At 41.3% G+C, this 72,089-nt stretch overlaps 1 protein-coding gene across 2 annotated transcripts; it reads left to right on the top strand.

Moving 5' to 3' along the window:
- The first annotated feature begins 50,080 nt into the window (after positions 1 to 50,080).
- C21H21orf91 (chromosome 21 C21orf91 homolog) lies at positions 50,081 to 70,064 on the top strand. 2 transcript variants are annotated; one of them, XM_049824906.1, is made up of 5 exons: positions 50,081 to 50,429; positions 50,878 to 51,007; positions 64,347 to 64,880; positions 68,131 to 68,193; positions 69,260 to 70,064. In XM_049824906.1, the coding sequence occupies exons 2-5, from the start codon at positions 50,884 to 50,886 to the stop codon at positions 69,418 to 69,420; spliced, it is 882 nt and encodes a 293-aa protein (XP_049680863.1). In that variant the 5' UTR covers positions 50,081 to 50,429; positions 50,878 to 50,883; the 3' UTR covers positions 69,421 to 70,064. The 2 variants fall into 2 exon arrangements, with proteins under 2 accessions (XP_049680863.1, XP_049680861.1); XM_049824904.1 differs by having other exon boundaries at positions 50,081 to 50,437.
- The last annotated feature ends 2,025 nt before the right edge of the window (positions 70,065 to 72,089 follow it).

The following is a 72,089-nucleotide window of genomic DNA, read 5'->3' as shown; positions in this document are numbered from 1 at the left end:
TATGTGATCTCCAAGGTGCACTGGAGCCTGAGCCAGGCCACTAGACATCAGGTGGAGAGGGGCCTAGGGAAGTGGAATTATGTTGAAAATTGAATCGAGCCTGTGTCAGTGCTTTACACAGGACGATATTGTATGAAAGAGGATAGCAACTACTAAGGTATATTTAAAAGAAAGGACCTCTGCTGCATTTTGAGGGGATGGAAAAAGAGACCTGCCTAAGCCAAGGGTTCAGGATTGTGGATTGCGGATTGCAACTGGAGGCATGTCTGCCTGTTCATCCTGAGTTAGATGGCTAGGTTGAGGAGAAGAGAAAGGCTCACTTATCTGGGCATCCCCATCCAAGGCAGGTCATACTTCCCAGGCCTTTTAAAGGTCAGTCAAATATTGTGTCACAGCCATGGATTTTTTCTGTGGACATCAGAACAAGTTAAATGTCATAACAGTGAACATCACAACCCCAAAGTCTTTTTGTGGTACTCTCTCTCTGATTACATTAACGATGAGTGAGTAAAATTGATAACCAAATACTGTAAAAAAAGCATAATAGAAAGGAGTATGGGGAAATTAATAAATGAAACAGACGGCTGTAATGTATATCAAAGTGAGTGTCTTAGAGTAAATAATAAAGGCAATAAAGTCACCAGCACAATTTTTCCATTAATGTTGTAATTAAAATAAAGGAATTGTTCATGATACTTAATCTTAAATGTAATTAACATTAGTTGGCAAGGGTTGGCTGAATGATTACTGTTTATCAATGTGCCTCTACTATAAAAATGAAAGTGACAGCAAAATGAAACTTTGTGGGCCAGGTAGTCTGTCTTTCAGAATTAGTGTAGCTCCACCGGTGTGAATGGACTCCACATTATGCTAGGATCTGTGTGGCTGGGAAGCAGTCTTGCTGAATGGGACCTGGGGATCCTGGTGGACAAAGAAGCTGAAGATGAGTCGGCAGTGCATCGCTGCAGTAATGAAGGCAAATCAGATCCTGGATCGGATCCCCTGCATCTGCAAAGGCATTACTAACTGTAGGGTTTAGGGTTATTCCATGCGGGGCCCGGACGATAGAACTTCAATATGATGATTAAAGTCGCCAGTTTATTGAGCCTAGCTGATCATTCTTATACAATTCTCTAAGTTGCCCAGAAGCTCCGATTGGCTGCTGCATGCAAGCATTTGTTGTCCACACACACAAACATAAAATGTGATTGGTTATATCGATACTGTTCAGATGTATAAACATAAGATACAGTTAGTTATACTCACTCTGTACACGCGCATAAAAACAGGACATAATTGGCTATGTTAACTAGAGCATGCAAAACTTGTCTCAGTCCAATTGATCAAGATAAGCCCCTGAATTGAGGTTGTTTGTGCCAAGTTCCCTTTATCGTGGAATGCGCACCTGTGTTTTTCTGATCTGTTCAAGGCCTTCTAAAGGTGTCTGGAACGCTCTTGTGACCATGAGCTACTTTCAGGCCCAGTAACTAAGTTCCATATAACTGAACCCTACAACTAACAGAGACAGAGACATGATCATCCCACTCTACTCAGCGCTTGTCAGGTCAGACCTGCAGCACTATGTCTAGTTCTGGTCCCCACAATTCAAAAATGACCTGGACATACTGGAGAGGGTCTGAAGGAGGGCCATGAAGATCATCAAAGGGCTGCCCCATGAGGAAAGACTGAAGACATTAGGTCTTTTCACCCCAGAGAAGAGAACGTTCTGGGGGACCTCATCACAGAATTCTAGTACTTAAAGGGTGGCTACAAAGAGGATGGTGGCTCTTCACAAGGAGCCACATAGAGATGACAAAGGGCAACAGGTACAAATTGCACTGGGAGAGATTTCATCCTGATGTAAGAACAATCAGTCACTGGAACAACCTCCCCAGAGACATGGTAGTGTCACTGTCACTGAAGGTTTTCAAGATGCAACTGGACAAGGTGCTAGATAATCTCACCTACACTCCCTTTCCCATTAAAGGCTGGACCAGAGGATCTTTCAAGATCCCTTCCAACCTGGGCTGTTCTATGATTCTGTGATTCTGTTATCTGAAGGTCTAACCCAAAATCTCAAAATGTTTTCTGATAAATCATATATCTGAATTACACTGTGAAAATCATGCTGCAAAGCATGATAAAAACAATTCTGCTGCAATAAAAGCATAGTACCCAACAATATTTGCCCCAGAAATAGTAAATTTGAGGTGACAATGTGAATTGCATATAGGTACACTGGTCCTGAACAAAAAATAACAGGCAGCAGGTTACTCATCATGTCTCACAGCTGCAATTTTTTTCTGGGGTGTATGTTTTTGGAGAATCATTTAAATAACTGACAACTGAATCTTTTGAAATATCTGTACACTGTTCTGAAGGACAAGTATTTTCCATAATCTAGCATGAGCATATAAATATATTTAAAGGTATGCATATTGTTCACTTGATGAATATTGAATATTGAAAGGATTTTCATTTTTTAAATAGCCTACTGTTCTTTTTACAATTCTGAGTAGACTGAGATCTCTTTATTTATCTTTATCTCATAGAAAAAGATTATCCTTTCCCTATTTTCTATTAACTAAAAGTAGAAAGAATCCAAAGAAAACTGTGCTTTGGGGTAAAAGTGACCCTTTTTTGACCAAATCTTCCTTCCTTTCTTAAAGAATTGTGCTGATGCCAAGTCTGATGTGATGGTGTTTGTAGCACAAAGCTATTTTTAAAGCTGGAAGGAATCTGGAGAAGCGATTTCATGCTATTGCTAAGAAAAGATTTGTCTTTTCTCATTTGTATGACAAATGCCTAGCAGATGTGAGAGGATTTTTCCCTTAGATTATAAATGATGATGGTCCCCCATAACCCATAAAATAATAAGATGGCTGGATGAAACCCAAAATACATCTGTATGGTACATCTCCCCCTTTCTAGTGCCTATGTGTCAGGCAGGCGACTCATAGTCAATTAGCACCTCAGCACAACACCCATCCCCTGGCAGGTGGATGGCTAGGGAGGTGCTTCATGCTTCATTTGCAGTTCCTTTTGTCTCACTGCTGAGTTACAGCTCAGAAGTTGACAAGCACAAGCCTAGCAGAATATTTTTTGGCCTCTCCTTCCCCTGAATCTCTTACACTGTTAATTGACAGAGAGTGATTTTCAAGGACCTACCTACTATTTATTTTAGGAGTTCCATCTATTTATATAAAACACAAACAGGTTTATATAGCTCTATATACAGTTTCGTGAATTTGCATTAACTCAGACATGAATTTCCTTTTAAGATATTACTTTTCTGATCATAAGGGAATAAGAATTTGGCAACAAGTACAGAAAATTAGGCTTTGGCATTAAAACCCAAAACAAAACAGAGAAAGGGTGAAAAAACCTGAAGATTATATGGCATTTCAATAACAATTATTTTCCATAGTTGTGTCTCTCAAATACTGGTTCACATAACAAGACTCCTAATCACAGTTAATTGTAATGTTAGCTTTGCCCCAGCCCATCTATGAAATGTCTTTTCCTTATATATGTTTTCTCCTATTTTCACTCTTGTTCTTGTTGTCTACTCAACAAAGCACCAAAAATACTAATTTTAAAAGATCAGTTTTAAGGATGAACTATTAATATGCATAAGCATAAATAAATCTGGTTTGGAAAGCTGAGAATCAGTGGGCCTGTCCACTGAATAATCAAATAATACATACAATGTCTAGGTAGAAAAATAGTAAAACATAAGTTCTGGGTACAAGATAGCCATTCCTACTTCAATTAAGAACACAGATCTCAAAGGTGTCTGTTACAATGTGCTATCAGCTCTCTAACCAAGGCTTCTGTAGATTCTTCAGTCATGATAAGCTGCCTTACACGGGTGTGCAGTCAATAAAGCACCAGCAAGGAGAAAGGCTATGTTCAGGCTGTAGCTCAACAAAATAATATCTCCCGCTTAAAAATTACTTATTCTGGATTAAAAACACCCCAATAACATGATATGAAAATCTGATCCATTATAAACTCAGTCTCATGATTCAAGTTTATTCAAAATATTCCTGTAAGTTTAGTATATCATGAGGTTTCATGTGAGATCATGTATTGCCTGCCTGTTACACTACAAATTCAGACCAAACCAGATATCATTTGTCCTCCCATATCTGTTGTAGACAATGTTACCTCCTCCTGCCTGCTGTGCCCTTTTTGTCCTTTAGAATTTCTTCTGTTGCAGGTTGCAACTATCACCTCTTCTTTCTGTGCACACTTCTCAGATGGCACTGGCTCTTATCTTCTCTACAACCTGCCCTTTACACCCTGAAGGAAGATGTCTGACAAAAGTAAGGAGCACAAAGCCTGGAGGAGGGCAGGGACATGGGGATGAGGAAGCAGGTCTTCCCCCTTTCAGCCATGTCTCACCTGACTGATTCCATTAGATTTCCAATTACCTACATAGAAAGGCTGTTTTATAATGAGAGAAAGAAAACAATGCTGTAATGACTGAAGTCTTTATCATAAGTGAGAGCTGAACTGTAAATCAACAAGGTTAAATTCAGGATCCTCAAACTTGGAATCAAGGATCCATCTACATAATGCAATGGAGAACAGAGACAATGTCTCTGAGATGGCATCTACCTGCAATAGTACTTCCACTGAGTGTGCCCCACAGAAAGCCAGCCAGATTTGTCAGGCTGGCTTGCAAGCTATTTAAGTGCCATTAGGGCAAGTAATAAGTCTAATGAACTCAGCTAGATTGTTTCCTGTTTCACAATTAGCTTGATCATTACCAGTTCGATGATCTGTGCATGGTGCTCAAATTCTGCGCAGACACACCTTAAAATCTAGATCCTCAAAGGCATTTAGGTACTTAATTCCTATTTGGTTGGCATTGTGCAAGTTAAGCATCTAAATTTTTTTTAGTTAGATATGTTAATACTAATGAGAATTCACCTGAAGGGCTAAATCAGGATCTGTAGCTGATTTCCAGCATCAGAGACTGGGGGCGGAGAGCAGCCGGGAACATATTTGATAAACGAAAGCATGTGAAATGTACTTGCTGGAAAAGCTCAGGGTTTTTTTTCCTGGTAAACATATTAAATGTAGCAATAACATGAAATATTGTCCAGTGTATGTGCACTTAAAAAAAAAAAAAAAAAAGGAGGAGGAGGGAGGAACTGTGGGTCATTTTTCAGTTATGATTTTTGTACCAAAGCCCAGCATTTTTACTGCTGGAAATGACTAAAGCTCGAGCAAGGATGACCTGGTAGTTCAAAGGGGAGGAAGTGAATGTGAACAGAGGAAAAAAAAGTTCCACAGCCACTCTCCATCTGGTCACTCCTGTCCAGGCAGAAACAATCTCAGCACCCTGGCATACGACCCATAGTCTAGGGAAGTCCTTCCTTTAACTGGCACAGGTATAACACTGTCTAGAAACTCCAGGCTGTCTCATGCTGATTCCCATGGACTGTTTCACTTCTTCTGTAAGCTACAGCAACATTGCAAATCAGCTTACAAAATGGACCTGGGACCAGGAGTGCTGAATTTGCCCCAATGGATCAGATCTTGCATCTGTCTGATCAAGAATCCAATTCCCGACAATCATCAGTATCAGGCATTTTGGAGGAAGGCAAGAATCACAAAGTAGGTCAGTACTTGTGGACTTCTAAGATATATCATCACCTTATATGCATATCATCACAGTTTCTGCTGATTCAACGTTAGTTTAATCGCTGAAGCACGAGGTTTTACACGCTTTCAAATTTGTTATTCTTTTTAAATGTAACAGTATTAAAGACACATGGGAAGAGTTTCCCCCAAAGGTGTCCTTTTAAAACCACCTCGAGAGCAGATTCTGCAGAATTGTGTCCGCTTTATGTGTGAGAAACCCCATATCCAAACACGCCCGCTTTATGAATGCAGATCGACCACATCCTTTGAGCCCATCACTAGCCAGGACTGTAGTACCCACACGCTGTACTGCCGATCTGCACACAGCAGTTACGTACGCCCAGACGAACTTAAAGAGGGGGCCTGGCTCCGATTTTCCGAATACTGGGGAGCAGAAAGAAGCCTTTCCCCCGCCCTCGGGAGACTGCTGCCGGTGCTGCAGCTAAACGCGCGGTCCTGCTGCCCTCCTGCGGACGAGCCGCCCGCCGCGCCGGGCACCGCCGCCGCCCCCCCGCTCCCCGCTGCCGGCGGAGCGGGAGCCGCCTCGCCTCGCCTCGCAGGACGGGAGCGGCCCCTGGGGCGTCAGCGCCTGTAAAAACCGATACGTGAAGGCAGATTTGCATCCGGAAGTTTTCCATGCAGAACGAATCTAATCCTGGGTAGAGCTCTCTGCTCCGCTGTGGCTGTCCTATGCATAACGACGACAAGTGGGCTCATTATTAAGAAAGAAAGAAAAAAAAAAACACCAAACAACAAAAAAAACACCAAACCACCACAACCTGTGTTTTTTAACAGTGTTCCCATCTCGGAAACATTCAAGATCTCTTGATGTCATTGATAACAAAACGTAAGCTATGCATTTTGCTTTCACACCTCTGATTAACTGAACAGCATCCTTGAAATGATAGAATCATAGAATCATTTAGGTTGGAAAAGACGTCTAAGATCATCAAGTCCAACCGTAAACCTAACGCTGCCAAGTCCACCACTAAACCATGTCCCTGAGCACCACATCTATATGAATATGAACTTCTTCAACATACAATGAACTTCAGCAGACCCAGTCTCTCACCTTTTACATGAAAGACTGGAGAGACAACAGCTAGAGAGGGAGGTCTATACACCACATCTACATGTCTTTTAAATACCTCCAGGGATGGTGACTCAACCACTTCCTTGGGCAGCCTGCTCCAATGCTTTGATAGCCCTTTCAGTGAATAAATTTTTCCTAATATCCCATCTAAACCTCCCCTGGCACAACTTGAGGCTGTTTAGTCTCATCACTTGTTACCTGGGAGAAGAAACCAACACCCACCTCGCTACAACCTCCTTTCAGGTAGCTAAAGAGAGCAATAAGGTCTCCCCTCAGTCTCCCTTTCTCCAGGCTAAACAACCCCAGTTCCCTCAGCCACTCCTCGTAAGACTTGTGCTCTAGACCCTTCACCAGCTGTGTTGCTCTTTGGACACGCTCCAGCACCTCAGTATCTTTCTTTAGTGAGGGGCCCAAAACTGAACACAGGACTCGAGGTGCAGCCTCTCCAGTGCTGAGTACAGGGGGATGATCACTTCCCTGCTCCTGCTGGCCACACAATTTCTGATACAAGACAGGATGCTATTGGCCTTCTTGGCCACCTGGGCACACTGCTGGCTCATATTCAGCCAGCTCTCGACCAGCACCCCCAGGTCTTTTTCTGCCAGGCAGCTTTCTAACCACTCTTCCCCAAGCCTGTAGCATTGAATGGGATTGCTCTGACCCAAGTGCAGGATGCTGCGCTTAGCCTTGTTGAACCTCACACAATTGCCCTCAGCCCATCAATCCAGCCTGATGTTGCCTCTTTCTACAAGTTTTGTTCAAAGAACAAAAATGCCCATGTTTTCCATGGGTAACTGACCTATAAAGATGCCAGAAACATTGCAGTGCAGACATCTCATCCCAAAATGTTTAATCTTTCGATTTAATCAGATTTTAACTCTGGGAACCTCTACACCTTTATACCTCTTACATTTGAACTACTTCAGCTAAGGTAAGAATCATATCACAACATTTCTGGAAACTCAAAAAAAGTTTACTTTTGGTTTTTTTAAGTCTTCTTATATGTTTGCATTTCATGTTTCTGGAGAAATACCAGATCTGAAATAGTTGGGAAGCTTTTCCTGGCCTGGCCAAGATACAGTTTCACTGGAAACATAGCAAGAAAATCTTGTTCTTGAGGTGTTTATAGACCAAAGGTATCTGGATAAGCAGCCGGTTTGTTCCAAGCTTACATTGATTTTAAACTTCATGTAAATAAACCACTGTAGTATTACTGACAACCATGACAGCAGTAGTTAGTGGATTAGTCTACCGCCTCACTCTTAGTAGGCACGTCTGACAAAATCGATCTATTCCACGTCTCTATTTTTTTTGGGGGGGGCTCTTAGTTTACAGGGATGTTGCAATATAAATGATATTAAAGACTGTGATATCATCAGCATAATTAAGGTCACTTAGGTAGATACTGACAGTGTGAATTTGCAAGAAACACTTTCCTTCTGTGTAAACTGTTAAAGCTGGGAGCAGGAATATGTACTGCTCAGCACACAATGCTACTGAATACTACTGAGGAAGAAATAAAAAACAGTATTAGTTTTCATTGGTCATTAATATATAATGTTAAGGTATTTCTCAAATTATTCTGTTGACTGAGTAAACTGAATCCCTTTACATTACCTTAAATTAGCAGAAGTCAGTTGCTATAGTGCCAAAGAACTACTTAAATAAAATCTATTCTCTTACTGGAGTGAAATAAGTAACTAGTCTTCTTATCCATATAATCAGCAGAGGGCAGAGCACGTCTTGCAAAGCACAGAAGAGGACTAATAGAGTCAAAACAATTGCTTGAATATAGCAGGATTCAGGAGTCATTATTGTGGATTGTAAGTTCTATTTTTTCTTTTGCCTTTCAAAATTGTCCTTTTATTAATAAAGCCACAATCTTATGACAATCCAATACTGAATGAATACACCCTGTTTGTGCTTAAAAGGAACAAAAATCATTAAATGAAGGATGGAAATCTTGTTATTGATAGCACCAATGATTTGGTTGAAGAAGTATCGATCAGGTTAGATGTTTAGACATTGTTTAGACAATGAATTAATCAAGCTCAAGTGAATGTATTTAATTACTGAGTTAATTTTGATTGGGTTTTTTTCCTGATTAACTGGAACCAATTTGCAGTTGTGTTGAATTACAGTATTCAGAAAATATTTAAACAGAAATCCATACAACTAAATGTGGACCAAATCTTTTTTAAAGAAAAACAAATCAATATATAACTGAAAGGAAATAATCCTCCCAAAAGGTATAGGAAGACTGAAACAATTATTTCAGACTAACAGACTACCTGTATGGGGTTTGTGTGGCAATGTTTTGGTAGCAGAGGGGCTGCAGTGGTGTCTTCTGTGAGAAGCTGCTAGAAGCTGGCCCCATGTCCGACAGAGCCAATGCCAGCCAGCTCCAAGACAGACCCATCACTGGCCAAGGCTGAGCCCATCAGTGACAGTGGTAGTGCCTCTGGGATAACAGATTTAAGAAGGGGGAGAAAAGTTGCTGCACAACAGAAACTGCAGCCAGAGAGAGGAGTGAGAACATGAGAAGGACAACCCTGAAGACACCCAGGTCAGTGGAGAAGGAGAGGGAGGAGGTGCTCCAGATGCCGGAGCAGAGATTCCCCTGCAGCCCGTGGTAAGACCATGGTGAGGCAGGCTGTTCCCCTGCAGCCCAGGGAGGTCCACAGTGGAGCAAATATCCACCTGCAGCCCATGGAGGACCCCACACCAGAGCAGGTGGGTGCCCAAAGGAGGTTGTGAACCCATGGAGAACCTGTGCTGGAGCAGGCTCTTAGCAGAACCTGTGACCCCACGGAGAGGAGCCCACGCCGGAGCAGTTTTTCTGGCAGGGCTTGTGACCCCATAGGGGACCCACGCTCGAGCATCCTGTTCCTGAAGCACTGCACCCCATAGGAAGGAATCACACTGAACAAGTTCATGGAGGACTGTCACCTGTGGGTGGGACCCCATGCTGGAGCACAGGAAGAGTGTGAGGAGGAAGGAGCAGCAACCCTCATTCCCCATCTCCTGCGCTGCTCAGTGGGAGTGAATTTGAGCCCGGGGAAGAAGAGAGGGGTGGGGGGAAGGTATATTAAGATTTGGGGTTTTTTTCTCATTATCCTACTCTGACCTTAGATTTGGCAATAAATTAAAATTAATTTCCCTGCGTCAAGTCTGTTTTGCCTGTGATGGTACTTGCTGAGTGATCTCCCTGTCCTTAAGTCAATCCACAAGCCTTTCATTGTATTTTCTCTCCCCGTCCAGCTGAGGAGTGGAGTGATAGATCAGCTTGGTTGGCACCTGGCAGCCACCAAGGTCAACAGACCACAGTCCTTTTTGGCACCCAACATGGGGCATGAGACAACGACAGTTTTGTATGAAGTATGCTCTGGTTATACCCATTATTAAGTGGCCAGCTTTTGTGCATGTACACAAACTGAGAGGGAAGACAGCTATTGAGAAGGGGCCACCCAAGAAGGCTGTCACCTTAGTTGCTGTAGAGACGCAAGAAGGCAATCGGTGATCTCCCAGACATAGAAGGACTGAGATCATCTCCCTCGATCCTTGTGGGGGGACTTCTGGTCGGACACTGAAAGGTTTAGACAGTGAATACTCTGTCCAGGAACAAGAATAGAGGGTCCCTACCTTCAGCCAGGAGGAGGAAAGGGATGACCGGGTATACTGGACTGTGTGGATTCGGTAGCCTGGCACATCAGGCCCACAGATGTAGAAGGCTTTGGTAGACTCTGGTGCACAGTGTACACTGGTGCCATCAGGATACAGGGGCACAGAACCCGTTTAGGTATCTGGAGCAACAGGGGGAGGCCAACAATTATCTGTACTGCAGGCTGAGGTAAGCTTAACAGGGGACAAGTGGCAAAAGCACCCCAATGTGACTGGCATAGAGGCCCCTTGTATCCTTGTCATAGACTACCTCAGAAGAGGGTACTTCAAGGACCCAAATGGGAACCAACGGGCTTTCGCTGTAGCCACTGTGAACACAGAAATCAAACAGCTATCATCTACCCTGCCTGGCCTCTCAGAAGATGCCATCCCATATACAGCCATGCTGTTCCATCCCTCCATTGTGTGCAGGGGGCCAGGCCATGTATATAAGGCCACACTCACCCAACCCTGGCCCATGGCAGATGGTGTCTCAGCCTCTGTACAGTGAAGGCAGGCAGCAGCTGACACGGGATTGAGGGGCTGCCACCCCTCACAGACCCAGGGAAGGTGAACAGGTAAAGACTGTTGGCAGCAGGGTTGAGGGGCTGCCACCCCTCACAGACCCAGGGAAGGTGAACAGGCAAAGACTGTTGGCAGCAGCATTCGGTGGCTGATGGCCTGCTCCCCATGCCCTCAGCCATGAGGCAGGATAGTGCTGGCTGGGGGCCTGTGGCGCACAGCTGCCCCTCGCCCCACCGGAACCTGGTGCAGGCCCCCAGCTGCCCTGCACAGAAGGAGGAGCGCCAGCAGGAGCTGGAGGCACAGCGGGCTGAGCTGGGGAGCAAGCGTCTCCGCTGCCAGAAGCTGCACTGCTGGGCCTAGCCTGAAGGCCCTCCTGGGCACCAGGGCCATTGGGAGATGCAGAGTCCTTGCTCCCCTGATGGAAATGGGCCTCGGGCCCTGGCAGCAGCCAGCTGACAGATCAAGCCTCAGTCTTTCCGGCTGGCACTACAGGAGACACCCCCCAAAAGCCACAGCGCTGGGTAGCAGGCAACATGCCAGGCTGTGGCAGATGCTCTGCTTCAGGTGCCAGAGCCTGCAGGGTAAGACTTGGTGCTTCCTAGCAATACAAGCAGCCAGCTGCTGGAGCAGAAGGCCTGCCTGCAGCATGTCCTGGAAGACCTGGAGAGGCAACGCCATGCCCTGGAGATGGAGAACCACCTCCTGAGAAAAGGAAGCTCTCCAGAAGCATGCAAGAAGTCAGAGAGGCTCCAGCAGAAAACTGCTAAGCTAGCTGCCCTCACTGAACAGCTGAAAGAAAGATGCCAGCATCTGCAGCAGACCACTGAGCACCTGACGAATCCTCCAGTGCCACTGCCAATCCAAAGCTCCGCTGAGGAACTGGGCATGAAATCCTTGCATCAGCAGAGGGCTGGAGAAAGGAGAAAGCTTGCCGGAGCTTTGCTGGCACAGGACAAGGAGAATGAAGCTTCATGGAAGGCAGCTGAGGAGCTTCAGACTTCAAACAAAGAGGGCTTGTATTATGTGACCACCCTCAGACAAAGGTGTGAGGTGTTAAAGGTGCAATTCATGGAGATGACGGGTGAAAACATCAGACTGGCAGAAGAAAATTCTCACCTCTGTGGGCAGATGCACTGGGCAGAAAGGGTTCAAGCTGAAAATGCTGACCTGGAGGGGCAACTAACGCGAGTGGCAGAGAAGCAAAATTCTGCCACTGGAGCCACCAGCTGTCTTCAAACCCGACTGGAAGATGTGAATGCAAAATGAAAGCCATGAAAGAAATGGAAGAAAGAAGGCAACAGCTGGAGAAAGAAGGCGAGGGACAAAGTCAGCGCTGCAGAGGAAAGAAAAAGAAGACAAGTTTTTGCAGCGTGCTCAGACAGAAGGAAAAAGGGAACACCAAGAAGCCATGAAACTGTTTCAAGCCCCAATGAGTGAATTAGAGAATGGGTTTCAGAGCCCCTCAGAGTCAGCTTGGGCAGAGGACAGCCCCGCAGTCAGGAAAGCTTCGAACATTCATAGCTCAATACAGCTATGAACCTTTTAATAGTCCCAGTCAGCAGCCCAAACTAGAGCTCCCTTTAACTGCTGGACAATATGTTTATGTCTTTGGACAGGTAGATGAAGATCGTTGGTATGTGGGAGAGCGGGCAAATGGCAGAAGAGGATTCATCCACTCCAATTGTGTCAAAGAAGTTTCAGATGATGACCTGGAAAACAAGAACTGGAATGGTCATCATTATTAGCTTTTCAGTCTCTTGCCTCTTTTGGAGGAAGATGAAGGGATCTAGATGGGGTGCCAGGGGCTAAAAAGCACAGAAACAATGGATCACAATAAACACAGCCTATACCATGCTCCAAAACATCTGCAGAAGTGAATTTGCACTTAAAAGGGATTTGGTTTAGACTTTTAGCTTTGTTAGAATGGGGGGACCTCTAGAGGGCAGCAGGGTCCTCGGATAAGGCCCAGAGCACTCTGGAGGGTAATTAGAGCCCTGCAAAGGCCCCTGCAGAGCCCAGCAAAGGCCCCTGGGGCTTTCCAGAGGGCAACTCTGCCATGTCAGAGCACCACTGCTGTTGGCAGTGATGGAGACCCTCCTGTCAGGGCTAGCTGCTGTGCATGTCCCCGCCGTGGGGAGCACAGGGCAGAGAGAAGTGAAACAGCAAGTGGCTCTGCCCAAGGGACCATCCACACTCTCGTCAGTCACAAGCCAGGAAATGGTGTTTGTGGGTGTCGTGGTTTAACCCCAGCCAGCAACTATGCCCCACACAGCCGCTCACTCACTCCCCTCTAGTGGGATGAGGGAGAGAATCAGAAGAGAAAAAGTGAGAAAACTCATGGGTTGAGATAAAGATAGTTTAATAGGTAAAGCAAAAGCCATGAACGCAAGCAAAGCAAAACAAGGAATTCATTCACTGCTTCCCATGGGTAGGCAGGTGTTCAGCCATCTCCAGGAAAGCAGGGCTCCATCACCCATAACAGTTACTTGGGAAGGCAAACGCCATCACTCTGAACATACCCCCTTCCTTCCTCTTTCCCCAGCTTTTTATTGCTGAGCATGATGTCATATGGTATGGGATGTCCCTTTGGTCAGTTGGGGTCAGCTGTCCCAGCTGTGTCCCCTCCCAACTTCTTGCGCACCCCAAGCCTACTCACTGGTGGGGTGGGGTGAGAAGCAGAAAAGGCCTTGGGTCTGTGTAAGCACTGTTCAGCAATAATGAAAACACCCCTGTGTTATCAACAGTTTTCAGCAAAAATCCAAACATAGCCCCATACTAGAAAACCAGCTGTATCCCAGTCACAACCAGCATGCTCTCCACCCCTTATTCTATATCATTTACATCATGCTCAGGTCCCACGCTATCCAGTACATCCTCATTAACCACAACCCCCCTTCCTATCCTTTGATGTAATACACAGATATCATTCCCTTAGTCTATGGACCACCCCTGTAAAATGTCCATAAAATGCCCATAAAATGTCCACAAATGTCCACAAAATGTCCATTGAGTTCATTTAGTCCATTACTTTGGGCTCCATTTGTTATGGTCGTCACTCAGGACAGGAAGAGCGGTGTGTTGTGTGGAGTTACTGGGCACCAAAGCCAGGTCTCTGCTGCACTTGGACTGCTTCTTGTAAGGCTTGTCCTCCATTGGTTCTGGTGGTTCCTGCTATAGTAATTAATTCCTATAACATGCAACTCAAATCCTGTGTTACAACAATTTAAAGGTATTTCCATTACAATCACCACCCCTGGTCCCTTTGTGCCAGACTATGGGGTTTAACATTGCAATGAACTCCTCCCCTTGCCCCTGCTCCGGCTTGAGCTTATCCACAGACTGCAGTCCCTTGGGAGGGCACCAGCTCCAAGTGGAGCCTTATCTATGAGCCACAGTCTTTTCAAGGGTATACCTGCTGCAGCATAGACTTATCCACAGCCACAGTCACTCTGAGGTGCACCTGTTCCAGCGTGGCCTTCTCTATGGGCCACAATGCCTTCAGAGGTATACCTGCTCCAGCGTGGCCTTACCCATGGCTGCAGTCCCTCCATGGGTGTACCTGCTCTGTTGCAGGGATATCCATTGTAACACGTTTTGAGGTGCTCCAGCATCATCCAGACCTCATGCAGAGCCGATGATGCTTCAAGGGGCACCTGGTGCAGCATGGACTTATTCTTGGACCACAATCCCCTCAGAGGTATATTTGCTGTGGCACAGACATAACCGCGGCCACAGGCACTTTGAGATGTACCTGCACTGGTGTGGACTCATCCATGGCCACAGACACTTCAATGTGTCCTGCTCTCTTGTGGACTCATCTACAGGTCACAGTCCCTTTGACGTGAGTTCACACTGGAGTTCCAGCCTGTCCAGTCCAGCCTCACAGAAACAGCAGTGATGTCCTGGCCATCTGCCAGCCCAGGTGCATCGCCATTGCTGTTCTCAAAATGTTCCCAGGCACAGCAAGGTGAGATGATAAGAACTACAGCAGTACAGCAAGCAGCAAAAGGAAAAAGCAGCCGCTAACAAGCACTAGACTAATATACAGTGAGGCAAGCAAGCCCCATGGCAAGCACAGGAGCCTGTCAAGTAATAGCTAAACAGTAATAACAGCTATAAATTCACTCTAGCACATTCAAATAAAATCTGTTGTTATCTTGAACCCTTTAAGCCCCACGTTGGGCACCAAAAAAGAAAAAAATTAATTGCATCCCAGCCAACATCCCAGACAGCACAGCAGGGCACCTCGAACCCACTGCTTCCCCTTCATTCACAGCCTGGAAGTAAGCTGAATGAATGGGCTGGTCTTGGCTAGGGCTTTCCACAGTGTCCCTGTACCCCTTCTCAAGCCCGAACTGGCCTCACAGGTCTTTTGGCTTAGAGATGCTTTTGTTGGCTTCCTGCAAAACACTCACCCATTAAAGCACTTCTGAGTGTGAAGCCTGATGCCTGGCCAGGTGACTGCTAATGGAGTACATCTCGTCTGCACCTCTGTGCATGTGCAATTGCTGCTCACACACAAAGCACCCGGAGGAGCATGTGCTCGAGGACATAGCCTGTGCTTGCTGCTCATGCTCCTTGGGAGCATTTCCCTTTCTTTCTTTTCTGAAAAAGAGTGCACCCTGGTCAGCCTCTATTGCACTTCCAAGAAAACAAACAGCACCCAGGCTTTCCTCCTTCCTGGACCATTGCACACCATACTCCCGTGCGGCCCCCTTCCATGATCTTCGCTAGGCCTACCAGATTCACATCCACCCCTAGGGAGGTGATGGAGATAGACATCTTGGAAACAATTTCAAACTTGTCCAGTGAAGGACAGAGTTTGTATCTCAAGTTTTGATGAAGCCCAACACCAAAGGAAATCAGTAACCCACACGACTAAGAGTCAGGTTGGACATTCCCTGAAAATCAGGCAAAATTCCAGACCCAAAGATTAAGAGGTGGGAGTCTGGGGCTTTGGATAAAACCAGATACATATCCAGATCCAAGCCAAGTATCTTATGAACATGCCCATAATTCCTAATAACATGACTCTTACTGCCTTGAGCCTAGTCTTCAGCCCCAGAAAATTGATGTAGCTCCATTTGTGTTTTAGCACAACACAACCAAATGATGAGAGGTCTGTATGAGACCGTGAGCAGTGTCAAAGAGATTGGGAACACAAGACCTACAGGCTTGCACTGGGATCTGGGCTCTAAACTCCACAATCTGCTTTAAAAAAATATTGTACAATTTTGGACAAAAATTTACATGAAGAACTTTACTCTGTTTCCTAAGTGCTGTTTTGAATTATGACACGAGATATTCTGGCAGATCATGCCATGGTGTGAAATTCACATGTTTTTGCATAATACCAACTGTGTTACAAGTGATGCTGCCTCTCAAGATTTTTTGGACCTGGAAAGAACAAATGTAGAACTGAGGTAGTCTCAGGAAAGGGGGCTTAAGTGGTTAACAGATAAAAAAGACAAAGCAGGTGTTCTTTTTCACAGAAGGTTAGTTGCCTGTAGTAAAGACCTTCTGGTTTGGTTTTTCTTCTCTTTTTTTTTTCCTTTGTTGTTAACTTCAGGTATATCTTCTTGTGTCATTTACCTTTACCTTCTTCTTCATCATCAACTTTCCAGATGTCTGCTGGAAATACAACACGGCAGAGAGTAAGCAGTCTAGGAGGTTCCTGGAGTGTGTGGAAGATAACTTCTTGACACAGCTGGTGGGTGAGCCTACCAGGGGAGGAGCCTTGCTAGACCTACTGTTTACAAACAGGGAAGGACTAGTGGGAGATGTGATGGACGGAGGCCGTCTCAGGCTTAGTGACCATGAAATGATAGGATTCTTAATTTTTGGTGAGGCAAGGAAGGTGGTCAGCAAAACCACCACTATGGACTTCCGGAGGGCAAACTTTGGCCTCTTCAAGGCACTGGTTGAGAGAGTCCCTTGGGAGACAGTCCTGAAGGGCAAAGGGGTCCAGGAAGGATGGACATCCTTCAAGAAGGAAATCTTAATGGCTCAGGACCAGGCTATTCCCATGTGCCGCAAGTCGAACCGCTGAGGAAAACGACAGGCCTGGCTGAATGGGGAGCTTTTGCTAGGACTGAAGAAAAAAAGCAAAGTTTAGCATCTCTGGAGGAAAGGGTGGGCAACTTGGGAGGAGTACAGGGATCTTGTTAGATCATACAGAGAGAAAATTAGAAAGGCAAAAGCTCAGCCAGAACTAAATCTGGCCACTATCGTAAGGGACAACAAAAAATGTTTTTACAAATATGTTAACAATAAAAAGAGAGCCAAGGAGAATCTCTATCCCTTAGTGGATACAGAGGGGAACATTGCCACCAGAGATGAGGAAAAGGCTGAGGTACTTAATGCCTTCTTTGCCTCAGTCTTTAATAGTGAGTCCAGTCATCCTCAGGATACTCTGTCTCCTCAGCTGGAAGGCAAGGAAAAAGAGCAGAATATACCTCCCCATAATCCAGGAGGAAATATTTAGTGACCTGCTATGCTGTCTGGACACTCACAAATCTATGGGACCAGATGGGATCCATCCAAGAGTACTAAGGGAGCTGGCAGAGGTGCTTGCCAAGCCACTCTCCATCATTTATCAGCAGTCCTGGTCAACGGGGGAGGTCCCGGACAACTGGAGGCTTGCCAATGTAGCTCCCATTTACAAGAAGGGTCGGAGGGAGGATCCAGGGAATTAAAGGCCTGTCAGCCTGACCTCAGTACAGGGAAGATTATGGAGCACTTTGTATCGAGTGCGCTCACATGGCATGTGCAGGACAACCAGGGGATCAGGCCCAGTCAGCATAGGTTCATGTGAGACGGGTCCTGCTTGCCCAACCTGATCTCCTTCTATGACCAGGTGACCCGCCTAGTGAATGAGGGAAAGGCTGTGGATGTTATCTACCTTGACTTCAGCAAGGCCTTTGACACTGTCTCTCATGGCATACTCCTTGAGAAACTGGCGTCTCATGGCTTGGACAAGTATACTCTTCACTGGGTAAAAAACTTGCTGGACGGATGAGCCCAGAGGGTTGTGGTGAGTGGGGTGAAATCCAGTTGGCGGCAGGTCACAAGTGGTGTTCCCCAAGGCTCAGTGTTGGGCCCTGTTCTGTTTAATATCTTTATTGATGATTTGGATGAGGGGATTGAGTGCACCCTCAGCAAGTTTGCAGACGACACCAAGTTGGGAGGCAGGGTCGATCTGCTTGAAGATAGGGAGGCTCTACAGAGAGATCTGGACAGGCTGGATCGATGGGCTGAAGCCAATTGTATGAAGTTCAACAAGACCAAGTGCCAGGTCCTGCAATTCAGTCACAACAACCCCATGCAGTGCTACAGGCTTGGGGAAGAGTGGTTGGAAAGCTGCCCGGCAGAAAAGAACCTGGGGGTGCTGGTTGACAGCTGGCTGAATATGAGCCAGCAGTGTGCCCAGGTGGCCAAGAAGGCCAACAGCATCCTGGCTTGTATCAGAAACTGTGTGGCCAGCAGGAGTAGGGAAGTGATCATCCCCCTGTACTCAGCACTGGAGAGGCTGCACCTCGAATACTGTGTTCAGTTTTGGGCCCCTCACTACAGCAAAGACAATGAGGTGCTGGAGCGTGTCCAGAGAAGGGCAACCAAGTTGGTGAGGGGCCTGGAGCAAAAGTCCTGTGAGGAGTGGCTGAGGGAACTGGGGTTGTTAAGTCTGGAGAAAAGGAGGCTGAGAGAAGAACTTATCTCTCTCTACAACTACCTGAAAGGTGGTTGTAGTGAGGTGGGTGCTGGACTCTTCTGTCAGGTGGCTGGAGATAGGATTAGAGTAAACAGCCTCAAGTTGTGCCAGGGGAGGTTTAGATTGGATATTAGGAAAAATTTCTTTACTGAAAGGCTTGTCAGGTATTAGAAGAGGCTGCCCAGGGAAGTGGTTGAGTCACCATCCCAGGAGGTATTCAAAAAGTCTGTAGACAAGGACATGGTTTAGTGGGCATGGTTGATGGTTGGACTCAATGATCTTGACGGTTTTTTCCAATCTAAATGATTATATGAGTCTATGATTTTTGTGACAAAGGAATTAGACAGGAGCTCTAAATCCAGTTCTAAACGACCCCTCCATCCTACGCTATGGTGACAGAAAAGGAAAACTGAAAATTATTCAACATCCTCTATGGTAGCCCAACTCTTTATGGTAGCAGTTTTAGGGGCTGTTTAGATTAAGTCCCATGTTTTCTGTCATCCTGGAACTTGATGGTTGGTCATAAGCTTGGTCTAGCATCGATGTGCTCAATAAATATGATCTGCACTTCTGTCTGGATTTCTTCTAAGGATTTTAATACACTTTATTAATTTTAACTTCACAGTCAACTGTTGTATACATATACAGAAAAGTGTGACAGAGATTAAATCTGATTTGCATGATTTCAACAGTTTTATTGAGGAGTGGAATCCACATTCATATCCCGAGACAATCTTATTAATTTATCTGGAATTTACCTTCTACTAAGGCAGTTATGTTGGTTCGGAGAGTTTTCCCACATTGTTACTGAAGTAATTGTTCATTTCATCCACAGGAGGGCAGCAAGAAGTTTAAAATCCCATATGATACATATTTGTGATATTGCAGGGAGCTATTCAAATTTCTAATTTACATTGAGAGGAAGATTCCATTCAAAAATCTTTTCATCCCAACTCAGCATGATGAGTCAAAGCATCATTCTTTTTTCCTGAAATGAATTTTTTTGAGAAAATTGAATTTTAAAATGTTGAAATGTCTCATTCCACCTTGATCCGACAGTTTCTTCTCTTGAGCATGTTACAGTTTGAGTGTTTGGAGTCATAGTCTTCCATATGGAATAGATATTCTGAGTTTTTCTTCCATATTGTTTTAACAAGAAGAGAGATGGAACCAATGCTGTTAAGACCATACAACACCTAGACCGTAAAGGCCAACAGAAGCACAGGAATCCAGAAACTGCCTTTCATGAAGCATTTCATCAGGTCATACAAAATGGATCATTGGAAACTGTCTAAGAATCTAAAATGCCTTAGCTCAGTCTGTTCCGATCCAGCATTAAATATTTTCTGGAGAGATAATTTAAAAATGGAAGAAAATTTAAAATGTTCCTTAAAGAAAGCCTCAATCAGTGAAAAGTGCCTTGCCCATTGAAAAATACGATGATGTGAAATTCCTAAAGATGTCCATTATAGAAGATGATTTTCACCAATATTCAGTTAACTGTACTTTGCAAAGGCTGTGAGATCCTGCAACCACCAATGTGCAGGTTTATTTTAATAAATGTCCATTAATAATTCCTATTCATACTGTTGTATTAACATAAAGGAAGAAATTGAGACATTATGGCATGCTGAGATAAAAGGTTTAGTCCACTCGGGATTATAAAAAGTCCTCAGTTATATACATATGCTTCTTAAGGAAAATTAGACTGGCAGGGGATTATTCAAATGGCTTAGACTACAATTTTTATTTGCATCTAATTAATTCAGGTTTATGTGGTATTTTTAATGAAAGAATATTTGCTTTACTGGTTCTGGTAAATCAGAAATTATACAGCACGCTATAGGTCAGTCAAGCCATAGCTTAGCCTAGCTCAGCTTCTTACCATTGGTGCCTCTCATATTTGTCACTAGGTTGAGGCAAAATAGCTTATGATATACTTAAAGGAACACTGATGGCTTTTCAGAAAGGGCTATGGCTTATATATTCTCCATATCATCCAAACAAATATGTGAATTGCAATGGAAGTAAGACCACTCCACAAAGAAGAGCTATGGAAACTGAGCTGCATTTGCTATACCACTGTAAAAATCCAAGTTTCTATTTGGTTGCTGAGCTTCAGAAAAGTCATAAGCCATGTAGATTCATCTGCTTGAACAAGAGGGACTTTTTTGTTTCTTACAGGTCTTTCATATACTATGTCTTAAAGCCCTCACCAGTGCTATTGTGAAGTGTGGTCAGCACAGCAGACACCTCAGCATGTATTCCAAAATATGTGTCCAAGTGTGTTCATATGAGTCTAGTCCCTTAATATTTCAGCTATACTTTGAACTGCCTCCTCATCACCTGCATTCCGACATACGGAAAATATTTCCATCTATTCATGAGCTTCTCTGTTCACAGTAGAAAGCTGTGATTTGGCCTTCAGCTTGGGCTAAAAGAGCAGGCTTGGTAGAAGGGTTTTGAAACAACATTACATTTTTTAATATTTAGTTTCTCACTGCTAATTGCTTAACATGTGGTGCCTGAAGCCATCCTACAGGACAATACAGTGGCTGTATGCTTTGTTTTCACTGAAGTAGTATGCCAGTCCCTCACTCTGCCTCATTGCACATCTCCCTTTAATGGCAAAACATTTTCTTGTCCTTCTAGAATTCGGGATCAATTTGTTAAATAACCCAGTGATAGGATTTGGCTTTGGGAACCTGTCAGAAAAAAAAGCTGTAGTATGTGGCTCATCATCTCAGTTTCCCTTGCTATTTATACTAAACTGACACAGAGGCACTGAAGTGATACAATTTATTTCATAGGCACATGAACATCACTCATAATTAATTTTGTAGATGTTGACACAGAAATTTCACTCTGGCAATCATTGTTGGACTTTTAACATCTAAATATCTACCTTATTGACCTCTGGGTTCAGTCACCTTGTAGTAACAGATTTCTTTTTTTTTAGTGTCCTATACTGAAGCAAATACATAACATGATCTTTAAGAAGTTTGCCTGTGCGCTGAAAGAAAAGCAGTAATAGACATGGGTTTTTTTCTGACTAGTAATGATTTAGCCTGGATCCCCAAATCACTGTCAAGCAACGAGAGAGCACATATTTGCTATGCTTGGATTGATATTTCTCCATTTAGACAGCAGCATTTGAAGCTGCATTGTCACTGGAAAACACAAAAAGCTTAACTTGAAAAGTACTGAGCCCTTTTAATGAGCCCTCAAGGATGTCAAACATTGTTTGTCCAGTTCCCAAGTGCATGCTCTGACATACCTAAAAGCTGGTACTTTTGTCAAAACAGCCAACTAAAGTCACTATGGGTCTTTCATATCACAGTGTCAGTGCTTAGCTCCAAGTATGCAGGAGCTGCCATAACACATCAAACACGGGGTCTGTCTGGTGGAACAGCCTGTCTCTGGCACTACCTGGTACCAGAGGCCTCAGAGGAGTTTCTGTAGTGGACAGTTATCAGTGACCTCTCCAGCAAGAGCTTCTTCTGACCTCCAGGCATTTAGTGACTACTTGTGCCCGAGTGACTGCGTAGGAGTCTGTATGTCCCACAAACATAAGGAGTTTGAGGTTTGCTTGTTCTTTTAATCTCCTTTAATGCAACTGTGGATCTCTTCATTGCTCTTAGTAATCTTTTGTTTTGTTTTCTTGTTTTTAAATAAGTTGTGCAAGTCCCTGAACATTATTGTAGCTTTTGGCAGAGTTGCACATAACAACTGTGTGTGTGTGTGTGTGATCAGCTTGCTAATTTTAAACTATCATTAGAGGAGGGGAAATATCTGTATCCTATCCTTTGTATACCCTATACGCTATTCTTTATTATGCATTATGCCTTTGTTCAGCTTTCTCACATTTGCTGTACAGTGTAAAGCATTCTGACCTACTCATTCTCATCCTGTAAAAATTAAGTCATTAATTAATTGTGTCTTGATCAAGTTTGCTGCATTTCTCAATATTGTTTTATTTTGAATGTTTTATTTTCTGTTTTTGTTTGAATTTTGACAATGTGACTAGAAGTCAGCAGAATACTTGGGATGGCTTAAGCAGAAATTATCAAGCCCATAGTTCTATACATAGAACTAACTTATAGAGGGAGATAAATTTCATAATTTACCTGATCTGAAAGAAGAAATGGCCTAGTCTGCCTTCACTATTGCTCTTATTCTTGTTCCTCAAATTTATGGTCATTCTTTCTTAGTCTCCAGTCCTCAATCTTTCTGCTTCAGAGGTAAATTCTGAGCCCTATTAAGACCAAGGGAATTTTGCAATTCAGCAAAGCCAGGATTTCACACTTCAGGTGAAGATGGTGAAGAAACTGGAACATCAGCTGTGGTTCAAGAGATGATGCAAGCAGGTATGTTGGCACCTAAGTGCAATATTACATATAAATAAAATGTACATTCTCCACTCGATATCCTTTTGAAACACCAGCATATCTAGTTCCAAAGGTGCCTAAACCATATGTGTGCCTGCAGCTGCCTAAGGTTTGACAGTAATGTGTAAATAAGCATCCCCGACTAAATGTGAGCCAGAGACCTGGCTTTTCATTCCTTCCCTCAGCTGCACAGCCAGATATAAAGCAATGACCTCACAGCATACCTACCACATCAGTTTCAGGCACAGTTTCAATTACAATTTATATAGTTTATATTACACAGGTATCACACAGGATCTTGAAGGACAGAAATCCAGGTGTGTTTTTCTCTGCAGGGAAGTGCTCTGATACCAAACTGTCCCCTTCTATTGGGACAAATACATTCATTATAATTTCCTGTAAATTGAAGCCTTTTCAAGGAGAAGCAGTAAGGATACTCTCTTCTGAATTGGTCTGATTGTTAGACTGTTTGCAAGAGGTGAGAGATACAGATTTACAGCCTCTCAGGCAGAGGAAGAAAATTATTCTAGTTTTTTGTTATCTTGGTGAGAATTTCAAATATTGAGCTACTAGATAAAAAAAAGTTACTGTATCTGTCTCTTTATGTGCACTTTTATGTAATAGTCTTGTCTTCATAAAGTTGAGACTTGGGGAGAGCTTGAAGAGGAAGAATCAGACTTGTGAAACATAACGAATGGTTTAAGGCCAAGACAAGAGCAGACCCACTTGTTTTCAGTGTTTCCTGTGGCTGTTTCCTGATCTGCATTCATCAGTATCATCTTGGGTATCTAATTCTTCTCATGGCTCACAGAGGAAGCCTAGGCTCCCAGCTCAGGACTGTGATTTTTCTGGGAGAGACCAAGTGCCCTCAAGGTTATGTGTTGCACTACTACGTGTTGTACAGTCAGATGTACTTTTATGTTTCTAGCCTTTAACTTGCTTGAAATAGTAGTAGTAATAGTAGTAGTAATAATAATAATACTACTACAAAGAAGCAGCCAGGTTTTATTAGATGGATTGATACAGCTAGGAGAAAAAAGGCCAAAAATCCTAGACCCATAAGCTCTCCCAGTCTAATGTATTCCTTCTCCTTACAATCCTTGCTGACTACATTCTTGGAAATAGTGCAGTCTCACCAGGAGATCTGTAATGGATCTAAAAAAAATATTTATTACTCTTTTTTAAGTAAATCAGGCACAGACAGGTTCTCCCTTAGCACCTAGGTTTGTCACAGCTCTTGGCCATTCCTGGATGCTGTAACATATCCCCTCTTATGAGATCTATATTGGAGAAAAAGCACTTTGCTTTTGCTATTAGGTATACAATAGTTAATCCTTTTTACAGAGGTCTTGCATTTATCTCCAAACTAATTACCACTAGCTGCAGTATATTACTGAAAAGGCAACTCACAGTGCAGAAATAATGTACCTGGATGGCTGAAATGCAATTTAGTTATGTCAACAGCAAGTGAGCAATGTTCAATCCCAAGAGCAGTAATGCTACAAATGTACTATACAGTACAAAATAATTCTATGGATAGTTTGGATCAAGTTCTGCTTGCATTTGCATCATTTTTGTGACAGTGACATCCTCCCATCAGAACAAGTGAAAACAGATACACTTATCTTCCGCCAGATGATTAGTAATAAACAAACTAATGAAGTCCATGTATGCATCATTGTACTTTCATTCATTGAATGCCTATGAAGGAACATTTGCATTCAAGCCAAGAGCTTTGCTTGAATGAAAAATTATCCCCACTGGAATCAAATGAGGCTATTTGATATAAGTATAAAAATCAATTTAGTATCTGTCTCTGCTGAGGGACTCTGGGCCTAAGCCTGCTGCTGTTGAACTCATCGGATAGATAGGGCTCATTATCCTGTCCTTGTAGGAGATTATGGACTACTTCTATGGTCCTGCAGAAGACTTCTCATCAGCACTAAGACCTAAATGCTCTGATAAGTGACTTTCATTTCTGCACAGGCATAATATTACAAACACTTCTAATGCTATTTCCAATGCCAGAGCAAAATACTGCCCTCAGACTTTTGCGCTATGGGATCATGCTGTGGCTGTGTGAGGAGAATTTATCCTCGATATGAATTTTTCTCTTCCTACTGTTCAGTAAGAGGAAATTGCAATTAATCTACTTCAATTTCAAAAGAGAAAAAAGTAATTACAAAAATTATAGTAATTGGGGCATTGAGCTGCACTTCAAAGGATATTCTTTTCTTTAGCATCCTTGCTGAAACGTAGTTTCAGGTTTCCTAACAAAATGCCCCCCCTCCCCCATCATTAGTCTTCTTAAAAAATTAATCTTAAAAAATGATTATGGCATGAACATGAAGTCACTGAAATCAAAGGATACAAGTCAATGATGGTTATATTCAATGATCCTTGATCTTAAGAAAAAAACAGCAAGGGGTTACATAAAATTAAATCCATATAGTTGATGTTGTAAATGAAGTATCTTTGAGCTTCTTGCAAACCCAGGGCCTGAACTGAAATTTCACTGAAATTACAGGAATTTTTTTTCCTTAAGTTAAATGACTTAGTGTAATGTAATGTAATGTAATGTAAAGTCCAAAAGTGTCATGAGAATAGCGCTTCTGTGAGCAACAGAACTATTAAGCCAGGTTTCCTACAGAAATACGTCCTCTTCCTTTACATAATCTCTTCTCACTGTCACAATCCCAGTGCCTCCCCTATTTCTTTCCAGTTCCCTGTGCCAGTCCACTGGGCAGGGGATAACCTGTGCTGCAGCAATGCACTGCCTGCTGCCAAAGAACACTGTTCTCTTGTGTTTTCCTCAGGGGGAGAATTAAGGTCTCTTCTGTTTGAGCACTGGTTTTCACCAAGCTAGTAGGAGCATGGTATATTTGAGGCTTTGAGACTTTTCTTCATTTTTGTCTCAGTTAGTAGGTTCAGAAGTTACTTGATGATGATAATGATGATGATAATAATAATAATAATAATAATGTAATACAGTTACAAATGCTATACACACACTTTTAATAACTAGCCCTTTTTTTTTCCTGGTGTTATGCTACCCTGTCACTGCCCCTCTGATTCCCAAGGTCAGTGACTTCAGTCTGGGTGGAGGGGTATAGTGAGCCATCAGCATCCTGACTCCTTCGCCAAGAGGAGTTTGATGTTGATGGTGTCTCCTTCCTCCCCTTAGGATCTGCTTAGGGTCCTTTTTGTATGTTTGCTAACACTTTAAAACCTTGCTCTTTCTTCACTGGTCTGCAGTTCATGTTACATTTCAATTTACTACATATGGTTTGTTTTACATAGTTTAGATATTTTTTCTTTGTGCTTTTCATTACCCTAAAACCAGTTTTGTTTACCTCCAGGTCTGTATTTCTGTAATGGACTGTTGGCAAGCTATGTATAGCTGTGGGGTCTCCAGGGCCACCCTGTGTCCCATCTCTGACCACCCCATGCCTGTGCACCTCTAAGCAGTGTCCTGTGCTCCACATCTCAAGGCCTCTGCTGTCATACCAGGGCTGTGTTTCCCTACACTGTGTCTTTGTGTTAGTCATAAATACCTTGTTCTGTGCAGAATAACTGCTTGTGACTACTATCTACCTAAAATTCAGTCATACCATACAAAGATAACGAAAGACAAAAAACATGGGCGTAGCCAACTGGTCATTAGAAAGATTGCTGTTACATCTAAAACATGTGAAGACAAAGCTCCAGGCAGGTCAAGACAAGTTTAAACAAAACAAATCTGACAAGCCTTCATCCTGAGGTCTTGCAGAACCAGTACAAATCCTGTGGCCAGTTACTAGCAACAGTGTCTTTTACCAAGCTACTACGCTGCAGTACAGTCACTGAAACCTTTTTTCTTTAGAAAACCAAGGTAACATGGAGAAAGGGAAGTAGTTAATTTCCTTGATGAGTTGCCTGTTTTCTTTATTATAGTTCTATATATCTTTCATCTGTAAATTACTTTCAGTGGAAAAAAAAGCATTTAAAAGGCTGGCACAGGTAGGAAGCTAGCCTGAGTACAAAACAGAAAGCAATGTCTAACAGAGGTCTCAGAGGCATGGCAATGAGATGTAGAACAGCAAGAAAAGTCGCTGCAGCCCTTCTCTTCACTTTTCCTTACATTTAGTGTTTGCAGGTTCCCAGTCAGCTACACTCCTCTGGTCTCCTCTGCAGGTGCTGCTCCCTGTTTTCACAGAGGTGCCACACAATATCAAAGACTTCCCCTGGGAACTGCAGATCTTATTGGACCGTCTTCATTTACCCCACTCAGGCTAACTTCCTAGATCAGATTTTTTCACATAGTCAAGTATAGCCCAGACCACACGAGTCATGTCCGAGTCTGATGAAGGGTCCACAGTACACAGGGATGCAGGATACCCAGGGAAGAGGCTGCAGGAAAAGCCGTGAGCTGTCCCTGGCTTGCTTTAGGACTGCAGGCAGGCTACTCCAGCCCAGAAAAGGCTGTGGGGGCTCAGGTGTGCCTAGAAGTCTTTTGAAACACAGGGAAATACTCTAATATGTAAGAGCTTGCATATCAGATGATCGTGCTGTAAACATGTCTTGGGTACAGAGTCAGTGGAAACAGCAACCGATCTTCCTCTTCCACTGCACTGGTATCCATAAACACCCTTGCCATCACACTGAGCCAATGAGCCTGGCTTTTTTTCACACCCAGGTATCTAAGGCATAACTGGCTGCCAGCTGGAGCTACCATTGCCTGAGCTGCTTTTAGCCTTTCTGCTGCTGACCCACTGCACTCACTGGCTGATTGCTGCTCCACATTGGGCAACAGCATCTTTCCTTTGACACAGGCCATGGTACAGCACCTCTGGTATGGCCAGGTGGGTATTAAAAAAGGAGGCACGACCAAGCATCAGCCTCCTGGGGAAGTGCCACAGGCAAAAAGCTCCCCAGAGGCTCAGCCCTTGAAGACACATTTGAATCAGGAGGGCACTGCAAACTGCATGCTATTAATTTCCTACTGATCCCATTTCCGTAATTGGAAGACAGATCCGTTGGCCCTTAATACGGATTTTTATGCTAATCCCTCGTAGAGACTAAGGCAGCTGTATAAACACTTCAGGTAGATGAGGGCAAAGGAACTGGACTGGGAGAGATCCCTAGCAGAAAGAAGCTACGTATTTCCTTGGCATTTATTTCATTTCCTACCTGGAATGTACTTAAGGACTAATAGGAAACAAACATAGTTATGGGAAGGAGCAGCTGACTATGAAACTATTTAAAATTAATAGACACTGTTTTTCATGGCCTTTTGTGAGATGTGAGTAACAGTGCTAAGTCTTCCTGTATCCTCAGAAGGTCCATTTAGAATGAGAGCTAACCCCCTGCGGTTTTATGGGCTTTAAAACCCCATCTCCAAAACTAGTGAAATACCAGTTAAAAGCAGTAATGGCAACTGCAGCAAAGAAGCCATGACAGGTAGTAGTAAGATCTTTTTTTTGTTTAAAGATGAAAATTAAAAGTGCATTTTCTTTCAAGAAATGGTGATCCTCATAAGACATTAAGAATAGCTTACCTCAAGCTCCATGTGGAGCAGATGGAAAAAAAAATAATACTTAAGCTTTGGGAATGAGGTCCCTGTGGGGCTGGTCTGCTGGCAAGATCTAGTTCATTACCTGTGGAAATGTAAATGCTATGTCACCACTACAGGGAAAAATGGATTGAGTTTCTGTTTTAAAAGACAGAGCCTCGTGTTTTCTCCAGTTTAGCTGCAGTAAAATTAGCTGCAGTCTTTATTCCCTCTTACAAAGCTGTGCTCCTAAATCTAAGCTTTTATCTAAAACAATAGATTGTTTCTGCACCTCTGCTGTGAAGAAAGTCTTAAAAATGTCACCTTAGTCTAAACCAATAGAATATCATTCTCCTTAAGCAGCAAATATGATTTGAAAAATCAGACCTGATTTTCAGTTTCACTGATTTTTGTTCACACTGCTGAGGTGTTGTAAAGTTCCTCAGAGGGTAAGGACATGGCCCATGCACAGAAGATTCCCTGTTGTGAGCTCAGCTGTTTTGTGCTGGCTTTCCCTCAGTCATCTGTGTCTGACACAAAACTAAAGTACTGTACATAATGACCAAGCTTGCTTCCAGTGATCCACAAGCCTTTCTTTTGCAAACAGGTATCATGAGACACATCATTGTTAAGGTTTCTTGTACACAAAACATTAATTAAAATAAGATTTGGGAGTTCTTGTCTCTTGCTCCAGTTCTTTGCCTCTGAACCATTTACCACAGTCTGCACTTCACCAGCTTCAGATAAAAATAAATGATCACGTTGGTCTACCTACTCTTGTACCTTTCCCTTCCAATGGCTGATAGTTAACTGTAAGTTAATGACTGATTTTGAAATGCAGTAATCACTTATCCTGTTGTGGTGGGTTGGCCCTGGCCAGGTGCCAGATGCCCACCAAAGCCGCTCTATCACTCCCCCTGCTCAGCTGGACAGGGGAGAGAAAAATATAACAAAGAGCTTGTGGGTCGAGATAAGGACAGGAAAGATCACTCACCAATTACTGTCACGGGCAAAACAGACACAGCCTGGGGAAAATTAACTCAATTTATTACAAATCAACCAGAGTAGGGTAATGAGAAATAAAACCAAATCTCAGAACACCTTCCCCCCACCCCTCCCTTCTTCCCAGGCACAGCTTCACTCATGGATTCTCTACCAAGCCCCTCCAGCAGCGCAGGGGGACGGGGAATGGGGTTTACGGTCAGTTCATCACACGTTATTTTTTGTCGCTTCATCCTCCTCAGGGGGAGGACTCATCACACTCTTCCCCTGCTCCAGCATGGGTCCTTCCCATGGGAGACAGTCCTCCATGAACTTCTCCAACGTGGATCCTCCCCACGGGCTGCAGTCCTTCATGAACTGCTCCAGCATGGGTCCCTTCCACAAGCTGCAGTCCTTCAGGCACAGACTGCTCTAGCGTGGGTCCCCCACAGGGTCACAAGTCCTGCTGGAAAATCTGCTCCAGCATGGGCTCCTCTCTCTCCACAGATCCGCAGGTCCTGCCAGGAGCCTGCTCCAGTGTGGGCTTCCCATGGGGTCACAGCCTCCCTCGGGCACCCACCTACTTCAGCGTGGGGTCCTCCACGGGCTGCAGGTGGAGATCTGCTCCACCGTGGACCTCCCTGGGCTGCAGGGGGACAGCCTGCCTCACCAGGGTCTTCCCCATGGGCTGCAGGGGAATCTCTGCTCCAGTGCCTGGAGCATCTCCTCCCCCTCCTTCTCCACTGACCTTGGTGTCTGCAGGGTTGTTTCTCTTTCATGTTCTCATTCCTCTCTCCAGCTGCAGTTTCTGTTGTGCAGCAACTTTTTTTCCTTCTTAAAAATGTTATCACAGAGGCATTACCATTATCGCCTATTGGCTCAGCCTTGGCCAGCAGCGGGTCTGTCTTAGAGCCGGCTGGTATTGGCTGTCGGACACAGGGGAAGCTTCCAGCAGCCTCTTACAGAAGCCACCCCTGTAACCACCACCACCACCACCCTCCAGGTACTAAAACCTTGCTACACAAAGCCAATACACCTGTGCTCTTATTTTTATTCACTATACTATGCAGAAAATCTGTCTTGCTGAATTTGTACATAATTTTCACAGGCAATTTGATGTAAATGTATCACTTTAGAGTAAAAATTAATAAATAAAATGTATTGCTATATTACAATTCAGCTCAGAATTTCCTGATGTTGTAAGCATTAAATTTAAAGTTCCTACAAAATAAGTTTTTTTGGTTTAATTGCATGTGATGTTGTTTAGGCAATTAATTTCTATTTCTCCAAGAAGGCCATGTTCATAAAAGGACGTTATTATGTCCTCAGCCTGGTGCCACACAGAATTGGAGGAAGAGAGTGTAAATGACAATTGCAGTGTTATGCTTACAGGAAAACACTATAAATAGAGCAGCTAAACTCAGAGACACACCTGCTGCTGTTATTTCAGAATTTAATCCTTGTACAAGGTGCTGAGTACCATGAAGTAGAAAGCTCATAGAAATCAGCAGGCACTAAGATGATCCATGCCTATATTGCAGACTGAGGCACAGGTGAGGGCAATGCCAGTGTTGCTGCAAAACCCCTGAAATGTGTTATTTTGAAGCATACTGAAACATTGTATGCTGAACTTCATGGCACCGCTCACAGCGCTTCCTCCTCAATGCTAAATATAGACAACCACAAGACAGCTAGTGAACCATGCCACCATCTCCAGTGCAATGTAAGAAAGAGGTGCATAAATGTGAATTTCTCCCATAGTGCTTCCAAAAGCACCAGCTTTTCCCAAGAATAAGCTCCCTTCATAACTGCCAGAGCGGAAATTCCCTCAAAACCAATATGTAAAGCCACTATGTAGATCTTCATAGAAAAATCCCCATCAAGTACCTTCAAAAGTTCAAAATTTTCTTTTTTGCCTGCCAGTTTTCCAACTGGAACAGTGCACTCATGTACTTCATTAGGATTTGTGAACCTGCCCTTTAGCTTAAAGAAAAAAACAATATCACATACTTCCCAGTAACTGCGAATTAAATAAAAATGTCAGGTGGTGTGAGAAAAGGAAGGCTGAAATGTCAAAATGAAAAATTGGTGAAAGGGAAACATATATTGCCTGCACCGTAGCTTCATCTCATTTTGTGTGTTTGCATATGTCTGCATGACATCATGTTGTTAAGGACAAAGGACCTCAGAAATAAGACAAGAATGGAAAACTTCAGTCACTGAATCCACTACCCTGCTCTCACAGATATTTATATGATTTCTTCCGTAAACTTGTGAAACTCACATCTGAAAACTGTCTAGGTTTCTCGTCACACTTCTTTAAGTAACTTGGTTTTTTCTGATTATTAGAAACATCCTGCTAGGTTTCAAGCTGAAATGTACTGTACCAGTTTATATACATTTGTTTTTATATAACCACTGTTTTTTGGTGGTTGAGCCTCTTCCATCGCATTCATCTGTCCACTGTCCTAAAAAGGAGTGATCATATCCCTTCAGGCCTACCTACTGCAAGCTGAACAGAACAAAAGCTTACCTTCATAATTTTTAAGAAAGCACGGTATAATTAATAGGAAGAGAGACATATAGGGCTGTATTGGGTTTGCATGGCAAGGTCTTGGTAGCAGAGGGGCTGCAGGAGTGTAGTCTGTGAGAAGATGTCAGAAGCTGCCCCCATGTCCGACAGAGCCAATGCCAGCCAGCTCCAAGACAGACCCGCCACTGGCCAAGGCCGAGCCCATCAGTGACAGTGGTAGTGCCTCTGGGATAACATTTTTAAGAAGGAAAAAAAGTTGCTGCACAACAGAAACTGCAGCTGGAGAGAGGAATGAGAACATGTAAGAGAAACAACCCTGCAGACCCCAAGGTCAGTGGAGAAGGAGGGGGAGGAGATGCTCCAGGCACTGGAGCAGAGATTCCCCTGCAGCCCGTGGTGAAGACCCTGGTGAGGCAGGCTGTCCCCCTGCAGTCCAGGGAGGTCCACGGTGGAGCAGATATCCACCTGCAGCCCGTGGAGGACCCCACGCTGAAGTAGGTGGGTGCCTGAAGGAGGCTGGGACCCCGTGGGAAGCCCACGCTGGAGCAGGCTCCTGGCAAGACCTGTGGCCCTGTGGAGAGAGAGGAGCCCATGCTGGAGCAGGTTTTCCGGCAGGACTTGTGACCCTGTGGGGGACCCACGCTAGAGCAGTCTGTGCCTGAAGGACTGCAGCTTGTGGAAGGGACCCATGCTGGAGCAGTTCATGAAGGACTGCAGCCCGTGGGGAGGATCCACGTTGGAGAAGTTCATGGAGGACTGTCTCCCATGGGAAGGACCCACGCTGGAGCAGGGGAAGAGTGTGATGAGTCCTCCCCCTGAGGAGGAAGGAGCGGCAGAGACAATGTGTGACGAACTGACAGCAATCCACATTCCCCGTCCCCCTGCACTGCTCAGGAGGGAGGAGTAGGGAATTCAGGAGTGAAGCTGTGCCTGGGAAGAAGGGAGGGGTGGGGGGAAGGTGTTCTGAGATTTGGTTTTATTTCTCATTACCCTATTCTGGTTTGATTGGTAATAAATCAATTTTCCCCAAGTCAAGTCTGTTTTGCCTGTGACGGTAATTGGTGAGTGATCTCTCCCCATCCTTATCTCAGCCCATAAAACTTTTGTTATATTTTCTCTCCCCTGTCCAGCTGAGCAGGGGGAGTGATAGAGCGGCTTTGGTGGGCATCTGGCACCCAGCCAGGGTCAACCCCCCCTAAGGGCAAAATCCTAGTTCTGCCTGGAATAATGGCAAAACTATTGTTTATTTTACTAGGATTAGATTATCGTCCATCACAGCCAGACAGCTGGTCCATAAAACACTCATAGGTCAAACAATCAAAGAGGGACAAACCAGAGAGACTGTTAAATGCAGAATAACACATTAATCTTATTATTAGGTTGGGTTTAGTAACTTCTAGATATATGAAAAGGGAAGTGTAATCAGGACATCCCTGCTAAGTCAGAGGCTAAAACTTTTATGAACCATAAGAGGTGAGGGAACTGTGATGCTTTTTTTTTCTGTTAGTTTTTTTTTTCCCAGGATGGAAGCAGGGTTGGAGCCTTTCATTTTCAAAAGAAGACGAGGGATGGATACAGGTGGCTCTATATGGAGACTATGGGCTGCCACACGTGTGGGGCACACAACAACATTCAGTCTTAGGTTCTACTCACACTTGAGCTACAGGAAATGTAAATGCACCAAGTTCATCACTGTGCAATTATTTCACTATTTCCAAAGATTTGTTGCATTTTCTGTTAGTTGCATTGGGTTATTTTTAGAAAAAAGAATTTTCAATACCTTAAACTTTTTGATTTGTAAATAGGAACAGCTGAAAAACGTCTTGCATCTTCCATAAAGAGAGGGTGGCATGTTCCAAATAGTTGATAAATTATAGCAGGCAAATATTCCATAAATAATGATGGCAGCTCTCCAAATCCAGTTTTCTTTTCTTACAGCTACTCTGGCCTTTATTGCAGTAATGGAGATTGTCACTAGGAACTGTAAATTCACTCAGCAGCTAGTGTCTGAGAGTTTTACAGTATTGATTGGAGGGATGTTATGTGGCAGCCACTAGTATATCAAGCCCAACAGCTAATATGCCTTCCATTGCTTGACAGGGCCCTGTGAAACCTACCTGGAAGTTTATGGAGTTCTCATTTCCTAAGACAGAAGAAATTGCATTTAAAAGAAACCCACAAGGGACTTCCAACTTGAGGAAATAGCACAGGTCAAACAGATAAGAAATAAAGCAAAAGAATGTGGACATAAATAAAAAGCTGCTGGCACAGCTGGGTGCTATAGTGCTTCAGTTTCCCAGGGAAAAATAATTTTGTGAGGCAGGTCAGAGTTGAAGGAGGAAGAGAAGGCAGGTTGCTCTGACTGTCATCCCATGAGTATGCATGTGTCATCTCAATTTAAAATTAACATCATTTGGGGAGAATAACTTGTAAGTTACACAGTGCTTTATACTAATCAAAATATGTGAAGAAAATCAACACAAAGTCTTTAGTTCTCCTCAAGGGAGACACTTTTTAGTGTTGTTTCCAGTTGATTTAGCTTTTAAATGAGTAAGGTTATAATTGGTAATTAAGCTGGCTGTATTTTGGGCATATAAATGAAGATGAAAAGTGGAGTTACAGCTTCTGAGGGGAAAATGAGAGTAAGCATATGGGAAGAAAATGAGGGTAATATGACACAATTCACAGCTTCATTAACATCAGCATGCAAGTCAGGCAGGCTGCCCTTGATGTTAACACTAAACTTGCTGAACATCATCATCAGGTGACAAGTTCTGTAACAAACCTAAAGAAAATAAAGAGGTAAAGCATAGTTACTAGATGAGAAAACTCCTAAAAAGAAAATACTCAAAAGTCTCACTCATACTCTGAAATGTAAAGATGAGCCAGAGTCACACTACTGAGACGTGGAAGAAGATCTGAAGCTCTCCAAAGCTTAGACGACATACGAATCAGAGTTGTGTCTGCTAGAGTTATAAAGCAGCCTCAGATACCACTATTGCTTCCATATCGTACAATAAAACATTTTTATTTTCTGGCTTTGGTCAAATATTTTGTATTAACACACTGGTTGAAAAGCCAGGTGATTTGCAGCAAGAAACAGGAAGTTTCCCTACATCCCAGTGAGAAAGCATATAGAAAACTGAAAAAGGTAACAACTCAATAGACTGCTACACTTTGGGGCAAGACCCACTGAAATGAATAGAAGTCCTTCCATTGAATTCAATGAGATTTTATGTGAGTGGGCTGTATGAGTATGTATCTGGCAGCACCAAAATTTGGGATACTCATAATAGAAGTCAATTCCCGATCGCAGACTGTGATCTCCACTTTCTCCCAGCTATATCTTACTAGTCCTTTCAACTATGTTCTAATCATTTTGGTTCCTCCTACCTCTATTCAGTCAGGAGTTCCTCTCCAGGCTGTGGCATTAATGCCTCTTGGGTGATTTCCCCAACGTGAGCAGTGGGGATCAACTGTATTATGGATCATGCTATGTGCAAAACTTGTAGCAATTCAGAAAAAAACCACAGTACCTTGCCCTCTCCTAGACTCAGGAATAATTTGATCCTACTCACGGAATAGATTTCTAAATGCTAAAGATCCAGAAAATCTCCAGGTCAACAATCTTTTTCTGCTAGGTTTTTTTACAGCTTGTACAAACATGTGCCCTAGATAAATATATCAGGAAGGATAGTGAATGGGTAAACTAGATTTTTAAAAAAGCTTTAACCAGAAATATTAAAATCTGTCAGAGTATCTGGCAGACTTGAGAAATGTTAGGTCTGAATCCTGCATGTCTTGTGAATATAAACAGCATTTAAGTAAACCTGCACTGAAAAGTAAGGGAAATTTCATTCTGATTTTGTCCACAGTCCTCAAGATTTCATCAAGCCAGTTGTTACCTTTCCCTTCAAAAAAAGAGTAGCAGTGCTATTTGATACACCTGTTCACTCATTTACTTTACCAAGAAACATCCTAAGGAATAAATTTCAAAAGTTTCTCATAGTAAGACAATTCCATATGGCCAGCATATGTAATTCCTTCTCTTTTTTTTTCTCCCAATAAAGCTATGCTTTAAGGGTTTTTTTTCTGTATGGGCAGGTGGGAGAGAGAAAGAGAGAGTAGCAAAGAGAGATGGCAGGTAGAGTAAGGGAGCCAGAGGAAGTAATAATGAAAATATCTCCCCCCTGGACATGTCTGTGTCTGCTTTTTGCAGCCAGTGTCCTTGGCTGGCACAAAACTGACTTTAAATTAATAGATGTTGCATCACTGTGATGTAAGAGGTGGCCTTGCGGGTTGCAGATAAATTTAACAAGTTAATAAGTGTGTTGCCAAAAGATATGTCTGGTCATTTTATGTTTCAAATTACATGCCAATCTGGGAGGTCACATACTGTTTTTCAGTAGAAGAGCCAGAGCTGCATGCTAGTTACTGTGCAGCTTCCTCAAGTAGGTCAGCACTACTGTGCTATTACTGTGGTGTGTCTGTCCTTTTGGTTGCTCTAGTCCACAGAGTATAGCTTTTGTTTACTGAAATATAACTTTATATGAGACATATATTTACAGCTAGAGATCTCCTATAGTTCCATCTACCTTTAAGCCTTCTGATAATCGTGACAACTCAGCATTTGCAAACTTTTATTTTCTGAATTTTATAATGCATATCACAGTTAACATGGAGAATTGTTATGCTTCTGATTCATCCATCCAAAATGTTTTGTCTTTTAAGCTGTTGCACAGAAGAAGGAAGAATCATTCAAACTATACAGAAAATTAGCAATGATTTTGAATGATGATAAATGTCTTTATCAGATTGGCCACATGTACGAGTCACTAATCACAACATGCCAAGTCTGAAATGCATGAAAAATATAAAATTGGTCTGCTGTCCATTATGTGGTGAAGTGACTGAATGCGCTAATTAGCCTTATTTAATTGACCTTTAATGGAGATGTCACAAGTTTCCTATTCATGACATCAGGTGTTATTAGGACATCATGTATTTTGCAAATATGCTAATGCAAATATTCTGCTATGGAGCAGACTCTTTTGGCTGCTTGTATACATGAACAGGCTGCCCTGGCTTGAAGATTGAATAAATAAACCAACAGAGGATGCTGAGGATGTCTAGGCTGAAGAGGATGTTGAACTAATTGTTACTGCAGGCATTCCCTTACATAGACAGCTGTATATGTAGGTAACCATTTTTTAATTAAGTCTCTGCCTGTTTTAACATGTTCTTTATTATTTTAACATATTTCCAGATGACATCTAAAATGAAGACATTTTGGGGAATGAGGATAAATTTTTTTCCCAGGAATTTGAAGCGGACAAAAAATTAATGACAGTACAGTAGCTGCTGAGAGAACAAGCAGTACTAGGATGATAGCTGATATCTGAAAAAAAATTTCAAACCTCTGTCTTAAAATGCAGAGACAGGGAGCTTTGTTGTGAGGTAGTTTCATGAAGGAACTTGGTGCTTACTCTGTCCCTTCCCTGACAATTGGTGAGACAGCCCTTGGAGTAGCACGGTTCTCAGCTGCCTGCTCCCTGGCCAGAAGAATAAAACAGAAAATCCCACCCTATCACAGACAAAGTCATGCTGGCTTTATTTGAGGACTTTTGCTGCTGATCGAAGTGGAGCTGGGTGGCAAACATTAAAAGGATGGCTTGGAGAAGCAGCATCACAGCAGCAGTTTGATCAGTTTAAGAAGAGGCTTTAGATCAAAGTTTTCCTCAGTATAAAAATGCTTACAACTTTGTTTAACAACCAATGTTCCTATTTTCCAAAATATCTTTTACGAACTGATACTTCTATAGTGATACAGTTCAGTTCTAGAAAACTGATCTTTGATGACTGCCAATACATAAATATAACCTTTTACACATATATTAACGTTACATGTTTTACACATTTCACAACAAACTACATTAAATAATATACTTTACATAAATATATTTCTATTTCCCCTAATATCAATAAATAGCTATCAAGCTAATATCAAGCTAATATCAATAATCAATAGAATTGGATCACATAAGCCTCATTCTTCATTATCCTGGACTCTGTGCAAGGATTGATATCAAGGGATGTAAACATTGCCAAATTGAAATGGTATATTAGGCATGCACTCATTCTGCTGACATGGCCTTTGGCACAGAGTAATGAAAAACACCTCTCCAGTACTGTTAGTATTAATTTTTGTGGGTTTCCTACTATTTATCATTTTCTGTTAATGTTTATAAGACAGCAAGTATGTTATGCCTAGACAAGCAACATTCTAACACTGTTAAAGTCATAGCGATTTTGTAGTTTAAGTAAGTCCTTTGCTGGGGTACCATGTAAAAGTGAGTGAAATTATCATCATTTTTGATACACTGAATCCATCCAACAATATCCATAAGCTAAAAATAGGCATTTTAGACTAGAAATAATTTGCATGTTGTTAACAGCGGTGATGATTAACCATTGGCCTGGTTACTAAGTGATACTTCTCTACAATAATGGGAAAATGGCCATCATAATAAAAATTGATGGTCTTTCTAAAACCCATAGTTCTAGCAACTAAACAATCCACATGCTTCAGAAAAGAACTTCTGGATTTCATTCCCCAGCCTGGGCTATGCATGATGTCAAGCTGGACTACTGCAAACATCTTTCTTAGCACTGAAGGTGCTACAGAGAACTGATCTGTCACAAACAATGGGAATGACCTATAGCTGATATTTCTCCAGTGACCTGAGTATTGTTCTCCATATTCTAGATAGCCTGTGCTTTAATGCATAATCTTGGTATGCAAGAATATTAAGCTTGTCAAGTGGTTAAGTAGCCATATGATATTAGCTTTGGGTTTTTTAAAGTTTCTCTTCCAAAAAAAAGTGAGACGTCATCTGGAAAGCTATCAGTCTTAATGGTTTTAGTAGCCCTAAGTATAGTATTTAATACAATATCAGAAATGGGGTATGGTAACCACCAGTGATAGCATGTGAATAGTGCTATAACTTATGAGTGACTAAGACAATTGAGCTTTAGTTAAGATAAGCAAGTTAAAGTATCAGAAAAAATCCAAGGTGCAAGACAGATGTGAGCTTAGGCTTCCCACAGGCGCAAGATAGATTAGAAGCAACAGTCTGAAGGCCAAGTAGCAAATAAACTTGCAGCCAGTTTGGCATGAGTGAACTTACCTGATTTATATTAAGGTAGTATAATCATATCTGACCACTTTATATAAATTAAGATATCTTTATATTATTAAGACAATATAAGGACAAGTCAAGTACCCCAAGTTTTCCTTTGTCCTTAAACCTATAGTTCACGCAGAGGTTCCCAACTGCAGATGCCCAATTCTTCCTGACATGTGGTCACTGAACTTAAATAAATTAGATAAGATTTCTGTCCCAGTGGGTAATTTTTCTTATCGCTGTTATACTGGAATTAAAAATTTTACTTTACTGAATAATACAACATTTACTTTACTCTTGATCTACTTTTCTTCTTTCACTTTTTGTTTTTATTTTTATTCTAATATCACATAGTCATCACTTGTTTACATTTCATTGTATGGAAACACCTGAATTTGTCATGTCATATCTGTAACACACAACTGTTTATTTCATTATATTGCAAAATTCTCAAGTAAAAAAAAATGTCACCTGTTACCATGAGAGCCAGAGCTCTTCAGGGAAAATTTCCAGAACACATGTGATTTCCTGGTTAACTTCTGGGGACCACCAGGTCAGAGTGCTTCACCACATGTTTGTGAATAGCTTGGGTGGTCTGTTCAAAGAATGCATCTGCTTAGTCATCCTCCTTAACCTCTGTTAATAATTTATAGATCTTTCTCCAATTTTAGCCATATTTGGCAGATATGAAAGTCTCAACTTTTTTTGCAAATTTAATGGAAATAGGCACATAGGGTGGGGAGATCTTAACAGTGCCCCTACACAGGAAAAGAGTGCAGTGTGAGTGTATAAAACATTTATTAAGTACTAGAGATGTGAGGAGAGAGATGTTTTGAATGTCTCAACCCTAAGACATGAGTTTATTCTTTCTTACACATCAGAGTTTACTCACAAGGCACAAATCTGTAGGCAATTTCATTAGTACCAATGCTCACAGAACTCTGTGCCAATTCCATCTTCTGGGTATTTCTGTATGAATGAAGTTCAGCACGTGGTTTGGCAGTAAAGATGGTAGTTAGCAATCCAACTTTGGTCCAATTATAGAAGGAAGCACCTTACCTGAATAGATCAAAAGTACAATGAAAAAAAAATCAGAATGGTGTTTTAAGTATTAAGGTATTTTAGGGTTAAAAAAGAAACAGACATAATGCTCATTAAATAGAACCAGCAGGCATCTGATTTGAAATGGGATTAGTTCCCCAATCCTGCTGTGCTGTTTTCATGTACATGGATGGATTAACAAAACAAGTAGGGTTTGAGCTTTTTTTTCCCCTCATTTCAGTTCAGGACTATCAGTCACTACTTTTTCCTGACTTTGCGGACTAAAACTTTTAATGAATCCATCAATGGAAACTAGGCCACTGTCAACAGTGAGCCTAATACTAACTGACACTCTCTGGAAATTAAGGCTTAGCCTGTACATACGGTGATGTGTCATTTTAATTTTAATTAAGTCAAAAGACACAACTAAACACAGCCTTTGCTTCTCATTAAGTTTAATAGAGACAACATGTATATTAGGCAGCTGCATGGGGCACCGCCTGCATTTATCAAAGGCTGATAAATTTCATCAATGAGATAGTCAGAAATCTAGAATGTTCAGGGATGGGGTTAGGAAATGCAACAACCATCTGGAGTTGAATCTGGTGAGGGATGTGAAGGGCAATGAGAAGAAATTCTACAGGTACCTCAGCAAAAAGGAAGACCAGAGAAAATGTGGGCCCACTACTTAACTACGGGGGGATCTGGTGACAAAGGACATAGAAAAGGCCACAGTATGCAATGCCTTTGACTACCAGTAAAGACCAGCCTACAGGAATCCCAGGCCCATGAGACTAGTGGGAAAGTCTGGAGCAAGGAGGACTTAACCTTCAGTGGAGGAGAATAAGGTTAGGGAGCATATAGACAACCTGGACATACCTAAAGCTCTGTAACCTGATGATATCCAGTCATAACTGCTGAGGGAGCTGGCCAATGTCACTGTGTGGCCACTCAATCATCTTTGAAAGTCTGTGGCAATTAGGAGAAGTTTCTGAGGACTGGAAGAAAGCAAATGTCACCCCTATCTTCAAGAAGGGCCAGGAGCACGAACAGAACTACAGGCTGGTCAGCCTCACCTTGATCCCTGGGAAGGCAATGGGACAAATAAACTTGGAAATCATTTCCAAACACACGAAGATCAAGAAGGTGACTAGGACCAGCAAGGATTTATGAAGGCAATATCATGCCTCACCAACCTGAGAGCCTTCTTCAATAAAATCTAGTTCAGTGGATGAGGGGAAAGCAGTGATGTTCTTTATCTTGACTTTAACAATGCTTTCAACGCTGTGTCTGATAACATCAACATAGACAAACTGATGAAATATGGACTCAATAAAAGTACGTGAGGTAGACTGAAAACTGGCAGAACTAAGCCTAAAAAGTTGTGATCAGCAGCATGAAGTTCAGCTGGAAGCCAATTGCTAATGGTGTACCGCAGGGGTTGATGCAGAGCCAATGCTGTTTAATATCTTCATTAGCTACCTGGATGATGGGACAGAGTGTGTCTTCAGCCAGTTTGCAGTTGGCACAAAACCGGGAGGTGTGGCTGAGACACGAGAGTTGTGCTGCCCTTCAGATTGTCCTCAACAGGCTGGAGAAATGGGCTGATGGGAACCTCATGAAGATCAAAAAAGAGAAGTGCAAAGTCCTGCACCTCAGGAGGAACAACCCCATGCACCAGGACAAGCTGGGAGCCAACTGGCTGGAAAGCAGCTTTATAGAAAAGGAGCCGAGGTTTCTGGTGGGGAAGAAGTGGGACATAATCCAGCAATGTGCCCTTGCTTTAGAAAAGGCCAACAGCCTCCTGAACTGGATTAGGCAGTGTTGCCAGCTGGTCAAGGGAGGCGATACTTCCCCTCTGCTCAGCCCTGGTGAGACACACCTGGAATGCTGGGTCCAGTGCTGGGCTCTCCAGTACAAGAGAGATACAGAGTCACTGGAGAGTGTCCAGTGGAGTGCCACAATGATTGAAGACATCTGTCCTATGGGGAGACACTGAGAGAGCTGGGACTGTTCAGCCTGGAGCAGAGAAGGCTCAGAGGGATCTTATCAATGTGTATAAATACCTGATGGGGAGAGTAAAGAAGCCGAAGCCAGGCTCTTGGTAGTGCTATCCAGTGACAAGACAAGAGGCAATGGGTACTAAGTGAAATATGGGAAATTCCGCTGAAACACAAGGAAAACCTGTTTACTGTGAGAGTGGTCGAACACTGGCACAGGATGCCCAGAGAGGCTGTGGAGTCTACAACCTTGGAGATATTCAAAACCCAGCTGGACATGGCCCTGAGCAGCCTGCTCTGGCTGACCCTGCTCTGTGCAGAGGTTGGACCCTGCGATCTCCCGAAGTGCCTTCCTGCCTCAGCCGTTCCCTGACTGTGTGTGTGATTAGAAATGTTGCAGAGTGTGTCCTGCCCAGATGATTCTAAAATTGACAGCCCACATCTATTGCACAAATTCTTGATGGGGCTTTCCTCCCTCACTTTCCTTCTTCTCCTATGTTTAGGCATCTAGGTTGAATTAGTAGTGGTCTTTTCTAACACTGCAGTATGGGACTAACTCTTCCTCTTGCTGATGTAAGTAGTTTCTGAACGTACAGTTACGGCAAATGCACCAAAACATACCCACCACAGCTGGAAGGCAGGGCTAAGCCAGTAACCTGAACACAGGGACCCTAACAGCCGTGCTACAGTGAAACTCTCTATACTTACATAGACAAAAAGCCTTTATAACAGAAAACCTCAGTGAAGCAAGTATTATGGTAGGCTCACCACCTGTACTAGTGCAAATTCATATTGCTGCAAAGTGCTGCTCACTTCTGCAAGTACATTTCCTCTGTTGCCCTATTGACTTTTTTCATTGAAGCAATAACTTTTAAATGAGCTTGTGTGTATATAAACACATAAATGGTGACAGCAACAAGAGGCAGGAGTAGCAGCAAAGAGTGTCACTGGATAAATGAGTTTCCAAAGAGGATGATTCTGCTGCAGCAGTAATCGGAATTAGTGTCGCAGTGAACAATTCAGGCACTTCAATTGGGTATGTGTTTCTTGAGACAAGCACTACCATCATAGAGGTATCCTACCACTTGGAGAATTATTATCATCAAAATACAGCATGTAGAGAAGAAGTAATTCAAACAATGGCATTCAAAAGAGAACGTGGTTCTGATTTTTTACAAGTTTCTTTAGTTTGTTGTACAATTTTACACAGGTAGGTGATATTTCTTTTTTTTCTTCCTTTTTTTTTTTTTTAAATCTACTGAACTTTAACTCTAATAAGTAAACAGAGGAAGAAACCATTTAATGGATCAGCCCCTTCTGATATCCTGTTAAAGAGCAGTTTCAGGATTAAAAAAAAAATAATTGGGAGAACAGTAGCATGAAGATGCTGTTCTCCTTGCATTCGCTGCCACAGAAGACTGTAGTACAAAGACAACATACTCTGTACTCTGATAGCACAACTAATCCTATCAGTTCTCTAGGTAAGTATAGGCCATTTGCTGAGATACTGAAACACCTACATAATTCAGAAGCTGCACCTTAATCTTTATAGTAGATAGTGATATACATCTTTCTGCCCTCTCAGACAGGTAACTATCTTGTATACTTTTCAGGTTGATATTTCAACATGTGGAAAGCCATTAAAGACCACAGAAGTTTCATAATGCTGTAGTTATATATGTAGGTTTCATAATGCTGTGTTGATATTGTTATATTATTACAAAAATTCTCCTTATCAAAAATCAGGGCTTTCTGTGCTACTCAGTGGTTCTCACATTTGGGGAGCCAGTGGCACTCTGGCACTTACCAAAATTTCTCACATATTATATACCAATTAGCCAAAACTTTAATGAAACTTTTACTCAATCAACATGAGACTGCAGACTACTTAAGATGGTTTTCAGTAGTTTGGCAGCTGTAAGGCTTTGATAACAACTGCTTAAGTATTTGTAATAAAAGGAAGACTAGAGTTTATAGGTTGCAAAAATACAAAGAGTAGAACAACTGGATAAATAGCACTGGCGAAGAGAATGAAGGGTACAGAGCACAATGACTGCATTTTACATGTTCAGCTCTCGGCAGCATCTCTGGGCAACAATGCAGAAATAAGTCTTGGGTGAGATAACAGCATGAACTAATTCCTTTAAAGTTTGCGAGGAACTTCCAGCAAAAGAGGAGGTATTTTGTAAAAAGGGCAAAGGTGATTGTGTAAGAACTACACTAATGAGACAGTGAAGACTAGTATTACTGACAGAGACTACATGAGGGCTGATGCTCAATGTGACAATAAAGCTGATTCAGTACAGAGTCAATTGATCAGAAACTTTGAAGAGGACAATGAGTGTTCCTTTGATGCTGATGAAATGGAAAACCAGAAGAGAGACATAGACACTATGTCAGCAAGGAAGATAATCCTCACAGTGCAATTCTGAATGAGGTTTTGGAGAACACAGTGGAAGTCATAGGAGTCAGAGAGAAGCTGATGTGTGAGGTGACAGGGGCACTGAGACAGTCAACATGGCTGAATCTTCTAATTGACATGTAGGAAGAAACAAGATAGTATAGACACAGTCTTCATGCATAGATCCAGAAAGACTGCTATGCTGCAAGCGGTACTCAAATTAAAGACCTAAATGACTGGAAGGGCAGTGTGGCATTCACAGTAAAAAGAGGGAGAAAGAAAGGTTTGTGAGAGAAAAAACAGGACCTGAATGTACTGTGCCCAGTGTAAGGTGTGGTAGCTGCCCTCAAGGAGGTGGCATAAAGGTACTAATTTTAACTGGGTATGGAAAGACAGGTCAGCAATAGAGATGGAGAGCCATGAATCACCAGCATAAGATATGAGTCAATGTCAAATTCATGGGTAAAAGAACTAGAGACAGGGCTCACAGCTGTGAGGACTTCGGGGGATGTATTGCAGATCCTGATTAAAAGTCCATTAACAAGAATCAGCTGCTTTAAGACAAATAGCCAAGAATTAGAAGGCACGTCGGACAAAACCCAAAAGCCAATATGAAGTCTTGATTTTAGAAACGATGGAATGACTTGCACTGTCAGACAATAGTGACAGGTCAAGGGAGGTTAAGGTGGAACAGAAGGGCTCAGATTTGGGCAGGAGGAAGGCATGCTCAGCTTGGGTCAGCACTTCCAGTGACTTGTAGACATCCACAACTTTGTAGATTGTTGTGACAATCAAGGAGGAAAACAAGGCTGTGCCCAAAACAAGGCTGTGGGAGTAGACAACACATTCAGTTAACCTTGAAAGAAGACATGTAAAGAGCTTTAAAGAGAGTTGTTGATCATTAAAGGGGCAAGAGGCATTGTAAAGGATATTTAATTCTATGGATGAAAAAGGAATGCATAAACACCACTTAGAAATTACGTGCTATTTCATCATTATAATTAATGAATGAGATTGTGTTAGGATTAGGACATCTTGTGTGCTCTTCTGAATAGAAAATCAGGATAAACTAGTTACTAGGAAGTCTTTTACCAGAATGTGAAGGCAGAGAAGTCACCCCCTTCCTCTGTCTTCTATTCATGACTTGTTTGAATACCCACATACTGATTTATCATGTCTCTGATCCACTGTAGCCAGCAACATGCTATAAGCCTTTCTTTGTAAGACATGAATTGTTGTTGCTCCACCCTTGCGTGCTGTGACTCAGGAGTAATTTTAGATTGGCTCAGCTTCCTCCATTTTGTGGTCTATTAGATGTACACAGTTGCAGATTTGTTTTTCTAACCTCAGAAAATATAGGACATGACTTTCCAAGGAACAATTTTTCACACTAGCTGGATATTTAATTTCAGAGGCCAATCACAAAGCCAAAAAACGATGAGCAACCTCTCCTTTTCTAGCTGGTTTACTGAGATGACCTCTGTGAATTGGACCAGTGGTATCACGGTTAGCTTTTAAATTTTCCTTAGCTGTGTCTCTTCAAGTTCGGAGCTGAGTTTACCGAGTGTCCAGAACAGGCCTACAACTTCTTCTGCCACTGATTAATGAACAAAACTAAATTTCCACAGGAGAAGATCTCAGTTTAATGAAGGCATGCAATTCAGTGAGTGCAAGAAGAAGAAAACAAGGTATAAGAGATAAAGACTGGTGGTGTGCCATAGCATAGACAGGAGGGTTCTACAGAACAAGCACTGCAGAAACTGCGTGGTTTCATATGGCAGAACAGGATCGACATAGAAGAAAGGGACTGGAGGAAAATGGTCAGAAGGGGAAGAAGAGAAAAACAGAAAAAGGTAGGAGAAGAAACACTTAGGCTGTCTTCACCCATGTATTCATGCAGTTGGTCTAAACAGACTCTACTACCGCTCTCTACTCCTCCTGCCATCTTGACACAACCCCTGCTGTACCACAATGAATGTCTGGGCAATCATGCCGTGAACTGGACAGGAATCTGAGTGATATTCTTTACTTTTCAGCACGTTACCCAACAAAAACTAAAGTAACGGGGAAAAATGAATAGAAGGAGGCAATACTTCAGCTGGCACTGTTAGCAAAAAGAGGATCATGGGATCATAGACTAGAGGGAAGAGAGACCAAAGGGACTGGATAAATGAACAGAAGGACTAGGAGCAAGAGATGTTACATCACGTTTGATGCAATTTCAGACTGCTGGAAGGTCAGTTGCATTCCCACCCCAAAAACCCTTACACCAAATCTCGTGATAATGTAGGTGAATATATAGTCATTTCAATGCGTTGATCAGGAAAAGTTCTGAGGTTTTTTTTTTTATTTTGTTCTTTTTCCTATGGATCACCTCAATGACTCATTTCACCTTGCAGGAGCCGTAAGATCACCAAATTCAACACAAAGGAAATGGGAGGGAGAGGGAAAGTGAAACTACCTCTCTTTGATTAGGTTTTATACCACACACTAAGGGGACTAAGACTAGTCAATAAAGGTTAAAAATAATACCTTATAGTAAAGTTTGCACACTGAGTGAAGTTGAAAGAGGACTGGGAGAATAAGAAGAGATAACAGGTCACAAAATAGAGGAGTAAAGATAGGCGGTACAGCAAAGTATTCCTACCTATGTTTGTTTAGTCTTCCAGGGATGAAAGACAAAATAAACTAGAAAAGGTTAGAGAACACAGAAACAAGAGATCTGTAAAAGACAGCAACAAGTAAAAGAAACTCGAAAAAACCCAGCAGAATACAAAAAAACCAGAAGAGTTGGAGAAAATATATGTGTTTATTAGCTGCAGACACAGAACTGCCTGAAGAACATGAAGATCTGCCAGAGTGCCTCGAAAAGCCCCAGGGAAAAAATATCCCTAAGCCCAGGGGACAGCAGAATGAAGAGAGCAGCGAGGGAAGAGACAGGAGTCAGGCTGATTTTGAAATGTTTGAAATTTTCAGATGTTTTCAGGGGGGCAGACCTACCTCACCTAGACAGTGAGTTTCAAATTCAAATTCTTTATAAACTTTTCTCCTTTCCTGAGTCTCTTTTAATACACACACAGAAACCTACACAGGTACTTTCATTTGAGCAGTGCCAATACTATTCATTATCTCCACTGGGGATTCGCTGCAGTATTTTTGATAATGCCCAAGCAACCCCACCTCTCCCTGGACTCCTGTTTAACACTGTATTTTTCAGTAAAAAATGTCATTTAGCTTTAGAACTTCTAAATCTTCACTCAGGAAACTGGAACTAAGTATGTCCCTAAAACACTGACACAAGCTTTCATTTCTGAATTGGAGTGAAGATCCTAATGAAGCTCAAGCCATGATTTCATGATACAGGGGCCAGAGTACTCATTTTCATGTGTGCATCACCCCTTCAGCTGTCTTCCCACCAGAGCTTAAAGGGCTGCACTGTGAAGTAAAGGGGTGAATTGATCTGAGGTAGAATTAATTTTCTTTCTTTTAAATCAGTGATCCAGTCTCTTGTGTCATCTCACAAACACTGAAAGACAGCGAGAAAACAGTGTGGGAACACAACCAAGCAGCTGGGGGAAGGTGAAGCAGTGGGAATTATTAAAACATGATCTCTGCCAAAGCCTCCCTATAACAAAAATGCAAACTCAGTAGGGAAAATGAAGCATAAAAAGACAGAATGGATTTGTTTCCTACTAAAATAATTTTCCAATGTAAGACGTGCACTGATGAACCAAGGGACCTGGGAGGAAATACGTATGTGTATGTATACATATAAACCACATCATGGGCAGTAGTTAAAATTGCAGACAACCTTCTTCATCTTGCTATTTGCTAGGTTTTTTCATAACTTTGTACCTGAAGCTTTAGTTCTGTTTCACTATTTTTAATGCTATGACCTCTATATTTTAGAGCAATTTTTTACAAGAAAAGCAGCTTAGTTAGGGAGAGCCATACTGTCTCCCACATGTCACTTATTAACAAGATTCATGACTGTTTTGCCAATGGAGTTCACAGCTGCCGCTGCTCTGTGGTGATGGGCTGTTGAGACTCAATAGCCATCAGATTCTGGAGAGGAAAATACTCCAATATTTATAGATTTTATAATCCTCTACCATCATCTAGCCAGTCTCTCCGTTCTGTTTCGAAATCTTCTACCCCAGGCTGACGTCCTTTTTTGTGTCTTAATATTGCTTTTGCAATGAAGTCAGGCTGCTGCTTCCTCAGCAATCTTCAGGCATATCAAAAAAAGCAGCGGATGAGGGGACAGGGAAATGCAACCCTTCTCCCAAGTCCAGTCTCAGCCCATGGGAGAAACAATTTGAGGAAGATTTCAGGAAGCTCTGGGATGAAATATGCTCCATCATCCTCCAACAGAAGCAAAGCTGAAGTCGACTCGCTACTTAAGACCTGTGAAGGATAGGACTCTAGCACAGCCTGGGATTTCTTTTTTCTTTCTTTTTGTTAAAATTGAAGAAAATTCCCCAAGAAAATAGTGGAAGAAACAATAAAAACTGTAGAGACATGTTTTGACGGAAGCGATTCTGGACGATTACTTAGCTCTTTCATAAACAATCCTACTTTGACATGTAGGAACCTGTTGTACATAGTTTCCGTCAGTTGTGGAAATTCTCAAGCCGATACGATCTATCAGTTGTGGCTTCATGTACGAAGCACAAGCACAGATCTGGCTTGCTTTTGCTTTCTATTCAGGTCATACAGCCTGTTCTTGGTGTTTTCCATCACGTCAAATATGTGCACTTGGGACTCAAAGACTGTTTCTCTCTTATGCACGCTCCCCTTTCTCCTCCATCTCCTGCCTTCCATGCACACCAACTTCTAACCCCGTTCAACAGTTACACTTTTTTTTTCCTTCCTCCATAGGTACATGAAGCAAAACCCAACAACAATCCCTGAGGAGCAATTTTTATTTCCTGGGAAGCTCAGGCTAGAGTAATCCCATCCTGAGCCATTAAAGGACATAGCTAAAATTCAGCACAGATTTGCCAGTTCTGTGCACACACGCGTGGCAGCAGATCTTGACTTTATTCCCTCCCTGCCGTTCGGCAAACCCACCCTGGCCTCAATTCCTCTACCCTTTTTTTTTTTTTTTTTTTTTTTTTTTGGCATTTCTAACGAAACCTTATCAACACGAATCCCGAGGGCACTCCGTATCATGTATCACCAGCTAATTGAATGCAAATGCACGCTGGGATAACTGCAGAACTAGGCCCCAAACGAGGTATCAGCACCGCCACTCCGATGACGCCGGCTGGCCCGCCCGCTCGCCTGCTCCCCCGGGACGGGGCGGGGCGGGGCGGGGCGGGGGGCGGGGCTGCCGCGGCGCCGGGCGGACTTCCCCTCATCCCCCGCCCCGCCCCCGTTCCCCCGCGCGGGGGAGGCACTGCAGCCGCGCTCTGGGAGAGCCCAATACTGCCGGGGAGCAGGGGAGCTCCCGGTGGCTGTGGCCGCGCGGAGGGGCGGGGAGGCGGCAGCCGCTCGCTCCTTCCGCCTCACCGCCCTTCATGGCCCTGCTCTGAGGCGACGTCAGCCGCTCAGGTGCGGCGGAGCGCGGCCCTAGGGCCCAGCCCCCTCTACCCCCCCCCCCCCCGCAGGAGCATTGGTCTCGGCCGGAAGCGGCGGGCGGTGCCTGGCGCCAAGCTCCGGCGGCGGAGGCGCTGGCGGCCGAACAATAGTGGAGCGCGGCGCTGGGGCGGGCGGCGGCGGGGAACGGCGCGGCGGTGAGCGGGGCCGGGGCGGTTCTAGCGGTGGCGGACCGTCCGTGCCGCCGGTGCGCGGAGGAGGGAGGCGGGTGGGTGATGCGGCGCCTGTGGATGGAGCTTGGCGGGGAGCGGGACGGGACGGGCCAGCCTCCGGACGAAAGGAGGGGTGCGCGGGCGGGAAGGCGGCGGGAGGGCTCGGTCGCTGTGCGACCTGACCGCTGCCCGCCCCCCCCCCCCCCCCCCGCGCTCTTAGGAAGAAACTTTCCTGGGACGCTCCCTCCCTCGTTCCGCTCTCGGCCTGGCGTGTCGGGGCGGGCCGGGGCCGGGGACCGGGGGGGGGGGGGGCGGCGGCGGCGTGGTGTGGTGCCGCCGGCCGCCTCCCCAGGCGCGGGGCGGCTGGTGCTTCGCCGGGGTGGCGGTTGAAATAACGGTCCCGTCCCTTGTCGCCACCCCCTAAGGGCACTATGAACGAAGAGCAGTTTGTGAGCATCGACTTGGACGATGACAACGTCTGCAGCGTCTGCAAGCTGGGGACCGAGAAGGAAACGCTCTCGTTCTGCCACGTTTGTTTTGAGCTGAACATCGAAGGTAACGTTTTAAAGCGAGTCATCTTCGTCAAATTTTGGTCACAGACTGCTTAGCTTGGAGCCGAGTGTGAATTGAGCTTACCTGAAAGCTTTCGTAAAGGCTTAGCTTTGAAAACATGTATGCTTAGAAAGTTTTCTTGCTGGCCAGGCTAGTTTGTTACATACCCAGGTAGCTCATTTCCAGCGAAGGTGGGTGCCCTAGCTGCTCTAGCGCCGGCTCCCCTAGTTGTAAAGATGTACCCACCTTTTGAGAGCTTCTGAGATGTCCTGGTGTTAGTTTCACTTTCTGGTATTAGACCTCTGGTGTTAACTCAGATCGTCAGGAGTTTGTCTCCTGCCTTTGTTCAGGATTTTTGTTCAATAGATAGAGGGGTCTGTGTATAAAACTTACTTAAATTGCAAATTTTAAAGCACAATAGGGTTTTTTTGGAAGCAGATCAATGTTTCACTAGAAGTAATCAGAGGGTTATTTATTTTTGCCTTCATAGGGTGACAATACATGTAATATGATAAAACCGAGTTCATTGTCAAAGCTTCTTAAAGTTTGCAAATTATAAAGTGGAAATTTTGTTCATCTTTTAAAAGACTAATCTTGTAAGCGTAGTCTCTGGCCTCCAAAATGGTATTTTCAGAATGTCAAGCCTTGTTTTGCTAAAGAATTTACCTATCTTGTTGCTGCTTTTCATGCATGAATCAAGTGTTGGGCATGAATGAGCAGTAAATGAGTTATTTCCCTTTTTTAAGTGAAATAAGTATTTTTTGGAAGTGTAAATATTGTTGCTTGGTTCCAGTTATATAAAGTAGTATTTACCAATTGTACTTACATGTGGCTACCTAGAGTAATCTGTATTGATATGGAGCAATTGAATATGAAGATCTTAACGCTATTACGTGAATAGTCCCATTTCTTGATGATAGACAGTAAGATTTGCTGTGTCTCTGATACATATGGGAGTACACTAAAGGTCTTAAGATGAAGTCTTTCTGAGGGGAAAGTGCTATGAGGTATGAGCACTGTACCCAGTGATCTGGTTGCTTATTCTGAACCCTAAGAAGCATAAAACTGACTGGAATGTAGGGGGCTGTAAGGGTGTGTATTCCATACACTGTTTCTATTCTTCATCTGACTTTTAAGGCATGTATAGGTAATAAAATTTTGTTCTTACCTTACAGAAATCTGAAAAATGCATTAGCAAATTGGAATCACTTTTAAATACTTAGTTCTGGTTTGATTTTTTTTTTTAAAAAAATGATGCCTTTAAAGGCTTTGTTGCTACTAGAGGCAATATGTTTTAATCTGAATGATGCTTTCATAGTTCAGTAATAACTTGCACGCTTTATGCTTTTGTTTACAAGAGACATGCTTGTGTATTTGCACTTTTTTGGTAAAACACAGAGCAACTATCTAACCCAAGACAGCCTGTCAATCTGCTTCAGTTTTCTTACTGCTTTAAATTGATAGGCTTATGGTTCTCAATATGCAAAAAACCCCATATTGCCATAATCAGAGTCAAGTACTTCGATTACATTCAGAATCTAGTTTTGTTTTGGAAGTATTGAAACAAATAAAATAGGATGCATTAAAAAATTGCTGGATTGCTCCATTATTTAACATAAGCTGTGGATTTGTCAAAGTTACTTGTTATGGGTATTACTTTACAAAATGATTATGTTTTAGCTGGAATATTCCCCCCCCCCCCGAACTCTAAGTAGACATTAATAGTGAAGACTTAGTCTGTGCAGCAGACTACTTTGCATAATCTTCTAAAGTTTTGATTAATTTTAAAAGACGACTACTTGAATAGAATACTGATGAAAGCTCATCTGAAATTACATTCACTGTTATATTCTTAATCTCTTATTTTGCATAGTAAAAGAAAAGTATTAGTATCTTTGATCTTTATAGCATCAAAATATCTTAACTTCTGATATTCTGTCTTCTGTGTACCACTTTAAAAAGATATACTGTTACTGCTGTTATAGGGAGAGGACGTTTAAGGGCAGCGGAGATTGTGTAAGTGACTTTTTATAAAGAATCTTTATAAGACTTTTTGGCTGAACCGCTGCGTGAGCCAGCCCCTTACCATATCCATGCTCACATTCTTCCTACCTACTTTTGACATATCTACTGCATTCCTATATTTCCTGCAATAAAGACTATGATTTATGTACATCTAAAGTAATCTTTTGGCAACCCTGGGTAAGGAATGAAATGGATAATTCACTAACTCAGAATTTTATACTGGATGTTTTCATACTAACCTCCTGCTTATAGAATCATTTAGGTTGGAAAAGACCTTCAAGATCATTGAGTCCAACCATCAACCATGCCCTCTAAACCATGTCCTGAAGTACCCCATCCACTCACTTTTTGAATACCTCCAGGGATGGTGACTCAACCACTTCCCTGGGCAGCCAATTCCAATGTTTGACAACCCTCTCAGTAAAAAAATTTTTCCTAATATCTAACCTAAATCTTATATTATTATTAAAACATATATATATTATATCATATGTATTACTAAAATATTATTAAAATTCTATTTTAATGCACTTGAGATACATTATAACATAGCTACTTGTTGAACAGAGTCAACTGTAAGTTGTATAACTCTGTAGATGTGCTATCCTACACTTACAAATAAGTGTCCTTCTCACTAATAGTTTGCCTTTTTATTTAACATCATATTTAAAAATCCAAGCAATTAAAACACGTACATATATTTTTAAGTAATTCAGGAAGTGAAATAGGCTATTCTAAAAAGATATTGATGCAACAACTAGGTCAATGCTTTAAGGCTTGCTCATTTTTAGTGTTGATGTGCATGCATAACTTCTCCCTAAGCGAAGCAGGAAATCACTGCTGTTGAAGAACAGACAGGCTATTAGTCACAGCTCAGCATCTTGCAGCATGCTTAAGTACTCCCACTGTTTGCAGCACCCTGTTAACTTCCATGTATGAAATGCTGGAAGCGGGTTTCCCAATTTCCTTTTTTAAAAGGGTGTTATATTCTAGTGCTTTAACAAAACTCTTGAGAACAGTTCAGTTTACCTTTGTGCCAGTATCTGATTGCTTAAAGCTGTCTAAGGTAAATCCACACACTTGAAACTGATCTAGCCCAAGGCTTAGCCACCTGAATTGCCTCTGAAACCGACTTTCTCAAAGGTATATAAACAAAACACTATAGAAATATAATTTACTTAGCTGCACTTAATTACATTATAGATCAGTTATTGGTGAATCGTTGTGTCTTCTGACATCTGTGAGTTCAACAGCAGTACGTGTTTACTTGCGTGTAGATGGTAACATTGATCATCTTGGTTAAGTAAGAGGAGTAATTTGAAATGAATAAATCATAGACCATCCCCAACAGTAATGACTCGACAGATTTCTTCCTGGATCAGTGTTGTGATGTGTCTCAGCCTTTACCTTCCTGATGTTGAAGTGTATTTTCATAACCTTTTTTATGTTTGGACAATAGCTTGATAATGTTACATAATTGATAAAAACAACAAAAAAAATTATTCTTGTAGTCCTTTATTAGGGAAGACCACTATACAGAAAGCTTAATCTGTGGTCTGCCTTAAATAATTCTGAATGAGGAAGTTATTTACTGTGTCATAATTTTTTTAATACTAGATTTTAGACTTTTAATAAAATAAAATGATAGCTTAGCCTAAAATGTGATTGTGCTTCTTACTGAGTTTAGTTAATTCACAGAAACTGCTGGTTTGAGTGCAGCTTGGAGTTTAGCTGTGGTGTCTGTCACAGAATTTATTCAGAAGTGATATATATATATATGGATTATAGGGTCTGTTTCTCTGAAGTTGACTTAAGGAGTATTGGCAAAGTAAGGAGGAAGGGAAAGTAGGCATACAGAAACAAAGTCAAGCTGCAGGTTTAAACTTCCTCCTGTTATGTGTCATCAACTTTTCTTGAGGAACAGGGAAAGAGTAACTTTCTTAGCATAGTTCAGTAGTGCTAATCTTCAGTCTAAACGGGGTGTGGGAGCGTGTCTTGAAAGGGCAGTATTTTTGTCCCTGTTGCACTTGCTCTTGCAGCTCACTCAGTTTGAGGATTCATGCTCAGGGAGGCTCAGTGGACTGAGCTACACATACATACTTTATTGCAAAACTGGCTTTTGTGTCTGAAGGATCATTATCAGGTGATTTAGCACATCAGAATGCTAACGTGAGTCTTTAAAATATGCAAAATGCTTAAAATGGTCATTTATTATTTCATACGTGAGAAGTGAAGCTGATTCTGTACAGTGGTTTTAAAGTTCTAGATGGGGTTTAGAATATCCTGGTGTGGGTCTGCTGGAGTTTGGTATTGGCTTTTGTTGGCCTTGTGCAGACAAAGTGAACATCAGAGATTGTGTACTGTTTTGTTTTTCTGAGAAGGCATCACAGTAATCTCTGGATTGAAGTAGGAAACGTTTTAAATTAATGTGTAAGTGAATTGCATAAGCCAGGAAATAATGTGTTTTCTGTCAGTTTGAGACAAATTTCCTCTTTTTAATTTCATTATAATATGGGAAAATTATTAACTGAACTATGGTAGCAAATATGGTAGCAAATACTAATAACAGATCTGCAGGTTTAACTGGTGGTTGGGGGGAAATATATGAACACATAAAAATATATATGTGTGTCTATGTATAAAAAGTGTCTATGTATAAAAGCTGTCTGTATGTGTATGTATCAACAAAACAAAACCAAACCCTCTGCCTGAATATGGCATCCTACAAACTGCTTTGAAATTCCAGTTGTAGGATTTCCACATAAGAATGCAGTGCTGTATGGATATATCTGACTATGCTCTAATTCTCCTCTTAGGAGGATGTAACTATCTAGCCCATGTTGCACAGAGCATGCAAAGGCGACTAGAATGCTAAGCAGTTGTGCTGCCTGTGGTGCTGTTTAGAGTTCAGATATCTTCACATGGGAATGCATTGTGCAATGCAGATGTGTTCTTCGTTAATGAATGCTTTGTGATCCTCTGGACAATGCCTGTGGAAATCCCAGCTTCAGGAACTTAATACCTGAATGTATTTGTTCAAACATCAGACTTGTCTCTGAAGGTTTCAAAGTTGAAATTCTGTAATAATTACAGTTTAGTTTTACATTACTTGTCATAGATAATGTATCTGTCTGAACCTGGTTTCATGCGGGTATGTGTTAATGCAAAATTAGTTTAAAAATCTGTGAGTTTCTTGAAATTAGAGGGTTTGTAAAAGACAAAACCATAATAGAAGGGGAAAACGTGATTGAGCTGATTTTTATTTACTCTTTTGCTTATCTGGTGCTGCTAACTACGATAACATCTTGGAGAATGCTAGCTGACAAGCAAACTGGCTTGCTTCCATTTGTGTTTAAAGTTGAACAACAGCTGAATAGCAGATGATGGTTTGTATCCCAGGTCTTGCAATATAAAAGAAGAGATAGTGTAAATACTGGGCGTCTATTCCCCTGATTTCTGTTTATTAATTACACTTCCATGATCCTTTAAAGTGCTGATAGGCTCACAGCATTTGAGGCAATTTCAATGTCAGGTTGGTGCATCCTAGTCTCCAGGCTGAGACAAGGATGATATAAAAAAATCTGTCTTATTGCATAGCTTTTTTCCTATTAAGATCTATAAAATCTTGTGTAATATCATCATTCTGTGTTCTTTATGTTCATCTTAAAAAAAAAAAAAAGTGGTTTAGTTGTTAAAAGCTATAAACATTCAAATACCACTTTTTTCTTCTTAGACCATACAGAAAAATATGTCACTGGAATAAAATGGGTTGTAAGGTATAGCTGAAAGGATTGGAAACTGCTGTTTTAATTTCATTCTGTTCCGAAATAATTACACATCCTTCTTTTTTTCAATGTTAATGAAATAATAACCAATAAAATGTATTATTCTGGCAACAAAAGCTAAAAAATTTCATCACTGCCCTTTAGGCTAGACAGATGAGAACTTGGTTCAAGGTAACATTTGCAGTCCAGGGGTATGACTCATATCTGCAACCTTGCATGGACTTGTGGAACTTGCTGCAGTTTCCAGTAAACCTCTTAACTACGAATTCAAGTCCAAACATAGTTGGTGGTGTTATTCTTAATCTTCTAAGTGCCATATAAGTACCACTGAGTAATAGTAGAGCTGTGTGGCTAGTTCTAAAAGTACATTCTTGCATTTTCTATGTGTAAATTTGGGACGTTTGTACATGTAAACAAGCAAATCGAGCTGTTAATGTTACTTACCTGGCATCATCCAGAATACAGAAACACTGTCTCATGGCTTCCATTCTCTTCAAGGTCAGTTTAATTGATTTTTTTCTTCCAAAGTGTGAGACCTCTTTAACATAGTAGCTCCTGCAGTGAAGTTTTCATCAGAATGTATTGGCTTGTCTAATACAGTAGTAAAGTCTCTTCTTAGTGAAGTAGTTTATAGGGAACATGAATTTTGAAAATGTGTTTAAAGGGTCAGTTGGATCTCTGTTCTGTTTTATATAGTATGTCTTTGCTATGTACTAAAATACAAATGAGCTAATAGAAATGCAGTGGGAGATGATTTGTATGCATATTTGATGTATGGAATGCACTGGCTTTATCATATGAAAGTGAGGAGAGAACTTTATGAACAAGATGATATCTAGTCTTTACCAGGTGTCTGGTTTTGGAAGTTAATGAATGGCACTGGCATTTTCCTTCTAGCCAATCTCATAAATCATAAGATTTAACTCTCAAATGAAACTGCATGCATACACTTAAAAATAGTAGTTGGCTTTAAGTCTTGTCAGGCAGATGTATATGTCTCTAAAGATCCCATTTTTCAGTGTTGGCAGAATTGTACAACTGAAGCGTATCAGTTTTCCCCAGCTCTTGTCATTTGAACATGTGGATGACTTGCTGTCTTAGGTTATCATGGGCTGGTTTTATTTAATGTATTTTGAACAGGTCTTGGGACCTGCTTTTCTATTATAAGAACCCCCCTCTTTCAGCACTCTTAATAAGCAGACTAAGATGCAGCTGTGGCTTAAAATAGACGTGAACATGTAATGTCTTGTGAAACATTTGTCTGCTGCAGGTTTTAGCGCTGTACACTAGGTAAACCAAACTTGAGCTCATCTCATCTTTGTGTTCCTAGTGGACACTAGCAGATGTTCAGGAGCTGTTTTGTGAGCTGGCCTGTTCACAGAGCAATATACTGTGTGCGTGCGAGGAGGGGAGCAGCAGCTGGGACGTTTCAGAATGTGTAGTGAAAGCCGGGGCTCCTAAAGTAGGCAGCCACAGACTGGTGCCCTTCACAAGGGTTCATGCTTGCTTACAGGATTAAAGGAAAAAGCATAGGTGCCTAACACAAATCTTTCTAGAGGTAACTATTTAAGATGAGGTGAGTTGTGCCCGAGAACCGTTTCTTCACTGGCTACGAAGGCAGCCTCCACAACTAGCTAAAACTACAGGTGTACCTTTTCTAAGTGTTCTGACTTAAACAGTTAATTTTACCCATGTTGCCAGTACTATACAGATTTGTTTTATGAAGTGCATTCACTCTCCTTTGACTGTCCTTAATAACCACATGTACTTTACACATTTATGGAAGCTATATATATGGTGGATGCCAGTGTTATACTGAGAAGGCAGCTTTTCTTTTTCTTTCTCTATGGTCAGGTATAAATCTTAGCCATTAGTATTTATAAATTCTTTAAAGGGACTTTAATATGGCTTTAATGTAGTACAAACTTATAATTGACTATTCGTGTGTCTAGAAGTATTCTTGTTAATTTTAGTTCACTTCATCTTAAATTCTGGGGGTTTTTTTCCTCTTCAGCTGTTCAAGCTAAGGTTATTCACCACTGCAAAAACAATTAGTTTCCAGCATTGCATTACAAATTGCTAAGAAGGGAATGCATGCTTTCTTTAACATTATTTCCAGCTGATGGAGCTGAAAGACCAAATAAGAAGGTTTTTTAAAAAACGAATAACAAACAAACAAAAAAAACCACTGTGGAAGATAAACAAGTAGGCTAATGATTACTGATTTTCTTTTTTTTAATGAAAACATTTGTTTCTGAAGGGATGTGAAGTAGTCTGGGAATTCAAGAGCATTCCTTTTGAATTGAACTTTATTATTGTTAGAATCTCCAAATAAGACAGCTATTCTAGCCAGCTTTATATATAAATGTGAGCAAACATTTCAATGTAGTTCTGTATCTTTATCATGAAGAAGAGTATATATAGTTCTCGGTGAACCAGTTACAAGGGCACAAGTAAAGTCTTTATGGATGTCTTCCCTTAAAAAAAAAAAAAAAAACCAAACCAAAACACACAGATTTTAATATGATGGAAACTGATTTGCTTTCACGTACGAGTGCTTTAAAATGGGGTGGAATGTGAGATGTGATTACACACCTGGTTATATGGTAAATACTCTCCCTGCTCTCTGCTGCTTTGCACTTATGAATAACTAGAAGTTACAAAAATGTATACTACTTTATAAATTGTGTAATTGCTAGTCATTTATTTACAAAATTATTTTACAGGACTGGATTAGGACTCAGTATGTTGAGAACTATACCAGTATAGAGGAAGAGTTTCTGCCTTGCATAGCTTTAAAATTGAAATGCTCCACTTCCCCCCTGCCCCCTCTCCCCAAAATACTAGGCTCTTAAGTAAGCAGCCCTGTTCTCACAAGTGCTCAACATAGAAAGATATTGCTGGGTAATTTGATACCATTCCTATTTCATCTAGGACACATGGGTTACCAGAATCAGAAGCAAATAATGGATGGTAAACACTTACTGAGATTCTTTTATGATTTGTCTTGAGGTTTGGCATTATCCTATGAATCTTGTTCACTTGAGGAATTGTCTCTGGCATGAGCTTGTTTTCCTAATAGCATCTGCTGTCTTAAGTTAGATATGGTCTTCTAGATGTTACTGAATTTAGGTGGATTTTTTTTTTCCTGCAGATAAAGCATTCCTGCTCTTGATGGTTGTGGGCTTTTTGCTGCTTTTTGCAGTTCTTTTTCCTTCTCTGAAAAAATACGTATGAAGGGTAGGACATACTTGGACATAGTCTGCAATCCTCTTCTTGGAAAGTAAGATAAAGGACAAATATACACATACCTAAATATGTGTTGGGGGGGGGGGGGGGGGGGGGGCGGGGAATGTTGATGGTTGTATGATTGCTGACTTGAAGAACCAGCCTAAAAATAAAAAGGTTGAGATGGGTATTAGCAAACAGGAATGTTGAGACAAAACTGAAACCCTGTGAAAATCCCCATAACTCACAATAGCTGTTCATCAAAATTACGATATTACTCCTTTTAATATACGGAAGTCCTTCATTGCTTTATTCATCTCTTTGTGTATAGTGTTGAATAAAGTAATGTGTCTTCTAAGACTGAATCATCTTTATATATCATTTGTTTGACCCACGCCAATTTACCAGCTGGTAGATTTTTCTGCAGTTGTGATGAAGGAAAAAATATGAAGTAAGCTGAATGGAGTATTAAGTCTTACCAAAAAGAAATAGGCATCTTTGCTGCCTTGTAAAGGTGATGGTATTGCCCGCAACAGGAGGATTTGTGTCAAAGAAGCGTACTCTTACTTGCTGTAATACTTGTACGTCATTACTAGTTTGTGCTGGCACAGCCGCTGCTGTGAATGCTCAGCTCTTGGGATGCAATTCCGGAAGGTTAGTGGCTGATGTTCTCTGTATAGGAAAGAGCTGTCACCTCAGTACAAAAGAAAGATTGAGGGTTGGTTTGGGTTTTGGAGGATTTTTTTGCATGTGTTTGTTACAGTAGGAATCCAAACCAGTTACATGAAAGCTGAAGCAAATCCGTTAGCAATTCTGTACAAAACCATTTTGGTTTTGTACATTTTCTGTTCCTTACTGTATTGAAGAGTATTTAGACTGACCCTTTTAGTTTTTTTCAGTGGAGTAAAAGATGGGGAAGGATGTAAATTCGGGGGGGGGAGGGTCAGCAGCAGAATGGGGAGTGTAGTCCTGTATACTGGAAGTGTTTTGTAATACTTGCTCTATGCTCAGAAATAGTGACATTATGGCTAATATGTGGCATATGAATAGCAAAACTTAGACTTTTACAGAAGAAAAAATATTACTTCAATAGTTGCTAATTTCAAGCATACCCAATATCACTGAGTTCTGATAAAACAGCATTCTTTCAGCAGCGTGCCTCTGGAGTGGGGAAGTTAACAATGTTCAGAACTCTTTTAAAAGATAAATTTGTCAGAAGGAAAGAGTTGAGTAATCTTGAACTTATGGCTTAGTCATAAGTCAGATGGGGCTTCATAAAGTCATGCTGCACTTGGGGGTTTTTTGTGTAACTGAAATTGTTGTTTATTTTATGTGGTCTCACTTGTGCTATTGGACAAGTAACATTTATTCTTACTGAAATAATGAAGCAGAAAGCCTCAAAGGAATTTAAGTGATACGGTAGTATCTATCATTTGTTGTACAGGTGTTTCTTTTGTGATTGCCCCAAAAGTGATAGTGTGTATATTATGTGAGGAAGTGTAGTCTGACTGGGTTCTTCACATGTGCCAGGCAGAGGACTTAACTGCAAGAGGTCATGCCTCTAGAACCAGCTCTGGGAATATTTCATTACACTTGCATTTTTTGCTGTTTTTAATAAAAACACTGCAGTAGTTCTTTCCCTAGTTTTGGGGAAGGAGGAGATGCAGAGGGGAATAAAGAAGTAAAAACTTGGTAGGTATACTTAATTTTTTGAGTTGGGAAAACCATGGTATCCTGAGGGCAAAACAGATGGTAGTACCTATTAGCAGCCGTGAACTAGAAACAATCTGTGCAAAACTACATTTGTCCCAGACTTACTAACTGTACTTTCTGCAGTTTTCTTCCCTCTTCTTCGCCAAATCTTCAATTATTTGCTTTAGACAGGATTACTCTGTTCTGTGATCAGAAAACATTGGCTTCATTCATTCATTCATCTTATGGTCAAATTGTTAGGTGGGTTCATGATTGTTTATCATATAGAAAAATTGTGTAAAACTTATTTTTCAGCCAACCTGAGGACTTTTTCTGTAAGTAAAAGAAAGCGCTGTAAGCATCAGCAGCGTAGCATGTTGAAGAATCACTTGGGTAAAGCAAATAACATTGAACAAATAATTCTTGTTTTGTAGGGTTTGCAGTGTTGTGAATATATGCCTTATACCTTCAATTGACAATGTTTGCTCTTCCCTGTGGCTTAAAGCTTTAAGGGTTTCCATCATGCTCCTACAGTTAAGCAGACTTGCTATATTTAAATTGTGCTGATAAGTCATGAAACAAGTTGTTACTTTCCTCGTTTTCACTAATGTTTATTTGGTGGGGTTTTTTTAAGTCCCTGTGAAGATAGAGAGGGAAAATAGACTTGCGGGTAGGCAGTAGATCATGTAGAGATTAAGATTAGTCAGTGAATGTCTATTTGCTGAAAGAGGTTGAAAGATAGTTTGAAGTGTAGAATGAGAATCTTGACTCTGTACCCATGAAGACAACATCTGTCTTAGTACTTTGCTGAAGAACTTCTTTAAAAGGTGCCTCTGGTTGGGATGTGGTTTTTGTTTGTTCTAATACTTGGTTCATGGGCAGGAGTGTCTGTTTTCATGACCTTACCTTTCTCCCCTGCTGTTAAGAACAAAATAAATTCCACTACTGTCCTCATTCATTTTCCACTCTTTGTCATTTTACCCAATAAATTTTGTGTATATGCTTACAAACTCAACCAGAACAGTAATGCTCTTGAGTTTCAATGCTGCCCATAGAGTGGAAAATCAGAAGTTCGTAATGGCTACTCTAAGTGTTTCAACTCCCTAACTTTAAACGCCAGTTACCAGCAAATGAGATAAACAAAATGAAGTGCTTGGATTTGTTTTCACTAGTTTCATGTTAAGAATTTTACTTTTGTAGCTTAGTTTTGAAAGTAGTTTGGGAATTTACAGAATTTAATCACTTAACAGCTTATCATTTGTTAATCATTTGGGGTGGAGGGCTTAAAGTTTACCACAAGAATTTAAGAGGGTAAGTCAGGTATAACTGAGGATTGTTGTAACATGCAGCTTTCTGCTGATTGCTCATGAAAGTCTCTATTATAAAATTTTACCTGTTGCATTTCTTGGTTTTTCTTTTATTTTAATCACTTTTATATACTTCTTTCTGTGCTAAAAGGTAAAATGGCTGCAGCTTGGTTCATGTCGCCTAGTTTCAAAGATCAAATTACATTATCATATGTTGATTTAAATATTCTGTCATTAGCAAGCATTGCGCACTTTCAAACAGTGGTTCACAGGTATATTGTTGTTTGTGATGAGGTACTTGTTTGATGAAATTGTTTTTCATTATATTGGGAATCTCCCAAGTAGTATACTGGGTGTTCAGATAAATGACGAACTGTCCAATATTGTGGGCTTGGATACTGAATCTACTGCACAGATGAATCTGAAGAAAAATAAATATCCACTGAAGTTGCAGAAAGTTATTTTGTACTGGAGTACTATTAACTTTCCGAAATAGTCAGTTCTCATACCATCTGTGTTCACTCACCAACTGTAGATCTTCACAGATTGTGTTCCTTTTTAACATGTCAATCACTATCAATTACTTTGAGGTTTGAGTAACTTACCTGCTGTAGCTATTTGAATAGTCCTTGAAGGAGGACAAGTAAAGAGGAGAATAAACATCTTACATGAAATGAATCTTTTCATCTTACATGAAATGAATTTCAGGACAGTTTAGTGTTGGCAAGTGTTGACAGTATTAGACCTAACTTACCTAGCTAGGCTGAAGGCTTGTACCAATGCAAAATAATAAACTAAGACTGAAATCTGAATTATTTTGACCGCTTGTATGACACAAGCCCACACACTGCAGTATTTGTTGAGCAGATGGCTCATAACGTTATCCCTGGAAGATGGGAGCATGAATGACTGCTCTCAAAATGCTCTTCAGTATTGTTCTATAGAACTTTCTGATACATAGCTGGTATTGCTTTACAGCTTACACACTTGTGCATAGGTGTGATGCAATATGTACAGTTAGCAGATTGGTTCATCTACATTATCATCCAAGAGGCACATGCAGGTAATCTATAATTCCTGCACTAGAGATTACTACGTGCAAAATACTTTATATGCTAAGGACTCAAGACTGAGTGGAACTTCAAAAATTGTGGACTATCATATATCCTTGTTTACTAGAGTGATTAGACTGTTAATAGGAAAGGATCAGTTAAGTTTTTGTTTTCTTGGTTGCTTGTGAGTAAAGATTTTGAAAAATCAGTTGAGTATACATTAAGTGAACTTTTTTCTATTGTGTCTTTACAGGAGTACCAAAGTCAGATCTTCTACATACAAGATCTTTAAGAGGGCACAGAGACTGCTTTGAAAAATTTCACTTAATAGCAAATCAGGACTGTCCACGATCAAAACTCTCTAAAAGTCCATATGCAGAAGTAAAAAATATCTTGAGCAAAAAAATTAACTGGATCATACAGTATGCACAAAACAAGGATTTAGACTCTGATCCTGAAAGCTCAAAAACATCCCAACACCAGCTTTTTAACTTCAGACATCAGACTGATAGAAAATTACTCCCACAGTTTGACTCCCCAGTACCTAGATACTCTGCAAAATGGATAGATGGGAATTCTGGACGCATCTCGGGCTGCTCACAGACTCTTTTGGAACAAAGAGAATCCACTGATTTCAGACTTGGCGTGTTACAAGAAACAGGTGCTACCTTCTGCTGCAGCAGTGTTTTGTGGTCTAATCACAACCAAGTCCAGAAAGCTGAAAAAGTTGAAGGTGATTCACTTCCCAGTGTTCATAGAAGGCATCCTCAATACAGCAGGGAAGAATGTAAGTATATATCTATTCACATGCAACCTAGCAAGCAAGGGCATTCTTTGAAATATCTCTTGGCCACATAATGTCCCCACAGGGCATTAATTTACATTCTGAAATCCAGCTTTTAACAGTTTGGAGTTACTGTAAAATCTGTGAAGGAAAAAGTTCCATGGCTAAGCAAATAGCGTGGAGGGTTTGGTTGTTGGGAGGGAGCTGGTTGGTTGTTTTTTTAATTTTCCTGTTAGTTATACCTCAGTGTGATACAGGACATGCCTAACTTACACAAAAAAGTTACTGTTGCGGTCACTCCAGTATGTCAGTCCTGGCAGTTGCACAGTCATGCCTGTGGAGATTACTAAGCTCCTGAACATAACTGTTTTTACTGAACTTGTGCAGTGCCTTGAGTTACATTTTAGAGAGCTGCCCTAAGCAATAGGGGAAATTAGAGGTAAGGTAGCAGAGCAAACTTGTGAAATAACATGAAGTTAAACATTCTTAATAGTAGCAGGCTTTCCTTGTGCATTTTACTAATTTTTTTTTTCTATTTATTGAGCATAAGAAAATGGGAAGGTCCTTATGCCACCATGTCCTCTTAAAGGCTGTAGCAGTAGATCTGGGCAATCTTTTGATGACAGTGGTGATACTGAAAGCAATGGAAAATAAGTTTTCCAGTTATTTAAGAAGGTCACCAGAAGAACTGTTTAGAAAAATCTAGGATATTGGAATCTGGAATCAGCCTATATGAAGTGTTTGGACTAAGTTCCTAGAGATCTCTGCAGTTACTATCCTGCTTTTAGAACAGTGCCTGGTCCTCAATGGAATACATCCACTCTTACTTTTGTAGATGAGGGAAGTAATTGGGGAGGGTTTCTGAATTTCAGAAGACCTGAGAAAGAAGACAAAGGCTGGTGAATATTCAGTGGAAAACTAGGTGATGAAAAACAAGGTAATAATGGAATTCAGAATGTCAGAAGACAGAGTGAGAAAGAGGTTCTGTAAAAAGTTGGAATCTGTTTCTTTAGGCTCCTGGTTTTTTAACAAACCAACCAACCTGTCCTTGCACAGTTTGGTCATTTCTCATTCTTTATAAAAAGATATTATTTAACTGCTGTATGATGCTTTTGTAGTGAATTAGTAGTCTTAAAGCCATAAATCAAAACAGATATGCTGTGCTGTTTGACCACTTGTCCTCTGGAGTCATAAATTGGGATTACATAAACCAGGACAGCACTTAACAGAGGAATTGTGAAAGCTTGACCTGGTTTATGGGGTTATCTGAACTGAAGTTAGTGACTTGGAATTTATCTCTCTGATGTCTGATTTTGGGACAGGGGAAGATAAAGCTGTTTTGAGCACCGTAACAGATTCTTTTTTTTATTCTGTTATGACTGCATAATGCACTTTTAAGGCAATTTTGCATTGTATTACAAGTATTCGTTTAATCTTTTTGCAGTATTTAGCTTTAAAAGACATTCATTTGGAGACTCTATGATTATATAAAGTTTGTATTTTGGAGAAAAATATAGTCAGATTTCCTCTGCCAGAATTAGGTACCTTCTTATTGCAGTAACTCCACTGTAATGACATAGCAGTCTACTAAAGAAAAAAAATATCTATTGTTAATGTAATTTTAAATAGCTTGGCCAATATTTCTTTGTAATTTACCTCAGCAACAGCTAGAATAATGTTTTATCATTTAAATCCGGTGTTCTGTCCCTTTTCCTTCTGTATCAGAATTATGTGACATGAAACAGTCCTATCCTGATGTGCACACACGAAATGTGTGAACCTGCCTATCCGCTACAGTTGATGAAATATTGACAATAATGAAGAAATGGGAAGTAACTTCCTACTACTGGGTATAAAAGGGGGAAAAAAAATCTTGACATTTTTATGAAGCTGTCAATTACTGTATTAAATCCAATCAGGGTTTTCATGGAGCTTAAAGGGTGGTAAGATGCAGGAAAGGAATCTTCAGTTGTATTGATAGCCGAAGGTAGGAAGGAGCACCACTGTACCTGGCTGTTAGAGGAGAAAGGTGAATCTGTGTCACTCTTAAATGGCCTTACGTCTTGAGTAACAAGTAGGCTATCTTTAGCTGCTGCCAACTTCTTTGGTCTGGCACTACTGACAGAAAGTTAATATCCCACAACTGCAAGATGTGAGAAAGATTGAAAGAGAAGGCTTAGGATAATCAAATAATCCTGTGAGTAGGTAAAAATTATCCTTAACGCTTTAATTTTACAACATAGAAACCTCTTGCACTGAGAAATCTCTGAACAAAAGCTGCATGTTTGCAGCGTAGGTTTTCTTCAAGTATGCAGTGAGAGCTTTGCTAAGCTGCAGCATCGTTTAAATATTTAAAAATTACAAGGTCTTAAAGCCTGTTTCAGTGCCTTGTATCCTCCTGTGGTGTGATCAGGATTGTCAGTTTTCACCGTGCTGCCAAGAGCATCTCAGCAGCAGGTATGGCAGGGTTGAGGAATTTCTAGGAAGCGGGCCAGTGCTTCCCCACTTGTTGCTGTTGATCGACAGCAGCATAGAGTACTTTCACAATTCTGTCCTCTGAGGTTTAATCTATTTTTTTATGAGGATAAGTGTACACATAACGTGAGATACAGAAGGGGTTTTGAATGATGCAGAGGATCTTTTAGTTCTCACTAGGAGCAATGCAGAAGATCTTTTAGTTCTCACTAAGAACATAGCACAAGAAAGTGAGAAGTAAACCTATTTTTATATGCTGGTCTTTATATCGGACTAAGATTTTTCTTCAGCATTTGCCACGGAGTTACTCAGTGGAAACTATGTACATTCTTCTATGCATAAAGCACAAAACTTGATAGCCAAAATGGGTAGCTGTGTGCTGAAAATTCTGTCCGGAAGCTGTGTCCTGTAGGCTCGCAAATGCAGCAGGACTTACCTCAGAATTGTCCACTTGCAGTCAGAGGAAGGTAAAGTATTCAATGGTGTCAAGCAATTTACAAGCAATTCTGATTCTGGACACTGCTGTTTTGGGGACTTGAGTTTCCAGCTTTTTGACACTGAAGAAAGGGCTTTCCTGTGGGGTAAATTTTTGTCTATGACAACATAAAAGAGAATTTTCAAACTTTCCATAAATGATTGATGAATAACGTTGCCATTGACTTACTGCCACACATTTGTTGATTATTAGGATACAAATGATGACAAACTGAGAAAATAGGAGTCTGTTTAGGGATGCTTATGTGACTTTGGTAGTAGTAATAACATTTTATCGTTACAGTGACTATGATGACTTCTGGAGAGTTAAAGCAACTTAATGAAAAACTGCTCAAGCAAATCCAGGGTGAGAATTTTTCAGTACTCTGTTTTGTGTTTGTGTTGCTTTGTAGTAAAGACAATTTTGTTTGAAAAAAGAAAATGTAATGGCTTTCCTGTCAGTTAAGTTTTGAACTGGACCTATCATGTTTCCGTATAAAAAAAGAAACTTCCAAGTTGCTTTTATTATGTAACCTCCCTGGGTGTTGCAAACTGGCACTTTGAAGAATACAATATTTTATTTTAAGGGGTTTTTTGACTGGAATCATAGAATTGTTTACATTGGAAAAGACCTCTAAGATCATAGAGTCCAACCATTAACCTAACACTGCCAAGTCCACCACTAAACCATGTCCCCAGGCACCACATCTACACGTCTTTTAAATACCTCTGGGGATGGTGACTCAACCACTTCCCTGGGCAGCCTGGTCCAATGCTTGATAACTGTTTCAGTGAAGAAATTTTTTCTAATATCCAGTCTAAACCTCCCCTGGTGCAACCTGAGGCCATTTCCTCATGTCCTATCATTTGTTACCTGACAGAATAGACCACCACCCACCTCACTACAGCCTCCTTTCAGGTAGTTGTAGAGAGCAATAAGGTCTCCCCTCAGTCTCCCTTTCTCCAGGCTAAACAACACCAGTTCCCTCAGCCGCTCCTCTTAAGACTTGTGCTCTGGACTCTTCACCAACTTCATTGCTCTTCTTTGGACACACTCCAGCACCTCAATGCCTTTCTTTTAGAGAGGGAGCAAAACTGAACGCAGTATTCAAAGTGTGGCCTCACTAGTGCAGCGTACAGGGGGATGATCACTTCCCTGCTCCTGCTGGCCACACTATTTGTTACAATTGAAATCAACTTCATTTTGAGTTACAAAGTGATCCACCTTGGCTGGGTTCACCTAAAACTATAAACTGGTGACCTGTTCAGTTCACAACGCATACTCCAAGCTGCTCTGGAACCAGAAGAAGTGTGGTGTTCTTGTGCATAAGTCCACTTGTATGTCTGTGTCTTTCATAATAATGTTCAGCACTGCTTCTTAACTCTATGAAAGTACAGGGACCAAGTGCATTAACCTGATAATATTCTTGCAGATGTATTTGAAGAGCTGACGCAGCAAGTTCAAGAAAAGGACTCTTTGGCCTCAGAGCTCAATGTCCGTCATATTGCAATTGAGCAGCTGCTGAAGAATTACTCCAAACTGCCATGTCTACAGATGGGACGAGCGGGGATGAAATCAAATGTCCCCATATAAACGGGATGGAACTTCTATCCCCCTATAGAGCTTTCCCTAACGAACAGCTTTGTTAACCATTAAGTTACAGCTGCACAGATATTTAGAAGCTTTTGAGGAAACTTGGGCAGCTTTCTCTTTGCATTCATAATCCATGAGAAGTCTTATTCCTCTTTGGTTTTAACAAAAAAGGCAAATGTTTTAGTTATTAAAATCTACTGTAATAAGGTTTATTCATAGTTAGGGATTTTTTTTTTGCCCATAACTACGCATGAGCCTTGAAATGAGTTCTGTGTTTTGTTGATAATAAAATTGTTTCTAACAAAGAATGACCTGAAGCCTGTAAACCTGCCTCCTTCATACAGAGGAAAAATAAAAATTCAAGTTTTGATCAGGTCTGATCATATTACATTCTAGAGAGCTTTAAGGAGAAAACAGTATTAATGAAACTCATGGGGTTTTATTTATTATGAGCAATATTTTATTATTGAAATTTTATACTAAATAAATATCACTATTTTAGGTACTTTTCCAGATCTCTTTATAAAATATCTGAATTACTCTGTGTAATGTTTATGCCTTGTGTATGATTGTTTAACCTTTTTCAGGTCTGTATCTTTCATGATACAATTTAAAAAAAAAAAGAACCCAACTTGTTTCCCAAAGAGATGAATTTCGCGTGTTAAAAAAATGTGGTGCATCACTTATTTTTATCAGCTTTATAACTGAAGAATTTGGTTCATGAGAGATGTTAAAAAAAAAAAAAGCACAGCACTTCCTTTAAATTTAAAAAAAAATAATCCATACTTTGGTTTTAATGCATAGAAGTTGTTTTATATGTGAAATTTTCAATGCTGAAAAATTACTTTGAAGAAACTAAATAAATTTGTAATACTATATTACCTTGTTATGATTTCTTTATAAAGTTGGATCAGACTATGATAAAGCATTTTGATTTTGAAATGCAAATAGTGATATGTTATAAAACAGAACAGCCTTTGCTTTTTTAAAACTTTTATCAGTCTACCATACCAAGAAAACTCAATTAATCTTTGCCAAAGTTTGTTGAGCTCCATTTGCGTAACCGAAAGTTGCTGAGTTGCACTGAGAAAGTCAGCAGTGGGAGGAGAAATTCCCCCCCGCCCAGAGTTAGCCTTGTGCTTTCTGATTTTATCACTTCAAGTGAAAACTGAGTAATTTATATAGCTGAGCTGAAGGAATGACTAGCATGAAGAATGGTTTAGATTTGATTTTAAAATCAAACTGAGAAGTAAGCTGAAGTTCAGACTAGGTTTATTGATTGCCCTCCCTATAGTGATATCTGGACTACATAGGACAAGTTGATTAATTTTACTGGTTTTCTATAATGCATTTCTGGAAGGGCCCTGAATGGAGTTTGGAACAGCTTGAGAGTACGTATGAGTGGGGACTTGAACTTTGCTGTTTGCTTTTGTGGGAATTAAAAGCATAGCATCTACACTTTTAAGTCATTCCTACTACCTTCAATGTATTTTATTTTTGTTACATTAGATTAGGTTTTTGATCCAGGCATGGTTATGGGGGGGTTCTTTTGTTTTTAAGAGGGATTATAATTAGGAAGGATGACTTCTGGGACACGTAAGCTGTGGAGAAACAAATTTTTTTATGCTTTGCCTTCAATACGATTGTGAGTTGGGGAAAGGAAAGCATATACCTAGCATGTGGGCCTAAAACAAAATCTAACTATACAGCTGTTCTTTCTTAAGCCTAAGATGCAGAAGGGGTCAGCATGTACCTCAGCTGTCTGTCAGCTCTGAACTGGAGTTGCTGCTGCACATCTCTGTAGCCCAGAGGAATTTAAGATAGACATGGCTGTGTTCTTCGTTTAAAATAATGTGCTATAAGAAGATGCTCATACCATCACATGCATGGGATTTCTTTCCTCATTGCCTTCCTGACTTTCACTGGGAAATCTGTCTGGTGTAAATCTTGCATTAAATTTGAGTTGTTTCTGTGTTTGAAATGTTGATTCTTAGGGTATTCAGATACGAGATGCATGTGTTTTGAGCAAGTAGTGAACAAGCTTTAACAAGACAGAGGGGAAAAGACTTGCATTTGCAAAAATGGTATTTGAGGCTATGAACACCTATCAAATAAAATCCAGTTTAAGAGTCTTAACAGCTTAAAGTTTACCAGTTTTCACTTACATTATAAACTATTGCTTATTTAAAATGGTAACAAGAACTGGCCAGAAACGGGCATACTTAAACAGAAGGATGTTAATGAAAACCTCTCTGAAAACATAGGTAGAATTGCTACAGATTTTTTTTTTTTCCAATTGCTAGTGGTAAAGAGCAGAAACAGAATTCTTTCTTTTTTTAACAAAGGAACATACTACCAATAAAAACATTCACCTAAACTGAATCCTGAAACCTTTTGTTACTTTATTGTAGTGCCTGGAGACCCCAACAGTGAGAACACAGCTGCATCTAAGGCTGGATTAAACAGTAATTAAATTCACAAGGAGGAGTCTTGCTTGAGGAAAATGAGATCTGGATGAGTATAAAAGAGCATAGCACAAAGTTAAATCCATTTAAGAGCTTATTCTATTACTTTCATGCAGATTCTTCCTTTTTTAGGAGCAACTTGGTAACTGCATTATAAAAATGTTGCTCTCCCTTTTTCCTAACTTGGGATCTCACAATGGGCAG

Source organism: Accipiter gentilis, chromosome 21, assembly GCF_929443795.1.
Source record: "Accipiter gentilis chromosome 21, bAccGen1.1, whole genome shotgun sequence".
Taxonomy (NCBI): Eukaryota; Metazoa; Chordata; class Aves; order Accipitriformes; family Accipitridae; genus Astur; species Astur gentilis.
The sequence above is the reverse complement of the archived record's forward strand: the minus strand, read 5'-3'. Positions and strand labels throughout refer to the sequence as shown.

What these genes read in the sequence shown, in the direction of transcription:
- C21H21orf91 (XM_049824906.1), top strand. Translation starts at nt 50,884, where the DNA reads ATGAACGAAGAGCAGTTTGTGAGCATCGACTTGGACGATGACAACGTC. An exon ending in TTTTGAGCTGAACATCGAAG is followed by an intron (nt 51,008 to 64,346) that starts GTAACGTTTTAA and finishes GTGTCTTTACAG; the next exon opens with GAGTACCAAAGTCAGATCTT. An exon ending in TCAATACAGCAGGGAAGAAT is followed by an intron (nt 64,881 to 68,130) that starts GTAAGTATATAT and finishes TTATCGTTACAG; the next exon opens with TGACTATGATGACTTCTGGA.